Source organism: Camellia sinensis, unplaced genomic scaffold (genome assembly GCF_055761805.1).
Source record: "Camellia sinensis isolate YWXY unplaced genomic scaffold, ASM5576180v1 Unanchor1, whole genome shotgun sequence".
NCBI lineage: Eukaryota > Viridiplantae > Streptophyta > Magnoliopsida > Ericales > Theaceae > Camellia > Camellia sinensis.
The window spans coordinates 4,892,328-4,964,416 of NW_028128987.1; the positions used below are offsets into that span (position 1 = coordinate 4,892,328).

The window sequence follows — 72,089 nt, forward strand, 5'->3', positions numbered from 1 at the left end:
TGTAAGTTGTAAAAATTTATGAAACAAGCACAATAAATTTTGGTTTGAAATTTACTTCGAAATTTTTATTTTTTCTCTTCTAGGTTGCATGTTAACATATTTAGTGAATGATTACCTTAACCTTTTGTTGTTGTTTTTTATTTATTTATTTATTTTTTCTTTCCGTAATGGTAGATTGGAGGTGAACGAATTTGATAACCTGCATAGCAAGAGCTTTTTGTTGATATTATTAGACATGTATTCATCATAGTGTAGTTTTGCTTTTTGTTAATATTACCAAACACGTATTTGGACTATGTTGTCGTGGGTTATGTTTATATTGTGATGGATCTTATCTTTTTGTTGATACTATCAAACATATATTTTGACTATGTTGTTACTTTATGCAAATGAACAGGTTTTTATAATGATTTGTAATAGATATTATATTGAACATGTTATTAAAATACACAACTTATTTTGATTGTGTCGTAATTTTTGATTTTACTAGAATAGATGTTATAGTTTGCATGTTATATATTAATTTCTTAATATTATGAGACATGTATTTTGCTTGTGTTATTTAATGAAAATGAACAGTTTAATTTTATATTGATTTGGATTAGATATTTTATTGAATATATTATTAAAATGTACAGGGATTGTTTATTGAAAAATATATATATAAATTGCAAATATCCCCTCCCCCCCCCCCCCGGGTCACTAAAACTTTTTAATCCCAACAAATAATTTTGTCACACCTATTCAGTATTTTGTCATTAAATTGAAATGGACGTTATAGGTGACAAATATTTAACATTGAGCGACGAAATGTTTCCTCAACAAATAACAATAATAGGCGACAAAATAAAATTTTGTCACTAGGTACTTTTAGCGACAACTAATAAAAGATGAACATGGTGATGAAATTATTCCATTGCAGATCAATTTGGTGATGAAAATTTCACTATTTGAGATGAAGTGATTTTGTCATTAAAGAGCCATTTTGTTGTAATTGCCACAAGGAAGCCATACAGTTACATACTTCAATTGGGTATTTCTGTGTGTCATCTTTGTGGACTTGGTGTGCATTATTTGACTTCTTACTTGGAAGGTGATAAGTTTGCGGCTAGCTTGTTTTACTATTATGTTTATTATATCATTGCAAATCCTACATGGGTTGTGATTCCTTTTCTTATAGTTGTTCGATGATGGAGGAAAATATGTGGAGCTTGCAAGATCCAAAAAAGACCAAAATAAGAGCAAAGCCTAGTGACGTGGGGTTTAAAGTTTAGACTTTTCCACGCAAGTTTTGGAAATTCAGTCTATGTTTGTTTGATGTGGATTAGTTGGTAATTTCAGATTTCTGTAATTTTATATCTTCATAGATTGATGTTGTTTTCACTATGCAAGGTTGCTCAAATTTGTAAAAAATTTATCCCAACAACTTTTTAACTCTAAAAATTTGTAATCTAAGCCCAACATCTTTTAACCTATTCTTAATTTTTTAGAAGTAATCGATAATACAATAAATATATCCTTAGCATCACTTGACGGATAATGTCACACATGAAATATTGAATTATTTTATTATTGCATCATCTTCATTCACGTAATTACTCAATACACTAAATTTTCTTTTTAAATAAATTTTTTTTGGATCATAAGAAAATTTCAAACTATGAAAATCATAAACTAACTAATATATATATATATATATATATTAACCCATCTTAAAGGCAAAACCAAAAATACCTAAGAATGTCAAAAAATAAATGAATGAATGAATAAAAATTAACGAGATTTTAAGCAAATTAAGGCCAAAAAAACTAGCTTAATGGTTTCAAAAGCAAATTTTACTTGCTTTTGGTTCGCAAGGCTAGGGTCTATGAGTGGGATATGCTTTAGATTTTAGAATAGGCCCAACTCGAATTGGTTGTTGATTGGTCAAAGCCAAAAGGCTGGGTCTATGCTAGGCCCTTGGACAACTAGTTTGTGGGTTGGGCAAGCCCGACTGACCTGTTAGTGATCCTTAGTTGTTTGGCTTTTTCAAGGAAAGTCATGAGAATGTGACCTTTGAAAATCGCAATCGTGCACAAATCCTTGAAAAAGTGAACAATGGTTTCTCTTGGTCTATCTAGACAGGAGAATATTCTTTATTTTGAAGGCAAATTTGTTTAGTATTAGCCAAATTTGTGATCGTGATCAATATATGCATTCTAATAATAATAGTTGGTCTATTCTTGATACTTTTGGTTTGTGAAATGTAACAGATTTTTTGATAACTGTTATTGATTTATTTCAGTTACATCTCTTTCTTGCATGACCATTAAATTGTGTTTAAAAGCATAAACAATGTTGCTAGAGATCATTACAAAGTGTAGAGAAGAATCTAACTTATTTTACTATTACATTTGTAGGATGCAAAATTATTGGAGAATTACATTTTCAATCATATGTCTCCATTTTTGAGAAGATTCTTGAACCATTTGGCTGAAAGTTTGGAATATCTTTTCAAACCATTTTTGTAATCTACGTAGTTGATGCCAAAACGAACTGTGTAACCCGAGCTCCATTCAAAATTATCCAAAAGTGACCATGCAAAATATCCTTTCACATTAGCACCATCCCTATATGAAAAACAAAATCAACAACAAACTTCATATGTAATAATTTTTTTTTTTTTAATAATTGCTAGTAGTGTAACCTTCGCACTCATATATTTTGTAAATGCAACATTATTTATTAGTCATCTTCAGAACTTACTTGATTGCTTGTAAAAGGAAAGAAAGATGGTGATAATAGTAATGTATCCTCATGTTGTCGGCAAGGGCTTCTTCAAGTGATAATGTAGCATTATTTGCCTCATCAATCCCTGAAATGAATGGGCTAAGAATGTTTATTGTAAACTTAATTTGTAATTACAAATTTATTAGATTTATATGTTACTAAGTGAAACAATTTTATGTTAATGCAAAATTATTAATGAACTAATTACCATTCTCCGTGATATAAATAAGAGGATTGTTATATTTTTTCTTCACGTAGAGAAGAATATCATAAATGCCTCTTGGATAAACAAAAAGCCAAGTTGAAGCAGCCTGTAAGATCACATAAAGTTAGAGAGTTGATTATGAAAATTTTCTATTCATGTGCAAGTTGGTAAATATATTAAATTTAAACAAGCTCCACAAGAAGAATTGCTTAAATTTCTACTTCTTACCATAGCACCGATAGGAACCCCATTCCGCTTAGCTAGCATTACAAAAGAATCATGTCTAGTTAGCACATATTAAGTTATAATAACGTTTTTAATTAATGGTACAAAACTTTGAACTTACTTGTAAGGTTAACCTGAGAATCTGTTAAAAAACTAACATTTACACTATTGGAGTTTGGTGCATATGCTGCATAATTAGCGGTGTAATAGTTCAGTCCAAGAAAATCAAATGATCCTTTTAACATCTTGGACTGTTCTTTGGAGAACTTAGGAAGTCGTTTTCCCACAAGAGTTCGCATTGTATGTGGATAGTCACCGGTTGTTAGAGGGTCCATAAACCTCCAGTACACAAGGAAAAACATAGTTAGGACATTATAAATTGATGACCCTACTTATGACAATATTGTTCAGTACCATATATGCGTTATCACAAAAAGGAAAATTATAAAACACTCACCATCCTAACATAAAATCAAGGGCCCTTAGTGCAGCAGTACGGTCTTGTCTTTCTTCTGAGAAAGGTACCATCCAATGTGATATGAGTGTAATTCCAATCTTTCCCTTTTGTGATGTCTGTTTACATTTCCATCGTTTGAGTAACTCAAAACCATCTAATATATTTGTATCAAAAATTTCTCATATGTAGCAAATCTATTCTTAAACATAAAATTACTTTAGTTTCCATCGACTATGATTAGGAAGTAGCATTAAAATTAGCATATACTTCAAAACTCTTTGATAATAATGTGAATTATATATGTAGTTTCCTTTGGGTTTTCAAGTGAGACCTGATACTTTCGCTTGTACAAATTTACTGCAGTTGCATGAGCGAGAAGTTCGTGGTGTGATACAATATATGGCTCAGTGCTTGAATCCCCACCAGTACAATTTAATTGTAGCCATGAAGAGCATCGACCTGGTGCAAAGCTACCAACTGCGTACCCACTCATGCTATATGCCCACGGCTCATTCAAGGTGATCCAGTGCTTCACCCTATCACCAAATTCTTTGAAGCAAAGTTCTGCAAAGCCATTGAAATCATCCCTATAAAGTCGATCATCAATGTTGGAATATGACACAGGTACATTACAATGTTTTACATATTAACTTCAGGACTTCATGATTAATAATTCAATTCTATGACTACTTCCATTTCTAGGTTACTATCGAATGCTAAAGTCCGACACGGGGTCCTTACTGTGCACTAGTACAGTACCGTTTTGCTTTCTTTTTTTTTTTTTTTTTAATCCTATTTTTTGTTTAATTAAAATAACTATGCATTGGTTCCATTTCTCATGAAAGGTTCCACATACATAGCCACTTTTCAACTTTTTTACACAACAGTAAAAGTTTAAATTTACACCACGTTTTTTTGGTGCATAATATTATTGTAAAATAAAAAAAAACGTATTTATAATTCAAAATTTATGAACTATATTCATTTTGAATATACCTTACACCACACTATGTTTAAATTTACACCTACTTTTTCTGTGTAACATTACTAGATATGTAAAAAAAATGATATATGTAAAAATTGTATTGAGATTTTAAATTTCTTGAGGCTTTCTTTTCCTTATTAGAATTTCTTAAATTGTCATTAATATGACCCTAATTTTTAATACAGTAAGAAAAATAAATTATAAAGAAAGATTATAAATAGATTAAAAGAAATGTAGTGTACCAAAAGTAATATTTAAAAAAACTATTTGAAATTTATACAAAATTTGAATATGTAGTGTAACTATTTAAAAAAAATAAAATTGTATGGTGTAGATTTAAATTTAGTGTGCGACATTCAAGATAATATGATTTGCACATTTTAATTATGCATATCTTTTAGTGTATTTGTTTTTTTTAAAAAATACTATGAGAAATACTTCCATAATTTAAATTTGTAGTGTACAATTAAGGTAAATACACTTTGTCCCTTTAAGTTTGGTCATTTTTTCACTTTGTTCCTTAAATTTTATCCCCCTCTTTAGCTCTTCATGTTTCAATTTTTTTTTTAATACTTTAAAAGCTAATTTATGTCCAAAATTAGATATAAAAAATATATTAATAGTCACGTGATATAAAAATATTTTATTATATATAACTCACACATTTAACATAAATCCAAACTCAAATATATTAATATATTTTTTATCACGTGTCAATTACCGTAACATTTTTTTGTTTAATTTTGAACAAAACTTAAAGCATGTAGTGTCAAAGTGAAAAAAATAAAAAATAAAAAAATTAAAGGTCAAAAGAGAAAAAATTGCCATACATAGAGTGAGCAAAGAAAACAATTAAACGAAAAAAAGAAATAGAGCAAAAAAAAAACGGTGCCGTTTTTGGAGCACAGCATCCCTGCCGTGTAGCAGGCATTCCATGTCCGTTAAAGTCTAGGTTTCATATGGAAATGTCTTTCAATATTCTATAATATATATATATATATATATTGTCAGAACGTATAGTAATCTAATTTTTTCATCAAATTTTATGATTTTTATTTTTTAATTCTTAAAAAATAAATTGAGCTATCCCACTTGCAAGGCTTTGCGATGAAAATAAAGGATTCAACTGTTCACCCTAGTTTGACTTAAATTTACCATTTGACAACCATCAAAAACAAAGAAGGGGAAAAACAAAAACTCAACAATTCAGAACATATTTTGATTTCAAATGAAGAGATTAACCATCTCAAAACTATAAGAGAAAAAGCAATTTGCTTTATTCCCTTTATATATATATTCAGTATGAACCAACAATTTAATTTAAAAACAAAAATAAGAAATTTTCATATGCTTCTATCTAGTTTAAATATATACAAATCTCACAAATTGACTAGCTAAAAAATTGAATCATTAGATGAATATATTATTACTTACCCAATTTTTGGGCTTAAGAAACCACCATACTCATCTTCCAATGCTTGGGGAAGATCCCAATGGAAAAGGGTCACAAATGGTTTTATACCTAGAAATGTCAGCATAAGAAGATAAGATAATTTTGAGGAGAGAGATGCTATAGAATATATATATATATATATATGAAAAATTTGGGTAATCACTCTAAGAAAAAATATCATCAATGTGTGGGTGAAAATCTGACCACACTGCCAATTTAGTACTCAGCTGGAAAACACTGGCAGAATAGATGGCACCTATAAAACCTGCAACAGAAGGAGAAGACTCCGGCGGTGGTTTTTCCACCCGGGACACTCCGACGATCAAGTCAGTATATCTCTCAAAGATAATCAACAGTATTAAACTCACTGTTTAGAATATAAATTGTGTACCTTAGATTCACGGGGGTGCCTTTCTTTTATAGTTAACTCAATCCTAGTTCCAATAGAAGCCTGACTTCTATGGACTCCTGTTCAGTACTTACTTTGGACTCCTCAAGAGATAAAGATAAACTCCTTAAGAGCTTTATCCTTATCTTGGCTAAGTCTCCTCTTTATTCTAGGACTCTTGTCCCATATCCCTTATTCGCTTATATCGGATTCTGATATCTTCGAAGATAACCTCGGCCTAACCGAGATGATCTCAGCATAACGACCAGGACACGTGGCACCTCGGCTGATACATCGGCGTCACCTTGCCATATGTTGGTACTCAAAAAATATATCCCCACAACTGCCCCCTAGGTTCTATTACCTCGGCATTCTGAGGTGATGGAACCTATATCGGTACTTCCTTCCAGTACGTCGACTTAATATTTCCCAGCCGAGATCATTCACTTCAGGCCGATATGCCTTCATGAAGACTAAGGACTCCCAGAGTTCTTTTTAACATACGAGCTGTCAGACAATACTTATTCAACTATTTCATTCCACGTGTTTCATCCTTACTGGATCGTGCCTGTGACGCGCCTGTAAGCCGTCTTGTGTCTGTGTGCGCCGTCTGACGGTTTCGTCATTCTAGGTTCATTAATGCGATTTCGGCGCCTTTTCAAGTTTTTACAAAACTTTTTCCCTCTTCCTTCCGATTTTTACTTTGCATTATTCGTGCTAAAGCTCTTTCTCTCTCTTTGGCTTTTCTCCCCAAGTCCCCCATTATTCAAGCTTCCTTGTTCTGAAACTCGTTCCGTTCACCCCTTCCGGCGTGTTTTTCACTATTTCGTTGCCTCTACGACTGTCGTCTGACTTCGGCGATCCTTACACCGGCTTCATTTTTTCTGGTAAGCAACTGTTTCTTCTTATTTCAGTTCTTGATTTTTTCTGGAACTTGTTGTCATTACTGCCTTGCTCAAACATTTGATTTTGCGAATCATACACATGAGTGCGTTGATTTTGTTCGTTGCTTATGTCTTGAATACACGTACTGTTCACAATTTTCTTGCACGTTTTGCCACTGTTCTTGGCCCTCAACCCTTTGTATTCTTTATGTTTTTGATAGACCATCTCTGTTCTTGGTTCTGAAACTCGTTCTTGTTTCTGTTTTTTGTGTCTTTTCCAGATCTGTGCCTTCAATCTTCGTTTTCATAGATCTAGGTTTGGGATTTGCTTGTAGAAATTTCCTTAGGAAAAAACTGAAACCAGCATTTACTTAGGTTTTTGCCGAGGTGCAAATAACCCTCTTGAAAACATCTTCTTTCTGAAATCTAGCCCTTCTAATTCAGGCCGATATCATGGGTATGTGGAAACATAGGGTAAATATCCCATCCAAGTTAGAATATTTTAGGCAGGAGTTTGAAATCCCAGCCGATGTCAATCTGAGGTTGGCTGGGGATGATGACTCCATCATGCCTACTGATGACTCCATGCCCCTCCCTGTAGTTGCCTTTATTGAGTGTGGACTTCGGCTCCCACTTAACACCCTTTTCCGTGAAATACTTCATTATTACAAATTGAACCCAATGCAACTTGCCATCAATTCTTATCGAACCATCAATGGTATCATAGCACTAGCCAAACAAGAAAACGCTAGGATCACTCTAGCCGATATCCAATTCTGCTACACTATGTGTGGCCTCAAAAAAGACACCGGCTACGTTTATTACCTTAAGCCGAGGTCAACCGAATACAAAATCGTCGCCGACCTCCCTGACTCCAACAAGGGAGCTGGGGATGACTATTTCATAACTTCGGGGAACTGGGAGTTTGCCCCAGATGAGGATCTCCATCTCTTCCCTCTTCCTCATTCAGTCTTTGTAGAGGGTAATAGTAAGAGCCCTGCATTCACACTTACTTGTTTTCTAAAGTCTTTCATACTTTATCTATTTCTTAATGTCTGTTCCTCCTGTAGCTGTGCCTAAGCCACCAAAAAACTTTCGTCAATCCTTCATTCCCAGTAAGGATTTGAAGAAACTTTTGGACTTGCCAGTCCACAATGGAAGGCGCCTCTGCTTCTCAATTTTATTCCAACATACAAGTCAACTCTGCCTGATGTCCCTAGGAGGTAGAAGAAAAGCCTTTCTCCACCCTCTGCCACAACTCCACAAACTGCGTCCACATCTCGAACAGACCAAGGATTAACCTCTGATCCAGCTGAGTTACCGTCAACCTCGGCTCCATACTTGATTCCAACATCCCGACGCCGCCGTCGACGCCGAACAGTTTCTTCTGCCGAGATGGGTCGCCCAAAACCAGTTGCAAAAAATCTTCTGGCCAGTATTCCGTCATTCGTTGACAATCAACCAGCACAAACCCAACCTCCTCCGAAGCTGAAAAGAATAAAGAAGGCTCAGCCAAAGGCTAAGGTATCTCAGATCGAGTTTGAGGATACGTTGCCGATCTCCAAATTGGCTGAGAGTGACAAATCTCAACCCTCTGCTGGGAAGAGGCGCTCAGAGGCCCAGCCATCCGAATCCCCAAAATCGAAGAAGCCGAGGTCATCCTCAGCAACCACCTCGGGGTCAAAAAAACATGATGTTCCCTAGGCCCCCAAAATCACCCTTGAAGATAAGCCAGTTATGGCTAAAGACAGTGTTGATGACATAAATGTCGACGTTGCTCTCAGTACCACCCTGCTCCTCCCTAGCGATCTTGACCGAAACGCCGAGTTGAGCGAGTATGAGAATTACGCTTTGATGCTTCAACGCTCCGTCCAAGTAAGTGTCTTTTACTTGGTAATTTTCTTCTTTCTTTTTTGTACTTAGAAAATTTTGCAATAACTTTTACCTTGTGTTCTTTCAGGCCATCCAGCATGCCCACTCTTTTTCTGTTCAATCTTTCGAAAATCGGCAGAAGTTGGCCGACATGAAGAGGGAGTTCTCTTTTCTTCAAAAAGCCAACAAAAGTCTTCAATCAAAGATGAAAAAGTTGGAAGATCAGGCTGAGGCTATTATCAAGGCTCAGACCGATGCCGAAGAGAAGGCTGAATCTGCCGACACTATCAGGAAAGTGGCTGAGTCCCAGAAAAGAGAGGCCGAGGAAAAAATGGCCCAGGCCCAAAAGGAGCTTCAGGAGGCCCTGGCCACCAAAGAAGCCGAAATCCAAGATGCCGACGAGAAGGCGTATGCCCAGGGCATGGCCGATGTCATAGAGGCTTACGAACAGCAAGTGAAGCAAGCATGCAACAAGGGTTTCACCCTTAGTTGGATGTCTCTTCTCAAAAAACTTAATGTCCCCGAGGACTCGCCATTTCGTAATGCTGATGCCATTCCTCTTCCATTCCCTCCACTTCCTCCACCAGTTCGATCTGATGATGATTCTGAATCTGAAGAGGAGGTCTTGGTGAGGAAGCCCAAAGATGCTGATGGGGCCAAGTCCCCTCCTCAGAATGAGCAAGTCCTGAACTTGACTCAGGATGAGAAGGGTGATGAGATTCCCAAGGAAGCTGTTCCTAAGAATGCACCAGCCGATGTCACCTTTGCTGACAAGAGTATTGATAAAACTTTGCAAGAAATTGATACTGAGCTTGCGGCGGAGAAGGCGGCCGAGGTGGCTTCTCAACAATCGTCTGAACTTCAAATTCAATCAACTGCTACTGGAGAGGAGCCTTAGCTTTATGTTTTTCTTTTCCTTTCTTGTACTTTGTTTTTTGAAACAATGTATGCTTTCCTCATGGCCGATGTGCCTTCTCTGTAATTCCCAAACAATTACTTTTTGGTAGGCCATAGTGCCCTCTTTTGTGTACAAATGCAATTGCTTTCCCTGAATGCTTGAATCTTTATCTTCCTTTTACTGCTCTTGTATGTCCTCTATACTTGGAATATTTTGCATGCCTTTGATATACTCTTCCTTCTTTGTGCAACCTTCTCAGGGTGACATACCTCGGTTATACAAACTGATGGAACTACCTCGGCAAGTACTTGTCTTGTAAATTTCTCATAAACTTTAACAAGGGGAAAAACATATACGGTTTAATTTCAACTTGTAAGCTTTTCTTAAGTTTCAACAAGTGTTAAACAATTATCTCGGTTTGACTTTGTCTTGTAAATTGTTACAAATTTCAACAAGTGCCAAACAATGATCTCGGTTTAACTTCAACTTGTAAATTGCTACAAATTTCAACAAGTGTTAAACAATGATCTCGGTTTAACTTCAACTTGTAAATTGCTGCAAATTTCAACAAGTGTTAAACAATGATCTCGGTTTAACTTCAACTTGTAAATTGCTACAAATTTCAACAAGTGTCAAACAATGATCTCGGTTTAACTTCAACTTGTAAATTGCTACAAACTTCAACTTGTAAATTGCTACAAATTTCAACAAGTGTTAAGCAATGATCTCAGTTTAACTTCAACTTGTAAATTGCTACAAATTTCAACAAGTGTTAAACAATGATTTCGGTTTAACTTCAACTTGTAAATTGCTACAAATTTCAACAAGTGTTAAACAATGGTCTCGGTTTAACTTCAATTTGTAAATTGCTACAAATTTCAACAAGTTTTAAACAATGATTTCGGTTTAACTTCAACTTGTAAATTGCTACAAATTTCAACAAGCGTTAAACAATGATTTCGGTTTAACTTCAACTTGTAAATTGCTACAAATTTCAACATGTGTTAAACATCTTTGTCTTCTCTCTCTTCAACTTGTAAATTGCTACAAATTTCAACAAGTGTTAAACATCTTTGTCTTCTCTCTGCCCTCTAATGTGAACCTGAGTTCTATCTAGGTTCTCATTATTTATGCATTCTAGAAACAACATTATGTATCTTTATCAGTCACAAGTGTTGAAGAATCTTGCTAAAATTTTATTCATGACGTCGGCAAAAAACAAGTCAAATCTCAATGATAGAAACATTTCAGATTACAAGTGTTCCAGGGTCTTGGCAATGCTTTGCCCTCATTATCTTCAAGCCGATATGCCCCATTGCCTAATACCGAGGTGATTCGGTAGGGTCCTTCCCAGTTTGGGCCAAGTTTTCCCTCTCTAGGATCCTTTTTATTGCGACGACTTTTCTCAATACTAGGTCGCCGACTTGAAACTCTCTTGGATTGACCCTCTTATTATAAGCTTTGGCAAGCTGCTGTTGGTATGCTGTGAGCTGTATGACAGCCTTCTCTCTTCTTTCTTTTAAAAGATCCAAATCTCGGACTAAGAGTATATCATTAGTCCCGTTATCAACTCCCTGGGTTCTGATCCCTGGGATGCCGACCTCCAGTGGAATGACTGCTTCTGTGCCATAAGCCATGGCAAAGGGGGATTTCCCTGTTGACCTTCTTGGCGTAGTCCGATATGCCCAGAGTACATTGGGCAATTCGTCTACCCACTTTCCTTTCGCCGCCTACAGCCTCTTCTTTATCCCATCCAGAATTACTTTGTTGGATGTTTCTGCTTGTCCATTGCTTTGTGGAAAGCTTGGGGTTGAAAAGTAGTTCTTGATCTTGAACTTTGCACAGAAGCTCTTAATTAGCTTGCTGTCAAACTGTGTTCCATTATCGGTAACTAATGCTCTCGGAATCCCAAATCTGGTGATGATATTTCTCCATATGAAGTTCTTGACGTCCACATCTCGGATCTTGGCAAGAGGTTCTGCTTCTATCCACTTTGTGAAGTAATCTGTTGCTACCAGCAAGTACTTCCTTTGCCCAGTTGCTTGGGGCAATTGCCCAACGAGATCCATGCCCCATTGGGCAAACGGCCAAGGACTGGATACAGGGTTCAGGTCAGCAACTGGCTGGTGTATCAAAGGTGCAAACCTTTGGCATTGTTCACACTTCTTCACGTAGGCCTCTGCATTTTTTTGCATGTAGGGCCACCAATACCCCTGGGTAATGGCCCTATGAGCTAGTGATCTGCCCCCAGCGTGGCTTCCACAAATTCCTTCATAAATTTCATATAAAAAAATCTTCAACCTGCAAAGGGTGTACGCACCTTAAAAGGGGTCCAGTGAAGGACCTTTTGTAAAGATGTCCTTCTGCTGTCAAACTGAATCTTGCCGACTTCAATCTGACCTTGTGTGCCTCCTTGTGGTCTTCTGCCAGCTTTCTTTCTTTCAAGAATGCAACAATTGTATCCATCCAGCTTGGTCCCATGTCCACACACATTGCTACATGCTCTGTGGTTCGTGGTTCGATGCTTGGGCCCGACAAGTAGTCGACCATTATTGTCCTTGCTTTTCCACGTTGTATGGCACTGGCTAGGTTGGCTAATGCATCGGCATGACAGTTATCATCTCGGCTGACTTAAAGTAGTCGGCAGTTATGAAACAAGGCTGCTAGCCTGATGACCTCCTTTGTGTATGCCGACATTCTTTCATCTCGAGCTACAAACTCTCATGTTGTCTGATTCACTATAAGTTGTGAGTCACAAAAAACTATTACCTCGTCTGCTTCTACTGCTACTGCCAGCTTCAGTTCTACAATCAGTGCTTCGTATTCTGCCTGTTTGTTTGAGGCCTTGAACCCCAGTCGAATGGACTGTTCCAATATCTCTCAATCTGGAGATATCAATACTACTCCTGCCCCTGCTCCCTGTCAGTTTGAGCTCCCATCAATGAGCAGTCGAAAGGAGTCGCCGATGTAAATGCTGCAGGGTCTGAGTCTTTCTTCTTTCCTTTGTTCTTTTGTATTCGGCTGTATTTCTTTTTCCTTGCTCGGGCATCGCTCATCTCAATTCAACGGAGCCCGGTGTACGATGGATTCTGGCGTGAATTCGGCCACGAAGTCGGCCAAAACTTGGCCTTTGATTGCTGTTCTCGGCCTGAACTCCAGGTCATACTGGCCTAAGGCCACTACCCATCTGGCAATTCTTCCTGTTAAATCTCCTTGTTGCAACAAGGACTTCAGTGGGTGTTCTGTTAGTACCACAATCTTGTAGGCCTGAAAGTAATGGTTCAACTTCTTTGAAGCCATTACTAAGGCCAACATCAATTTTTCTAATGGTAAATACCTTATTTCTACATCGGCCAGGGTTTTGCTTACATAGTTAACAGCCTTTTGTTCCTCTTTTTCTTCTCGGATTAGTACTGCACTGATCGCATGTTCTGAGACCGCCAAGTACAGGAACAGCTCCTCCCCAGGTTTTAGATTCGAAAGAACTGGAGTTGTGGTCAGGTACTTCTTCAGATCAGCTAATCCTTCTTTGCACTCTTCTGTCCAAAGAAAGTCTGTGGCTTTCTTCACCAAGTTGAAGAAAGGTTTGCATTTGTCTAAGCTTCTGCTTATGAACCTGTTCAGGGCTACGGCCCTTCCAGTTAGCATCTGCACCTATTTTGCCGACATCGGGCTCTTTAACTCTAGGATGGCCTTGATCTGATCTGGGCTGGCCTCGATGCCCCTTCTGGTCACTAGGTATCTTAAAAACTTACCAAATCCAACTCCAAATGTACACTTCGATGCATTGAGTCGGAGCCAATATGTTTTAAGGATTTCAAAGACTGCTTTTAGATCGGCGAGATGACCCTCAGGCTCCTTGGTCTTAACGACCATGTCGTCGATGTAGACTTCTACTGTTCGGCCAATCAAGTGTTTGAACATTTTGGTTACCAACCTTTGGTAAGTTGCTCTTGCGTTTTTCAACCCGAAAGGCATTACTCTGTAACAGTACAAGCCTTTTGGGGTGATAAACGCGATCTTCTCTTCGTCTAGAGGGTACATGGCTATCTAGTGGTACCCCCTGTAGGCATCTAGGAAGCTCATTCTTCCATGCCCTGAAGTGGCATCTACTAGTTGGTCAATCTTGGATAGAGGAAAGTTGTCTTTGGGACAGGCTTTGTTGAGACTGGTAAAGTCTACGCAGACCGTCCATTTACCGTTCTTCTTCTTTACCACTACTGTATTGGATAACCATGTCGGGTAGTGAACTTCTTTAATGGCCCTGGCCTCCAGAAGTCTGTCTACTTCTTCTTCTACTGCTTCGACGTGCATCAACGTCGGTCTTTTGGCTCTTTGAATTACAGGTTTGGCTAACCTGTCAACATTCAGTTTGTGGCAAGTGACCTCGGGGTCAATGCCATGCATTTCGTAAAGTGTCCAAGCAAACACTTCAATGTTTGCTCTAAAAAAAGCTTCCAACTCTTTTTCCTCTTCTTCGTCTAAGCCCGAGCCGAGAAGAAAGAAGCGTTTTTCATCCCCATCCTGGACGAGGATTTTCTTCAGTGCCTCTTCACTCTTCTCGGCTGGCTCTTTGCCGACGTCTTCTAGGACTTCTACACCCTCATCTTCAATTTCTGCCTTTTCTGGCTCTCGTATGCTACAAGTAGATTTCACTGCTGCCATGGAGCAATTCTTCGCCTGCAGCTGATCGCCTCTGACTTCCTCTATCCCATGTTCTGTTGGGAATCATAATAGTTGATGTAATGTTGAGGGAACTGCTCCCATCGCATGCAACCATGGCCTTCCCAAGATGATGTTGTAAGGGGAGGGTGTGTTGATGATGGTGAATTCTGTCTTGATCTTCCTGGTGCCAGCCTGCACCTCCAAGCTTACTGCTCCCAGTGGCCATGTCGGCGTTCCATTGAACCCAACCATTGGGCCATTGGATTATTCCATATCATCTGGGTGAAGGCTGAGCTCCTTGTAGCATTAGACGTATATGATGTCATAAGAGCTGCCTTGGTCAATCAGGATGCGTTTCACTTGGCACTCCCCAACCTGGAGGGATACTACCAAGGCATCATTATGCGGATGCTGGACCATCTCTGGGTCGGCTTCAGAAAAGGTTATCATTGGTCCCTAGCACTCTTCTGCCTGATGTCTTTTCCCCCCGACTTGGTAGACATGTTGTAGGTGTTTCACCTTCTAGGTCTCTCCTCGGATTTCGTTTTCGTTGACCTTTGAGTGAATTACATTAATTACCCGAGGTCCTCTTGCCTGAGGTTGCTGTGCTGGGGGAGGCGGTGCTGCGGGTACCTGAGGCAGTCTTGCCTGTTCCTCCCTTGTTCTGGCCTCATCGACAAGGTCCCTCAAGTGGCCTTGCCTCACCAGGTCTTCTAAGTGTGCTTTTAGGGCTCTACAACCTTGAGTTGTATGCCCATCATCATTGTGGTAGGCACAATGCCTGCCAATGTTTCTTCCCATGAACTCTCCTAGAGTCCTCTCTGGTGTTCTGAAATAGGGCTAGTTCCGGATTTGATCCAGGACTTTGTGAATTGGGATTTGGAACACAGTTGTCACTGCCTGGATAGCCCTCAGTTCTGCCTCTTGTTTGAAAGATCTATTGTTACCTCGGCCTCGCTTCGGTGAGCCGTTTCCTTTCTCGTGCTTTGTCTCCTTATTTCCCGACGTATCTTCCTCGGCTCTAGCATACTTCTCGATTCTGGCCATGAGTTTCTCCATACTTTTTGGCAATGTTTTTGCCAATGACTTTCGTAGTGGACAGTCATCCTTCAGGTCGTTCTTGAAGGATACGACCGCCACTTCTTGATTACACTCTGGTATTTGGTTGAATACCTCATAGTATCTCTTTGCATAGGCCCTGAGACCCTCATCCTTACTGATCTTTAGAGACATCAATACGTCCACCCTCAGTGGCTGCAACTTGTTTGTCACGAACTTGGCCACAAACATCTCAGCCAGGCTTTCCCAAGTCTTCACGCTTCCCTTCGGTAGTTTGTGAAACCAATCTGATGCAATCTCCCCGAAGGATGAGGGGAACACTTTGCAGAGTAACGGCTCGTTCCCGCTATATAATGCCATTGAATTCAGGTATAATCCAACATGAAAGTTGGGATCTGACTTACCATCATATATTTAAAACTTTGGCATACTAAATCTCTTCGGTGCCTCAAACTTGTCCAATTCCACCGAGAATGGTGTCCTTGGCTTAATAGGGGAAGTTACCTCGGCTTCGGCATTCTGCTGCTTCCTCTTGTGGTAGTCTCTCAAGTCTTCTTTACTCCTCTCTGGAGCTCGGCTATCTTTTGACTTCAGTCTTTTCGGTATACTGCTCTCGGCCTCGTGGTGGGCCCGTTTTAATCTTTCTCCATGGATTGTGTCAAAACACAGCGCCTGCCCTTGAACATGCCGATATTCTTTGGGGTCTGCGTCCTTTGTGTGATATGTCCTTCGGGACTCTTCTCTTCTCGGCTCCCCTCGCCCGACTTCCCTAGAAGGCCGGTGAGAGTGCCTCTCACTCCTGGTATGCTGGGGGGCTTCTGGGATTGCTTTCTGCCCTTTCTTCTGGGCATTGGCTGCTGGCATCGGCGTGTCCTGCAGTGGGTATGGTGGCTGCATGACGTTATTTTACATCATAAAATTGACGACCGATTGCAGGTCTGCCAATTTGTTTGCCATCTCTTTCACCTCTTCGTCCCTTCGTAGGCACCTGTCCTTCCATACCCAGAGGTCGCCTTCGTTGTAGCACCCGCTTCGATTAGGTTTCTCCGGTACGTCGCCAGTCTGGCCGACGTCTTTTATTCCATGAGCTTGTCTATGAGTTTCTGTGTTGGACTTTTCTCCTTCGATATCAAGGTCAATAGGTCTCCCACTCCCAGCAGGACTATCGTCCCCAATCTTTTCCTTCTGTCCGTTACTGGCCATCTATTCTACTTTCTTTCCCACAGACGGCGCTAAATTGTGTGCGTGAAAATCTGACCACACTGCCAACTTAGTACTCAGCTAGAAAACACTGGCAGGATAGATGTCACCTATAAAACCTGCAACAGAAGGAGAAGACTCCGGCGGTGGTTCTTCCACCCGGGGGCACTCCGATGATTAAGTCAGTATATCTCTCAAAGATAATCAACAGTACTAAACTCACTGTTTAGAATATAAATTGCGTACCTTAGACCCATGGGGGTGCCTCTCTTTTATAGTTAACTCAATCCTAGTCCCAATAGAAGCCTGACTTCTATGGACTCCTGTTCAGTACTTACTTTGGACTTCTCAAGAGATAAAGATAAACTCCCTAAGAGCTTTATCCTTATCTTGGCTAAGTCTCCTCTTTATTCTAGGACTCTTGTCCCATATCCCTTATCTGCTTATCTCGGATTCCAATATCTTCGGAGATAACCTCGGCCTAACCGAAATGACCTCGGCATAACAACCAGGACACGTGGCACCTCGACTGACACGTCGGCGTCACCTTGCCACGTGTTAGTACTCAAAAAATATATCCCCACAATCAATATGAATTATAATTTTAAAATTGCTACTACCATATTAACTTGGTGTGACATCATTAAGTTGAATCATAACCTTTTCCCAAGAGCTCATCTATAAGGTTGTTGTAATATTTGATTCCTTCATTGTTCACTCCACCACTTAGCTTTCCACCTAGAAATATTACAAGTATCATCTAAAAATTATGCAAATATAAGTAAGAAAGATAAAAAAAAAAATAGTATGGTTACCACTGATTGGATCATCCTAGTTCATAACTTCTAACAAAAAATTTTCTCCCTTTTTTGTTAAATGCCTAGGATTACTCAAATCAAATGATTATAATCTCATTTTGGGTCTCACTTTCTTTTTACATTTTCATTTGAGCCCATTTTTCACAATTTCTTTGTTACAATTGTGGTTTCATTTGCCTATGTTCTTTGATAGGACACTTCTTCCATGCATATATAATGCATATTTGATAACATTTAGAGAAACTATATGATTGATCATCTTACGTGGCAATACTCTGGACCATGAGATAGAGAATCTGTAAGCATCTAGACCCATTTCTTTAATGATCTTTACATCTCCCTGTAACATCATTAGAGAAAAAATTAACCAATATATATATATATATATATATATTGCAATAAATCAATTCAATTGTATAACTAAAATTTGATTATGAAAAAATGTTATATTTTTCCAGTTAAATTTACAACATTTCCTAGTATCATAAGCCAGTGAGATTTATGTAAATAGTGTTCATGTAAGTGTATACACTACATTTCAACTCGCTATAATAGTTGAAGTCCGTCATTGGATTTTTGGCCAATGCCAAAAGCTGGAAACGGTCCAGGCTGCGAGAAATTCTTGAAGTGGTTCAAAATACTAAATCTGGATCAAGAGACCCTTCTCAAACCTAAAGCCATGGTAAGTCTCATTATGATTTATTTGAGCCTCATTTGAAACTTGTAAACCCAACGGTGAATTTGGATTTCATAGGCAATTTTACATGGAAATTTCCTAAATTTTTAAATTTACCAAGACCATTTATTCATAATTTTAAAAATATTTCCAATGATATAAAATTCACTTCATTCCAATTTGAAACCAAGACTAGGTAGTAGTGTCCTTCTAGGATTTCTATTAAGTAATTGGTTACTTATTGAGACTCTTGGCTTATTTTTGTTGTATTTATTAAAATTGTAATAATCAAGAGAGGTGATTAGCCTGTTATATGAACTATTTCAGAAAATTATTAAATTATCCAGAAAAATGGATTTTTATAGTTAACATCTTAAAATAGTTTTTTTATTTTTTTTGAAGAGTTATCCAATAATAGATTTTCTCAAACATTATCACTTCAATGGATATTTCCTCGAATTATAACTTCTATTTTTATTTTATTTTTTTGAATTATTTTCAAATTGGACTTTGGATAAAATCAATCAAAATTTGGGTTGATTCCACCCTTGGATGAGTTATTCCAATCAAGGATAAGACCTTATCCTCATTCCAAAATAGTTATCTTGTCCTCATCATAATATTTTTTTGGGAAAAATTTCATACCTGTGTATAACTTAAAAACTGATTACAAATAAGTGGTAAAGTTTATAACTATTAATAATTATTTCAAATTACCATTGATTGGTGTAATTTCCCCACCTTTGTTTTTTGGAAACTTTGATCTCTTAGTACTCTCTATTTTTTTTTTTTTTATCAACAAAAAAAACTTTATTGATGAAAGGATCAAGATACAAAACAGGACAATCATCAACAAAGCAGGGAAGTGTAGAGAGCATCAAAGCTAACCTAAACAATCCCAACTAGGTTGGCACCGCAAAGGAAGCACAATCGTATGCTAGCACTTGACCCAAGATTGGTGAGGAACCAATCAACAAAGAAACGAGGAAATAGAAAAGAACAAATAACACTTAAGAGTAGAAACAACCACACAAACCAGCCAACAACAGCAATACAAAACCAGTGACAGCATAACCACAGACCACTGCAACTGGAGCAAGCTCCCCTATGACATAGCTAAAGACAACAGTTTAGAACAATTACAAGATTACAACCCACTAACCCAATTATCTTCCGAACTGCTACACAATAAACACCAACTCATGCACTGAGTAAAGTAATCTACAAACTCTATTTTACCACAGACTACAACTCTTCACAATATCAATACACTCAACTCTACCAACCTAGAGTACTTTCCATAAAACACACGCATAAACCTGAACCACCATATAGGCCATAAAGTAGCCAATGCATTAACAACCCCAATACAGCTGCTTCAGAACAACACACAGCAGCAAAACACCACTACCTTACAGTTAGACCAGGACAACTACCATGCTAACATTTAAACCAAACCAAAATCAGCAGCAACAACAACACCAATACAGCTGTAATAGGAAAGCACACACCAATAACACACCTTTACTAGAGCACATTTCTCCAAATACATACCACTCAAAAATCAGCACACCACACACTGCTACATATACACTGATAAAAACCAACCAAAACCAATAGTAAAGGGAACCACTGCCAGCAACAGGCCATAGCAACGCAAACCATTAGCTGTAAACAACCCCACAACCTTAGAGGCAACTACGGATCAGACCTATATTGGAGATGAAATCATGAAATAAATACATGCTACCAATATGATGATTCTTAGCCCAATAAGCCACTATGACTTTGATTAATTCTGATATAACCTCCAAATTTGGTTGAGCTCCCCTAAATAAACACTCATTCCTAAGCCTCCATAAAGACCACACCACAGCAATAGGAACGACATTCCAGATCCTAAGTTCCTTCTTTCTGAACTTGAACCCAAACCACCAATAAAGCAACTCAATTACAGAACCAGGGGAAACCCATTGAGTTCCCCACCAAGCAATAACATCAGACCATAACTTCCAAGCAAAAGGGCAGAGTAACAAAATATGATTAATATTTTCAGGGGCAGAAATACAAAACAGACACAAGGAAATAGAATTACCTCTCAGTACACAGAAATACAAAACAGACACAAGGAAATAGAATTACCTCTCAGCACACAGAAATACAAAACAGACACAAGGAAATAGAATTACCTCTCGGCACACCAATTCTATGAAGGAAATCAGCAATCTTAAGTCTACCTCTCCACACCAGCCCAAATAGAAATTTGGCTTTCGGAGGAGCAATATTATTCCAGATAAATTTTGATTACTCCACAACATGACCCTCATCAGCTTGAAGCCACCCATACAGAGATCTGACTTGAAAAATCCCAGAAGGAGAAGCCAACCATCTAATCTGATCCTCACCGTTTGCCCTTAGTTATACATATATTGGGAGAATGGTTGATCGATGGGTCATGGTATGGTACACACATACATATGAATGTTGGAACTTTCCAAATGTACATAACTATTTATAATTATTGATTAATTAATCTATAAATTAATTACAAATAAATGTTTTGTAGTATAGGTTCAATTTTATTTACTTTTATCTTTTATAAAAACTTGTTGGATATTTGCGATGGATTTTCTTCCAGTCACAAATCCCTAATTAATTTTGTATAATAAAATGACTTATTTGTTATGATGACAAAAAGGTGGCCAAAGAAGTTGCTAGGTGATAGTATTTGTGGCTATGGTTCCTAATTTTATTTTATTTTATTTTTTTTGCGTTGGCAACTTGGTGGTCGCAAATAAATATTGGACTTTTTCGTGTCCGGGCACTAGCTAACACTAAGGCATGTTTTTCATTGGCATTTTGGTGGTCGCAAATAAAATTCATATTTTTTAAGAACTTTTTTTGGCTGTAAAGTTAGCGGCATTAACGCCTGTGTTTGGTTAGAGAATTTGAGAACGGATTTGAAAAGAGAAATTGAAAAAGTGTGTAAAATTAAGTGAAATATAGGTATGTTTTATTCATATTTACCTACTTTTCCATTTCTTTTTTTAAATCCTTATTCAAATCTCCCAATCAAATACAATATAAAAGTATATTTTACGGTAACTAAGAATTAGTGACGGCTTAACTCCAGCGGCAAATATTTTTGTTTTTTCACCCCATATTTGTGTTCCTTTTATGTTAACACAAAGCGATCCAAATGTTCAGGACCGACCCTAGCCTAAGGCTTGTGTCTTAGGTATCAAAATTTTGACCAAAAAATAAGGTCTTCAAATTTAGTAAAATGTTATAGGCTCAATTTTTTTTTTTTTTTGAAGGGCCTCAAAATATTTTATTGGGTCCATATATGATTTAGCCCATATTTATTTATATGTGTAGTTTTGTCCATATTTATTAAGATGAAAATATATATTAAAAAAAAAGTGTTTGGGCTCAAGAAGAACAATACATACAATATATGGGCCCTAAATTTTTTTTATAACCTTCTTTATTTATTAGATTTTAGTGGAATAAATAATTTTGCTCCAATTTTTTTACTTAGGTCTTTATTAGTTTTAATTGAATAATTTTTTCCTAATTTTTTTGTCCTAATTTTGTTTTATTAAATTGTTTTGTTTATAATTTTAATAATTATATGTACAAATAAATTTTTTTATAACTACAAATAAATAAAAAAATTATAACTAATCATTTTATTCATAAACCTTTTTTCTTTTTTTAATGTAAGAGGAGCTTTCATTTTTTAAATTCACCTTAGCCCCAAATGTCAGGATCGGCCCTACAAATGTTGCGTTTGCCAAACCCGCCACTAGCCGATGCAAAAAGGCATTTTCTAGTAGTATAATGACTTTGACAAACTGTAGAAATTATCTAGTAGGTTAGGGTGATTACATGTTCATGTGTTTAGCTAATGATATATTATAGTTTGTCTACCTTCTCCTTATTATTTGGGCTATTTATTCAGTTGTCTTCTTACTATTAGTCGGACACAACCAATATAAAATTTCTGAAAAATAGAATAATTATTTGACAAACTAGCCTGTCTCTTGACATGAGCCTTGTGAATAATAATATAAATGAATCCAATGTGAGCCGCGTGATAAACTAGTCTATGGAAAAATTTCAAGTGAGTCCTATTGAATTACATGTCTTACACACCTTTTAAATACACTAAAAAATTATAAAATACTTATTTTATTCTCATTTTTATTTTGTGAAGGCCAAAGGCAGCTCTTTCTCTCTCCACTATCATTTTAATAGCCTCAGATCACCACCCATCACCTCCACCTCTACCTTCATTATCATTGATCTACAATTTTTTGTCGCCGATCTGCACTATCATCTCTTATCTATATTCTATCGTCGTTGATCCACCACTACCGATCACTAACCACCTCCACCATCACCGATCTACATTTCACCATCGCTAATCTTTAGAGCGACCGTTTAAATCTGGCCATTTACAGTATCGATCTACTATTTTAGACATTGATTTGGTACTGTAACTACCTTGGCCGTCAAGATGTAGCCATTACATGGTAATCAAAGCTTTTACTAGTGAGATCTTCTCTCTCTCTCTCTCTGCGCGCTAGTAAAGATCTAGTACCAAATTTGTTGTTTGTAAAATCTAAATAAATATTTTTGGGTGAATAAAATCTAAATAAATTTATCAATGAATAAAATTACAATAATAAATTTTTCAATCTTACTTTATTTTTTATTAGTTACAATGCAATTGTGTGTGTTGGTTTTTTGTGAATGAATAAGTGAGTGTGGATATGAGAGTGACAGAAAGTAATTAATTAGTGTTATCAATGATAAATTTATGGACAAATTATACTAACGGTCATGTAGTTTGGAGCTTGTGTTACTTTAGTCCTTAACTTTTCAATTATGACATATTTGACTCTAAATTTTGAATCTTGTTCTAAATAAGGACAATTAAAAATACAATTACTCAATTTCTAGGGCAAAGTCGTCAATTTGATAAAACATAAACTAATTTGATAAAAATAAATGTCAAAAAAATATTTTTAAATTTTAAAAATTATTTCTACTAACCAAAGATAAAACTATGTAAAATTAATAAATCTTTTACACATTTATTTATTTACCAAATTAATTTTTATTATCTGTTCGGATAATGATCATGTAATGGATGGTTGTTTTTATTTTTATTAAATTAGTTTCTATTTTTCCAAAACTCAAATATATCGACCACTTTGATATCATTATTAAATCAATCCATTAAATCAAAAAATTCAAAACTAAAAATATTTCATATATTAAACATATTGAGTACACATTAAAAGCCTAACAATCACACATTACATGATCATCATCCAAACATATAATAAAAATTAATTTGATAAAATAAATAAATGCGTAAAAGATTTATTAATTTTACATAATTTTATCTTTGGTGGGTAGAAATAATTTTTAAAATTTCAAAAATATTTTTTTGATATTTATTTTTGTTAAATTAGTTTATATTTTATCAAATTGACAACTTGCTTTAAAATTGAGTAATGATATCTTCAATTGTTCTTATTTAGAATAAGATTTAAAATTTAGGGTCAAATGCGTCACAATTAAAAAGTCAGAAACCAAATTGACACGAGTCCCAAACTATAGGAACTATTAGTATAATTTGCCTTAAATTTATCACTACCAAATTTTCATTCTCCCCCTTCCCTTTCTCTCCATCCATTTCTATTGTCACTACCAGATCTAAGGAGATGGTGAGAGTAGTGATGTTGATAGGGGTACAACTCAAACAAGTTCAGTTAGGTTGGAAGGTTGTCTAAGCCTAATCCAAACTATGCTAAGATTTGTCTAGGCTCGCTGTAGACACCCCATTTTTGACCGCCCTTAAGACTTGGGCGCTACTGATGGTTTGCTCGATGATGAAAGGTGTGCAGGGTAAAGGTTCAATTTCTTCGGCAATGAGAGGGCCAAATCCCAACTTCACACCCCATTTTGGACCAAAGCTATTTTGAATGGTTTTTAGACCTTAAAACCCTCTCTTTCAAAACATTTTTGAAATAAAGTTTCTACGATGTTCCAAGGCTCACATTTTGTCAAAAGATGCGCTTTTCGATAAACCGAGCAAGGACAAAGTGGAAATGAATGAAAGAGAGATGAAATCTTTGAAAAATCTTTCAAAACACCTTGATTAGGGGTTTGAAGTTGAAGAAAAGAGGAGAAGAGGGGAGAAGGTCAGTTGGAGAAGAAGATAGGCAAGAATTGCTAAGAGAGGGACGAGCAGTCCTCGCTAAATCAAGCCTATTTGTCTGTACACTTGGATTTTAGTTATGAGGTCCCCACCGTTGGAAAGAAGACTTCCGGGGCTTCATTTTGCACTCAAGAATCTCTTAAATCCGAGACCGGAGGGCGGAGATATGATTGGTTGAAGTTGGGCATCATCCCGGTTGGACTGAAACTGAACAGCCTTCACTAAAACAAGCATAACTTTTTTCATAGTTGGGATTTTGATGCAAGGCTGGTGCCATTAGAAATCTTACTTCCGGGGCTTCAATTTTGATACAATAATGACCTGAAAAGGAGTTCATATGAAGACGTTATGCCCATTTGAAGTTAGACCTGCAGAGCAGATTTTTCCTGCCGACCGGCCAAAACAAATGGCCGACCGACCAAATAGATGGCCAACCGGCCAAATAGATTGCCGACCGGCCAGAAAAGATGGCTGACCGACGAAGTTTGTTAGCCGATGACCTTCCGGAGTATTCTACAGATTGAATGGATGCCAGCTGTACCAGCTGGAATGCACAGACTCTGCTCCTCATGCACGTGTGTGGCTGTTTTGCACCCTTTGCACACCCTTTGACCCCTTTTCTTGCACGCTTTGCTCAAGGCTTCTTGAGGAAGCCTTGACCCCTTGTCTTGGCTTCCCCAAGAAGCTTACCAGCTGTCCTAACTTCTCCAATAAGCCTTGACCTCCCCTTAGACCCCTTTGACCCTTTGTAGCTTGTCTTAGAAGCTTAGTCTTGCCTATATAAGGGGCCTCTCCTCCTCCATTGTTTTGGTTGGATGTTTGGAACAAAAAACCAGAGATATATAGATATATCTGATATATACATACATATATCCCTTCATCTCTCACTATATCTCTCCCATTCAACCATCAAACACCCTTGTTCTTGGCCCATTTCTTCATCAACTCATAGCACAAGGCATCCTTACTCCATTGCAGCAACTTGAGGATGTTCTTCAGAGCTTAGGAGCACCTAAACTTGGTCCAAGAGGTGCTGGTTTGCTGGTCTTCAAGGGTGAGTCTGCCTCTTCCCTTTTCTAGTCTTTTCTTGCTTCATATCTAAGCCATAGTTTCTTGCATTTTTGGGCTCCGACCCAAACTGTAAATCATCATATTTTGCGGTTCTCTTAATGTTTGATTGAGGACCTCTTGCTGGTTGAGGACAGTAGCTAGCACTTCCTTCATTAGCCCTCTTTATGCCATAATTTTGCATAATATTTTTGGCCTACGTGTGATCTGTTTTGGAGCATGATGTAAATTGTAAGTGAGCTTATTTTGAGTCTCTCTTCAACATTGAAGAAGAGCTTATCACTGTTTGGGATCTCTATGTGCCACTTGTCATTATATCCCTCTTTGGTCCCCATTTTTGCATGATTTATTAGCCCATTATGCTTCTATTTTTGGTCATTTTACAGAACTGAAAACAGTCTTATTTTGACCCCATATTCATGTTTCATTAAGGGTCTTTGGCTGTTTGATGAATGTTTTGTATACTTTGTGTTTTGACCTCTTTTGGGCCCTATCTTGCATGGCATTTTGAGCATACTTGTGTACTGATTTAGGCTTGGCCATCAACTGTAAAATATCATATTTTTGGCCCCTCTTCAATATTGTATAAGGCCTCTAATATGTTTGGGGTCGGCAGCTGTGAGTTGCTTCTTTACCTCATGTTTAGGGCCATTTTTGCATGCTATTTTTGCCCTATTTGTGTTTGCTGTTTGGCCATGCTTTGAACTGTAAAAATTCTTATCTAGAGGCTGCCTTGCTTCTGTCTTTTCATCTCATGTTCAAATTATGCATGCATTGCATAGCTATAGGCCATTTCATGCGCCAAAATTCATGTTTCGAGACTCGTTCCACGCATCGGGTATCATTTCGCCTTATTTCGGGGCTGTTTTGCCCCTCGTTTTGCTACTGATTTTTGCATGTTTGCATATCATATTCCGTGTCTTTGCCATGTCTCATTAGAGTGGCATTTCGGTGCCTGAGGGTCGGTCCTCGGTTTGCGTGCACGCGTGCACGCATTCCGAGTTGTCTTGTTTTCATCTGATGGCCACTGATGTGGGTGCGGCTGAGGTCCACTCACATTGGTGTAAGTCCATCTTGCATTGTGTATGCCATGTTTCAATACGTTGTGCATGTTATGTTGTCAGCATTGTGTGTGCCATATAGTTATATTGCATGTTTGTATGTTTGCTTGCATGCTTAGGTCGTATGTGCATTGTTGTGCATTGCCTCGCCTCTTGACCAACCATGATTGAGGTTGGGTCCCTTGTATGTTTTGTGTGCATTGCGTTTGACATTGAAATGCATACTTGACTCTTTGGCCATCATGCATCGAAATGCGTGATTGGTGGCCCGAGAGTCGAGGGCCATGTTCCCTTGAGTCCATTACATGATAGGGAGTGTGTCCATGCATACATGTGACTGAAATCCTATGCCATATGCTGTCTATTCTCTGTTGCTGTCAAAACTGTCTTCTGCAGGGAGCTTCTGCCGACCGGCAGAATTTAGTGCCGACCGGCACTTTTTGAAATGCCGGTGACCCAATAAACAGCCGATGGAAGTTGTGAACTGCCAGTGGGAATTTCCCCTAGCCGGTGGTGCTCTGCAGCATGCAAGGAACCTGTCCTGGAGTTTTGGCAATTTTCAGAGAGACAGGGCAGTATAAACAGAGGTGGCAGTGTTATGGTACGGGCTTTTCCAGGCAAGACGGATCCGAGCATGCATCACTCACGCATCCCAAGGCAGGGCTGCGGCCACCTTCTTGCTGCATTTATTTTGTTAATTAATTAAGGGTTTGTAATAATTAATTAGCTAGGATAGTCGATTTATCATTCGGATTGTATTATTCTTTTGGTCCCTCCGAGCGAGCACAAACTTATAATAAGTGTGGGTGCGTGTGTGCATGTCTTCCAACCCCCACTCCTTTCTCCCTTTTATTTACCTGCTTATGATGGTAGACTAGGGCATATTTAATTTAGCATAACAGTATGATAGCATGCGTGCATCCATACATTTGTCTTACATGCACCGGGCTCGGCACATCATGCTAACTGCACTTGTATTTCAATTTCAAGTTGAGAACTTGTTAGTTGCAGCGTTTCACATGCCATCTTTAGGATAGCCGAGCCTGTTTAGATTGCATCTTTGCATGTGTTGCATTAGCCATTTTTAACATGAACTAGGATCATGCATATGATTACTAACTAGTTTCTGTTTTGACTCGGAGTACTGGGTAAGCTTTTATGCTTTAGCATATCGCATGCGTGTGAATGTTGCCATGATAGCATGATTACCATGAGGCTAGCTGCTTATGTGATATAACTGCTTGAATGCCTGTGGATGGAGGTTGAATTACCTAAATTGGAATAATGCATTAAAACCGTGAGTTTTAAGCCCACTAGATAGTGGCAAAACCATCTTTTCTAAAAGCCCACTTGAGGGTGGCAAAACCTGCATTTTAGCCTACTTGCGAGTAGCAAACCATTTTCAAAACAAACATGCAATGTTTTGTTCCAATTTAGGCGATTTGGTCTATACTTGTTTGATGTGCGCATAACATAGTAATTCTAGACTAATAACCGGATTAAAAACACATAACATTTTCAAAATTGGATATCACGGTTAGTAGAGGCCGGTCTTCAGACCGGGCGAGAGGGGGTGCTCATAGCTGACCTTCCCCGATCGTACCCAAGTTCCCGAGCCGAGGCAACTTTGGTGATGACGGACACGTGGCCTTCAGCACCGAGTCAGGGTTTCCTAAATTTCCCCATTAAAAAATATTTAGGTGGCGACTCTGTATCTGGCAAAGCAGTCCATGTTTGGCACTTCTTTTCAAAAAATCTGTTTCTCAAAACGATTTGCCAGATTTGGACTCTTTGGTTCAGACTTAGAACCGTGACACAAATCGAGTCCGAGCTGTAGCGAGGTCCCCTGCGGACTTGTTACACTCGCCTAGGCTCAAATTATAACCCAAGCTTGTCTTCCCAAGGCCAATCTAAGTTAAACCCGAGTTGTCTGAATTGTACATAAATTTCAGTGGTTTTTTTTTTTTTAACTAAATTAATAATTTATTAAAATTAAATTCTATTTACAATTTTTTTTAAGAAAATCATTAATAATTTCAGAACAAATAATTTTTATAATGTAAGAGAGATGCCACTATAGTAATTTTTATAATTTATGAGTGAAAATACAAAAAAAAAAAAAAAAATTGTGTTGTGTTACTTGTGTATATAATATATATTCAATATAATTTAATGATCTAAATTACTTTAATATCATGTAATGGCTAATAATTTTATATATATTTAATATTTTTATATATCTATATATAATTCGAATTTCGGGTTGCTCGGGTTGTCTTTGTCCAAACCCACCCAAATTTAATTTGAACTTCTAAATTTTTGTTCAAATCCGTATCGAATTCAAAAATATTGTACCTAAGCCCTAAAACAATTAGGGCTAAACTCGGGTTGCTCAAGTTGCACCCTTAGGCATGGTGGAGCTGGACTTTGCTAGAAAAATTGTTAAAGAATTATTAAAAAAATATCTCTAAACACCAAGGTGGTCGTTGGTGGTTGGAGACAGCTATGAAAGATGACGGTTGATGGTCGAAGAAGACGGCCAGAGGTTGTTGGCCGGAGGAGGGAGGGAGTCTTAACATTGTTGATAATGGATATCAAGAAGGTGAGGATGACGCATTTTGAGAATATTAATATATGAGGAAAAAAAAAGTAAAGACTTAGGCCAAGTTTGGCATCCTCCAAAAAATCCAAAAAGTCAAAAAGTCACTATCTTATTTAAGTCACATCATCTTATTTAAGTCACATCACCTTTCTAACACATCACTTCAAACCCAACTCAAATCCAACCCATATTTCATAAAAAGTCAAAAAGTGCACTTATTTAGTCTTCCCAAACTTAGCCTTATAAATAAGTAAGTTTGTTCAATAAAATTGACTTGTAAGCATCCCTAAATACATTGAAGGAGGGTTTTGGAATCGAAAGGCTGTCAGATTCTTTGTAGCCCGTTCACAATAAACCTAAATTTAAATAGCTTATCTAAAAAATATAGCATTGCCTAGGATATAGATTTAAATGGACCAACATGTACTTTAATGCTTTTGTGAAGTTGAAAACAAATTATGGACACAACTTGATAACGCTTAGATTGATGTATACCTTGTAACGATGATAAGAATCAATAGCCCCACATCACATCAAAGGTTTATCATAAATGGTTTCTATCATATTCAACTATTGGGTCGGTGTTTATGTCAAGTCTCGACTTGAATTATAATTTAACTTGGGTTATATTATTCACAAATTTAAGATAAGTTACAATTTTTTTTTTTTTACCAGCTGTGCTGTTTAATTTTTTAATGTTGAGTCCCATTAACATTTTTTTTTGACAAATCATAAGTAGCAACAATAACATAACAACTAAACTCTTTACAAAAATAATTTAATAATGGTCGTGTGTGGAAAGTTGGTTTTTTTTTTTTTTTTTTTTTGGTTTTTGGTAGTTAACTTAATGGTTGTGAAAGAAAAAAATAAAATGATCATGACTTGAATGTGATATTTTTTTTTATTAATTATTTTAATTTATTTTGTCTTTTAGTAGGCTATTTTAGCTCAACATTCTTTTCAAACATCCCTAATAGAACAAAGGGCAAAATAATGTGTACTATAGGTAAGTTATGACATTTGTGGGGTTGATTACTACAAATGTCATAACTCAATCTTATGCGAGTCATAATTTAAAAAAAAAAAAGAAGTTATAATAAAAAATCACATATCTTAGATTATAATTAAAATAATATCATAATTAATATTATAATAAATCATAATTAATACTACAATGTATATAACTAAGTCATAATTAAAATTTATATAACAAATACCACTATTGGAGGCTAAAAATCACAAAAAGACAAAATAGACTAAAATAGCTGATAAGACAAAATATCACATCAAATCCATAATCATTTCACTTTTTCTCTCACAAACATCACATCCAACCACAAAAAAATCCAATCATCTTTCCAAACACAAAGGGTATGTTTGGTTTGAGTTTGGGAGATGAGTTTTAGAGATAAAAAGTACGAAAAGTTGTTTGGTTTGGTTTTTTTCAAAAGATGATTTGGAAAATTATTTTGAGAGAGAGTTTTGGAAAAAGTGATTGATTTGATGTGTATGAGAGAGAGATTTGTTTGGAAAACTTGTAAACCAAATAAGTTTTGGGAAATTTTTTTGGAAAAATTTGTTTGTTTTGATTACTTTTGAAAGCTTATTTGTAGAGAATTTTTCCCAAAATTTTTTGGGAAATCCAAACCAAACAAGGTCAAAAATTTTAGCCTACTAAAATAACCAAAAACTAAAATAACCTACTAAAATAGCCACTTCCTAAACGAGGCTAATATAAACTTAAGCGTAGAGAGCAGAAACAAATAGCCTTATGAATACAGAAATTATCACGAGTTAGGAATCCATTATGTACTCATTCAATAATATCTTGTAATTTTTTAACAAATATATTAATTTCAGGGTTATGTAATTATTTAGGTTTTTATTATTAAGAGAAAATTGGTGACAAGTCAATTCTAAAGTGATACAAAGAATTAGATTTAAGAAAAATCTTACTTGGTAGTAAGGACGCGTCGAAAAAAGTTACCGAAAAATTAATTGGAAAAGCTGTTGGCTGCGGTGATCGGCAGCCAGCGGCAGTAGATAGTGGTGGTGAGTAGAGAAATGTGTAATATTTAATAGATATGGTATTAAATAAGTGACATATGTCACATTTCAACAGATGAGTTGTTGAATGAATGACATGTGTCATATTTTAATAGATAATTAGTTTGGTGAATTTTAATAGATAGAGAGATAGGTTAATTTCAAAAGATAGATAGATGCAGGGCCGGCCCTGAGTTCGTCGAGACCTAAGGCGAATTTCAGAAATAGAGGCCCTTTTATATTGAAAAAAAATTCATGAATAAAACGATAAGTTACAATTTTTTTATTTGTTTGTAACCATAAAAAAATTTACTTACACATATAATCATTAAAATTATAAATAAAACAATTTAATAAAACAAAATTAGAACAAAAAAATTAGGAAAAAATTATTCAATTAAAATTGATAAAGACCTAGGTAAAAAAATTTGAGCAAAATTATTTATTCCACTAAAATCTAATAGATAAAGAAGGTAAAAATAAAAAATAAAAAAAAAAATAGGGCCCATATATTGTATGTATTATTTTTCTTGAGCCCAAACACTTTTTTTTTAATATATATTTTCATTTGAATAAATATGGATCAAACTACACTTATAAATAAATATGGAGTAAATCATACATGGACCCAAAAAAATATTTTGGGGCCTTTTAAATTGATCCTAAAACCAAAAAAAAAAAAAAAAAAACATTGAGCCTATAATATTTTACCAAATTTAGGGGCCCTATTTTTGGCCCAAATTTAGGGGCCCTATGTTAGATATGTTTATATGTTTTACCAAATTTAGGGGCCCTATTGTTTTTAATTTATTTATATATATATTTTTTCATTTTAATAAATATGGGCCAAACACATTTATAAATAAATATGGGCTAAATTATACATGGGCCCAATAAAATATTTGGGGCCCTTTAAATTGATCTTAAAACCAAAAAAAAAAAAAAAAAAAGTTGAACTTATAACAATTTTTTAAATTTGGGGGCCCTATTTTTGGGCCAAAATATGGGGCCTAAGGCACAAGCCTTACCTGCCTTAGGGCAGGGCCGACCCTGGATAGATGTATTGATTTCAACATATATTTATTATTTTAGACAAATTATGTTCCTTTCGAATTTCTGAATTGCCATTCAAACTCCCACTAAATTTAGGCCTCGTTTGAAGTGTCCATTTTAGTCAAAAAGTCAAAAAGTTATTAAAAAATCAAAAAATCAACAACTCATATCAAAAAGTCAAAGATTCTCTTTTCTCTGTACTTTTTACACATCTTTTCATAAAAAGTCAAAAAGTCATCTCAAACATACTAATTTTTTTACATCACATTTTAACCAAAAAATTTAAAAAGTTACTAAAAAAATTTGTTCCCAAACGAGACCTAGTCTTTCGTTAAGTTGCACAAGTTCCTCCGAACAGTTGATTATGTAAAACAAAATAGTTTAATAACATGTTAGTCAAGTCTTAAAAAATTTAGGGTAAATTATCAATAAGTTATAATAGTTGGATTTAATTTTTATCAAATCTTATTAAAAATAAGTTATAATAAAATCATTTCTAAAAATAATTTTTTGTGATGATTTTTTGTATGTCGCTAAAAATTGACAATTAGCAATTTTTTTTGTCATTATTTTTATAAATTATCGTCAAAACTTACAATTAGTGACTTTTTTGTGATGATTTTTTTAAATTGTTACTAAAACCTATAATTAGTGACATTTTTATGACAATTTTTAAACTGTCGCTAAAAATTAACAATTAATAATAATTTTTAATAATATTTAATAAAAAATACTATTAAGTATTATAAAACTTAATAAACAATAAATTCAATCATTAAAATTTAAACTTATCTCTTCAAAAAATTAAGTAATACTAGAGATCTCAGAAATTTTATCAAAAATTTTATTAAATATCTCATATAAATGTGAGACTTACTTAATATGAGTCCCATGTAGATCTCATACCTATATAAAACATTTTGTAAAACTTTTGATCAAATTTTTAAAAACTCTAACATTTTTGCAAAAAATTTAAAATGGGGCTTCGGTTTTTGTGACCCTCCGAATTGGACGTTTGACTGTAGCTAAAGGACATAGTTACCGACACTGACAGGTTTTAGAAATATAATAAATTGTTGATTTATTAATTGCACAATAGGACAAATAATGTTTGTCGAAATTGTTAAAATTTTCCCCATGCTTTGATCTTAAAGTTGACTTCCAAACCTGAGGTTCTAAATAAAAAATTTCACTTATGTTACATTTTGATCATAAATTTAAGTAGAAATCTAAAAAAAAAAATAAAAAAAAATACAAACATAATATATTCATTTACTTTTTTATTTTTCTTTATAAATTCATATCGAAATTTATAATTCAAATGGAATCTTAGGAATTTTAAATCTGATTCAAATCTTAGGAATATTTGGCATGATAAAACTCAAATATTGGGTTTGAATTTTAAATTTGTGGAGAAATTAATGAAAATAAAAACAAAAAACAAAAAACAAAAGAAATAAAAGTAAATACAATTGAAGTTAATTTTTTTTTCTTCATTTTTTTCTCCCTTTTTTATTTTTCTTCTTTTTCCTGTATAATTTTATTTTACAAATTCAAGATCCAAACTCCAAAACAAAAAAAACAAAAACAAACAGACAAACAACAAATGTCAATACTTTGAGCTTATGTCATTATCATTTAATAAAGGGGTTCATGTGAATGCTATTTCCAAACCTGAAAATTTTCATTTTTGACATTCAAAATGAATGGGGCCTATGTTGAACTTATGTAAACAACTACACTTTTGTCTATCAAACGTTATAGTATTCCTTGATTTTCCAACAATAATAATAGTATGATGGGGGCAAAAAGAAAATCACAATAACTAAACCAAAGCTTCAAAATTTGAAACTTGAACTTTACTCAAAATTTTATCTCATTGAGTCAACGAAAACAATCAATTAAATTTTGATTATCAAACTTGATATAATATACAATAAACAAGATTGCCAGAAATTTTCAATATCTTAAAATATTATAGTTTTATTTTTGTTCGTATGAAGTGAAAATATATGAACTAAAAAATTGAATGAGAGAATGCATAATTTATAAATTTTTCATTTGTCGTCTTCACTGTTTAACGAAAGTGAAGTTTACATGGATTGTTTAATCCTATGAATTGCATACACAAACACACACATATATTTTAATGAGCTTGCGATACATATAAAGCTTGATTATTGAGTTTTCTGTCAAGTTAATATTATTTTTCTTAATCAAGCTGAGTTCCTTTATTTTAGTCAAATTGAGTTGTAAACATTTGTTGAATCTAAATATGGCAAACCAAATTCACTAGAGTAATCCTAAACAAGTCATTCTCAATATTTGTCTAACTCCCACCCAAGAGACTGAAAAACAAAAAAAAATAAATAAATGGGAGAAGAGTATGTAATAATCTATAAGTAATAGATAAGAGGGGATATGAAAAGAGAGAGAGAGAGAGAGAGAGAGAGAGAGAGAGAGAGAGAGAGAGAGAGAGAGAGAGAGAGAGAGAGAGAGAGAGAGAGAGAGAGAGAGAGAGAGAGAGAGAGAGGAAATAATTTGACAAGGAGATTAATTAAAGAAGAAAATTTAATGTGAGAAGTGAGACCTGGATATCTATGCGTGAAGGTATCCCATATGCTAGGACCTCTACCACCTTCATTTGCTGCACCTTCGTACTAAGAAAAAGAAAAAAAAAAAGAAAAAAAAAAAGGCATGCATGTGAAAAATATTGTTTGTCACTTCGATTGAATTGCTTCAGACACATCTAAACAGTTGATTTGTGTGAGTCCTATATAAATTCCATAAAAATTAATGACTCATGTCTATTTGAAACAACATGTCATTTGCCTATTGATCTTTTTAATTTTGGTGCAAAAACAGTTTACGAAACTAAAAAAAATAATTTTTTGGTGCTTTGTAAAATATTGTTATTTCAAAACAAAATCGCTCAAAAGTTTTAGGAAACAATTCACCAAACTTTTTTAGTTTTTGTTTTCGTTTTCTAAAAATAAAAACAAAAATCAAAAGCACAAACCAAACAACATAACTTTTTCTTGATGGGCAACCAAACAACATAATTAATAGCACAAATATGAACCACAATATACGGCAGATTGAGGTAGATATATAGGAACCTGATAAGCAGAAGAGGCTGTGCCAAAGGTAAAACCGGGTGGAAAACTGGTGCGATTGAAAGAGTCACTGCCATAACTACTATGTGTTGAAGCTTCTTCATTGCCATGTGTTGTTGTTGTTCTTGATTGATCTATCAGAAGGAGGAGGGACAAGAGTATATAACCCATAATTGATTTTGGTTACCCTCTCAACTCTTGCATGTTTTGGCTTTAAATATATGGTGCCATGAGAATAGTTTAAAAATTTGTTGTCCTTTTAATGAATTTTTTTTTTATGCTAATAAAATAACATGTGATACTATTTTTTTTTTATCAATTATAAATGTATATATTCTTCGTATTATTCTCTAATCACCTAATACAAATGCAGTGGACTTTACTGTAAAAAACAATCACAATAGTAGAAGATATACCACATGATATATACCTTAAACACGAAATACTAACAATATTAAAATCTATTAATTCAAAAAAGAATATCGGAAGTAAAATTCCTTTCTAAACTCTTTTTTTTTTTTATCAGCAAAGAAAATAAACTTTCTTTCTAAACTCATTGATTCATATAGAATACCGAGAATAAAGACTCAATACTAATTGATTACAAAGAATACCCAAAATTAAAACAAAAGCGTATAAAACTCAAAATATGTAACTCTCAAAAGTATCCTCCTTGCCTTAAGGCTTACATCATTATGATGTTTTTTTAAATTCAGTTGCATCATTATGTAAGGCGAATTTTAAAAAATAAATATTTTTATTTTATTATTTTGAAATTAGTAGTTGACTAGGAATTTTCTAATTTAGTATAGAATATTATAGAATTATTTAGTTATTTAATTTCTTAATTTGAGATGATGCAATTTTCTTACTTTATTAGTTTTGATTTTATTTCTTATTTTATTAGTTACTTGTTTTACCAAAATTGGGTTCATTATAAATAAAGATATAAGCCTTATGGTAAGAGAGATAGTTTTTGAGAATTAATATATTTGAGTTTTATACTCTTTTATTCTAATTTTGGGTATTCTTTGTGAATCAACCATTGTTCAGCCTTTATTCTCGGTATTCTTTGTGAATCAATGAGTCTAGACGAGGATCTTACTTCCGGTATTCTTGTTTTAATCAATAGATTTTAAGATTGCTACTATTTGGCATTTTGCGTTGTATCATATATCCTATCTACATATAAAAATCACTCTTAATGAATTGAGAGATTAGTCAATAATTTATGTAAGAATACAGTTTGTTTGATCTTCTTAGTCAAATTCCATCATCTGTCTGTATTTAAAAAAAGGAAAAAAAAAAAAGAAAAAAAGAAACCATTGTTTTATGTCACAAAAATATACATTATATACTGTGATGTCAAGTATCTAGAAAAATTATCTACAAAAATTCTCAAAATTTGAAATATTTGTCTCAATTTGGCTCTGATGTGTTCCACTAAATGTACATTCAAATTTTGGATATTTTTCTTGATACATTTATGCTCTCTCTCTCTCTCTCTAGCTATACATTGAAATCTTGCTTGTGAGCCATTTTATTTTGCCAACTTTACCCCTTTTGTGGCAATCTTACTCACTGTCACATGCTTTTTCGAAATCACGTGGCAATAAGTAGAATTGCTTATTATGATTTAAGTATTATGAATTCAAATATCATAAATAGTTTTTCCATATATTGGGAGATAAAAACGTGAAAATTATACTCTCTTCAGACTCTGTAGTGATAAAAATCTTGTATCACTACCCTCTATCCCGATTGATGTTCATCTTCACATATCAAATTTAAAATTTATGCTTATCATAGAATTCGTTAGAGAATTGAACAATGGCAAGTAGTGAGCATTTTTTGAGAGAAATCTTATCGACAAGTTCACGCTTTGCAATGAGAAAAATGGCTTTTCAGACTTTGCAATCAGAAAAATGGCTGTGGTATCATCTTAAAAGTCATTCATGTTTGTTGATATCCTAATAAACAAACATGCTGATCTTTGTTTTTATTTATTATTTATTTATTTATTTATTTTTTTTTGGGGGGGGGATTATTGTTGACTTTTACTCCCACGTTCAGTATTATATGGTTGTGCAAATTTGTTTGTCTTGAAAAATACACGACATTTGATTGATTCATTTTTGTGTTTTTGGTGGGACCACCTCCATGGTTCAATTAATGATATTTTGTGTATTGTTAATATGTGTGAATAAATTTGTACTCATATTAATTATGATAGTTTTATTTATTTTTTAATCAACAAGTAAAATCTCTATTGATGAAATCAACATTACAATAATGATAGTTCCAATCATCATGTGGTAGGAATTTCTGTTGTACTCTTTCAAATGTATGATAGTGTACAATTATTTTTTGTTTTATGTTTTAGGCAAATTAATTGTGTAGAGGTAGATATGAATACTCTTTCAATCTAAATAAATCCTTGGATAATCTTCTTAGCTGTCACCTGAAATAGAAATAAAATTCTGGAAGATGGTGTCGGAATTAGCACTCTGACAGACAAGTTAGTATCTATAGAAATGTTGGTGTTTTATGGTTTCTTGAGGTTCAAGATTCTTGGCACATGCCTCCTTCTTGGGCTTCCCTCCACCTTATATATATATATATATATATATTCTCTTTGACATTTTCTCTATGTAGCCTAGTCCTTCATCATTACTCTGTCAATACCCATCTCCCTACCACACTTTTATCAAAAGAAAGGATAATCTGGATTCACCTGACCTAGTTAAGCCGACTTCCCCGATACACTTAACCTTATTGCTCAAGTGCCCTTACTCGACATACTCTTCATATTACTGTATATATTCGGCAATGCCTCAATGTCTGAAGGGCTTGGGTTTCATTTAGCCCATCTGAAATAAGTTTGGTTGTACTTTGTTTGTTTTACTTATAAAGATGTATGTTTAATGAAATATATTGGTAATAAGTACTAATTATTATTTTAGAAGATAATTTTTTTTTCCTTTATTTATTTTTGACTAAATTGGTGATAAATCCAATCTAAGGAGAGTATAAGGTATTAGGTCCAGTTGATATTTTTTTATTGGTGAAAGATCCACCATTTGTGAAATAGCTTGATAAGAAGTCATTTTGTTAGTTTTGAAGGCAATTTGTTTCCAATTTTACCCCTTAATATATCTGTTGACTTTTTTTTTTTTACTATCTATTCAAATTTAAATCTATTTAAATTTATATCTATCTATTCAAGTTGCTTTCTATCTATTTAAATTTTTTTTATCTATTCAAATTTATATCTATCTATTGAATTTTTTTCCTATCTAGTCAATTTTCTGTGAGTTTCTCTTTATCTATTTAAAATCTATTAGTTTCTCTATCAATTTAAAAAATACAAAAATTTGTTTTATCTGTTCAAATTTTTTTATATTAATTTTTTAATCTGTTTAAAAAACAAAATTCAAAAAATTTATCTACTCAATTTTTTATCCCAAAATAGTTTATCTATTCAATTGGTCTACTCTACCTTCTACTAGAAACATGTTTTTGAATTGATCTTGGTAAAATCTAATGACTGTAAAAATGTTTGTGAGAGAGAGAATATGTTTCGTATGTTTCATCTGTATAATTTTTAGCTGCAACAACAAACTAGAAACAAAATCACAATCAACTCCTATCTGTTCAAAGCACTACAAAAAATAACTCATCTACATTAACTGTGCAGAGCTCAACTCAACACTAGATCTGAACAGATAACCCCAAAAAAGATATAAAAATAAAAAAATAAAAACTAGATCTGAACAGATTGAAGAAGAAGAAGCCAAATCCAGATCTAGAAACTATCAGCAACTCTGACTATGAAGGCGACTACATTTATCCCCCATCTTCCTTGCAAATGAAATATTTTATGCAGAAAAACAAAAATTGTATAAGAAACCTGGAGACAAACAAATCACCAAAATTACAAAACAACAACTAGAGACAATCAAATCCACAAGATCTACTCAAAGTTGAGCAAGAAACCTCACCTTCAGAGATATTATTATGAATTTCGACACATTTTTGGACGACTTTGTGGTCCTTAAGACCTTCATCGTCCTCAATCAATGACTCGGTGGAGCCTCCGTTCTTGTTGTTCACCGTCGCGGTCGCAAAAGAGGGTTTTTCTAGTGAGAGCTTAACTTTAGAGGCAAGCACCCACTGAAATAAGGAGAACACAATTCCGATGCCGATGCACACTGGGAATACTATCTCTGTGCCGAGATCGGAGGGAATACTATCTCTGTGCCGAGATCGGAGGGAATACTATCTCTGTGCCGAGATCGGAGAGTATCGCCTGCCTTATGATTGAATTATTCGGCTGTAGCGCACGAGGGCGTTTGACTCAGCTACTGCATTCTACTGGCGCTAGTTGTTAATCATAAACTCAAGAGAAAGAGAGAAGAGAGAGAAACACAATGTGGAGAGAGAGAGAGAGAGAGAGAGAGAGCATTTGCATTGTGTTTCACCGTGGATACCATATATCTATAAGGGTAATTTGGTCATTATGCAGAAGTCTATCCTTATGGACCCAATAACTTTGCCGTAGATCTTTGAACAAAAGAAAATCAAATTTGGACTTTTGAACCAAGTGCCCCATTTTTTATATTTTTTTATTTTTACTTTCTCAATCACCGATCCACAAAAGAAAATCAAATTTGGACTTTTGAACCAAGTGCCCCATTTTTTATATTTTTTTATTTTTACTTTCTCAATCACCGATCCACAAAAGAAAATCAAATTTGGACATTTGAACCAAGTGCCCCATTTTTTATATTTTTTTATTTTTACTTTCTCAATCACCGCCCACCGTCGCCTCTCATTGCCATTTGCATTGTCGGTGGCTAGTTGAAAAATTAGCCAACACCAAAAAAATCATCGGCAAACAAATGGACATGTGTTCTAAGTATAATAGGATACAACCCATATAACCTATAACTGATTTTGGTTACACTATCGGCTTTTGTTTCGTTTTTATATGGAGTGTGTGCCATCCAAGAGGCAGAACAGTTAGAATTTTGAGTCAAACATACCATTTAGTAACAAGCTAGTTTCTCAAAGAAACATGGTATGTCCGATTTAGTTTTGAAATTAATTATGAAAAATAATTTTGTGAAAAGAATTTTAGAAATTCAAAATTTATTTGATTATAAATTTTCAAAGTAGTTTTGAGTTATATATTTTAAAATAGCAGACAAGAGAAACTGGAGTCCTAGGCCGTTCAGGTTCTTAAATGCTTGAATCCTGTACCCAAGATTCACGTCTGTTGTGAAAAAATCATGGTTGGATTCACAAGTGCAAGGATGGGCTGGGTATAGAGTAAAGATGAAATTGTGCAGTCTTAAAGCTGAATTGAAAAAGTGAAACATTGAGGTGTTGGGTTGTGTGGAGGATCAACTGAAAAAGGCTGAAGATGAATTGCATAAGTTTGATTTATTAGCAAAATTAAGGCTGTTAGAATCTCAGGAAATTGCAAGAAGAATGGAGGTGAGGAATTTGGTATGGTCATTAAGAAAGAAAAAGGATTGGATTTAGTTCCAAAAGTCTAGATTGAACTGGGCTCAAAATGGGGATAGAAATACTAGGTTCTTTCACATAATTGCTAGCTAAAGGTAAAGAAGGAAATTAGTAGACTTAGTGGTAATTGATGATGTTAGCAATGAAGATCCAGAACTGGTGAAACAGGAAGTGTTAAGGCATTTTCACAGGATTGGCCATCTAGACCAAAACTGTCTGGTAGCTTTGTGAAAGTTAGTAATGCTAAAGTGGTGGAGCTTCTTGAAAAAGGGTTCATAATGGAAGAAGTATGGGATGTAGCAAAAGGTTGTGATGGGAATAAAGTGTCGGGATCAGATGGGTTTAACATGGCATGCATCCAGAAATGTTAGAAGTTCATGAGGAGTGATCTATTCCAATTCATGCAGGAGTTCTACAATAATAGCAAGCTGTCAAAGGGCTCAATAGCTCATTCATTACCCTTATTCTAAAGAAGAGCAGCCCCTCAGGTTTGACAGATTACAGGCCTATAAGTTTGGTGGGTGTAGCGTACAAAGTATTGGCTAAGGTACTTTCAAAAAAATTGAAAAAGGTATTACCAAATGTGATTAGTGAAGTGCAAACTGCCTTTTTGGGAGGTAGGAACATCTTTGATGGAGTAATGATTGTCAATGAGGTGGTGAATTAGTGTAAGAAGTCCAAAATGAAGAAGTGATACTCAAACTTGATTTTGAAAAAGCTTACTTTTTTGTCAATTGGGAGTATTTGTTTTCTAAAATGGCAAATATTAGGCTTGGGGAGAGATGGTTAGGTTGGACACAACCTTGTGTCACTACGCCAAGGATTTTAGTACTTGTTAATTGATAGCCAACATAAGAGTTTTGTCCACAAAAGGGATTAAGGCAAGGTGATCCTTTATCCCCCTTTTTGTTTAATATAGTAGCTGAGGGACTTAACCTATTATTGGAAAGGGAAAAAGCTTTGGGGTTAATAAATGAAGCTACTATTGGGCCAACAAGTTTGAAACTGTCTCATCTCCAATTCGCCGATGATACTATCCTATTTTGCGAAGCAGAGTGGGAGGAGATTGTGACTATCAAAAGGATTCTTAAATGCTTTGAGCTTATGTCAGGACTTAAGATAAATTTCCACAAAAATGTGGTGTGTGGAGTTGGGATTAGTGATGAAATTGCACAAGTCTTTGCCTCAAAACTGCACTGCCTATGCCAAAAGTTACCTCTTAAGTACTTGGGTCTACCATTTGGGGCAAATCCAAGAAGGAAAAAAGAATTGGCAACCTGTGGTGGAGAAAGTAAAGGCCAAGTTAGCTCTATGGAAAAGAAAGATGTTGTCCTTTGCTGGCAGGTTAACATTGATAAAATTTGTCCTAGATAGCCTCCCTGGATTTTACATTTTCATTTTCAAATTACCTAAAGGAGTAGCAAAGGAAATTGATAAGTTGATGGCAACATTTTTGTGAGCGGCTCAGATACAAGAAGAAAAATTCATTTAGTGAATTGGAAAGAAGTAACTCTGAGTAAAGAACAAGGAGGGTTAGACATAAGAAGGGTAAGGGATATAAATGACTTTATGTTAGCTAAGTGGTAGTGGAGTCACATACTAAGTGTGTCAAGGACTAACACTGGACTGTTTGATTTTTTTTTTTTTTTTTTTTTTATCTAACTGTAAGATTATGATTGGCGATGAGTGTAGGATTGATTTTTGGCATGATGGATGGCTTAAGAACATTCAATTAAAAGTGGAATTTCTCAGGTTGTTTATATTATATGTGGAAAGAAAAGGGACATTGAGCTCTTTCATGCAAATGAGGGATAACTCAAAGGTTTGAAAGCTACTGTTTAGAAGACCACTCCTTGCTTGAGAGGAAGAAGAGGTTAGTAGACTGCAAGTGTTGATAAAAGATGCTCTTTGGCTTTAATGTGGGGCTATAGGACTCAGTTAGGTGAGATACATCCCTTGATGGTCAGTCATGTAGCAGCAATTAGAGAATGGCATGAGTTAAGTCAAGGTCCAAGATTGCAGGTCCTTAGGCTGCTATAGAAAGGTGTAGCTCCACCAAAAGCTTAGTTTTTGAGTTGGTTGGCATGGAGAGTGAGTGTGAAAACAACTAGTTTATTACAAAGGTTCGTGGGATTGCGTAACACTGTGGAGGATTTATGCCCATTTTGTAACACATTATGTTGCAGTGCTTTGAGGTTTGGAAGGTTTGGTCATCTCTACTGAAATTGTGGGGCTTATCTCGGGTCACACCTGCTACTGTTGATGGAGTGTTGCTATGGTGGCTGAGAACACAATTTAAGAAGATAATTAGGAAGATTTGGAGGCTTGTACCAGTTGCACTGTTGTGGTCATCATGGAGGTTAAGAAATGAGTGTGTTTTTAATGGGAGTCAGCCAAACATAGAAAAGCTTAGTGAGATTGTAAAGGTAAGGATTGAGTTGTGGATGAAGTCTGGGTTGCCCGTGATCCCTTATTCAATGCATGATATTGTGGAGAATATGAATCAGGTACGGTTATGTATTTGCGTGTGTTTAGTTGTATGGGCAAGTGCTGGTTTTTATGTGGTTGGTTTTTTTTATTGAATTTGTTGTTTGTTCTATGTTGGTTCCTTACCAACTTGGGGTTGGGTGCAGCCATATGATTGTTCTTGTTTTCGGGTGGCAACCTAATTGGGATTTGGATTTTAAGATATGATGACTTTTGCTACTTACCCCTCCCCTCTCACCCCTCCCTTTATTGATGTAATATTTCTCAAATGTTGTATTGTTTTTTACTTATCAATAAAGGTCTCTTTTTGATTGATCCAAAAAAAAAAAAAAAAAATTCAAAATTCAAAATAGTTTATAGAAACTTGAAAATTTGTTTTTTCAAAATAGTTTTTGTTTTTGTTATTGTTATTGTTATAATTAGTTGTCATTTTAATTGGAATTAGTCAATAATAATTTATAGGAAAAACTTCATTTTACCTTTTTGAAGTTTAGGCCATGTGCTATTTACCTCCATAACGTTTGGAAATGGCCACATAACCCCCTCGTAGTTGTGGATTGAAGTGTATCATTAAACCCGTTAACGATTTAATGAAAAAGATTAAAATATCGTTATATTTTCGTCATCTGTTTAGAAAGCAAAGTGCACTTTAACTCCTTATACTTTATTCCATGTACGATTTAACCACTGTACATTCTCAAATTGTGCAATGACGAATGTCTTATTGACGCAATGCACATACACGATGAGAATATGAAGGCCTGACACCATCGTAGGGCCTGATGAACATCAAGACTGTTTGCACTTTGAGCTTAGAAAATTTCCAAAAATCTTATTCCAAAATCGAACGACAAGATCTATAGAATAGATAATTTGTTGGGAATTTTATTGTGAAAGGAAATTAACTCTAAGAGGGTAATTTGCGTGCCAATTCGGCCGAGCTAAGTGGAGTCTCCTTTGGATGCTGGGCCGAGGTAGGAGTTTTGGGTAGCTCGGTCTTGAGCCGTGCAGACATTGCACTAGGGCCTGGACCAGGTTGCCTAGATGTAGTCCAGAGAGCAAACCTGGGTATTACCAGTGCATAGAGCCGAGCTGGAGTTAGCTCGATAGAATGCCATCTTGGTTCTATTCAGTATAGGGTGGAACCAGGTTAGCCCGATTAACTATGCTACCAGCTGAGGTAATAGATCTAAACCATCTCACTTGGTTGGCAGTGAAAAAGGTGTTCTCATGATAGGCTTTATCCTTAAGAATGTGATTTCTATGAGGACTCTACTAAGGAGAGTTAGAGTCATACTAGAATTGTGCCAGGCAGATTCTATAAAAGCTCAAGACAAGACCTATGCACAGGTATCGCAATTCTAACTCTCAATTACATAGAGCTTTTGTGTCTATTGTCTATTCGCTGACTTAGGCATCGGAGAGGTTTCCGGCACACACCCGCCGGCTAACTCATGTTTGTGTTTTCAAGTAGCAAAGCGATGACGTTTGGAGGGGTGCAAACTTGATCAATAAGATTATACGAGAAGATTATTTCGTTCTCGTACAATTGGCACCATCTGTGTGAAGCCTTACAGAGAACAAACCTTTCAATCGAGTTTTTCTTCAATTAATTCCAATGGCGCATAATGAAGACCTGTCGTATTTTGCTATCGATGGGCAAACCCCAAAAGAGAACAGGAGGGACAAAGGTTTTCCTTTTATTCTGCCCATGGCAGAATTGAATCCTCAGTGACGGAACCCATGAAGAGACACACGAGAAAGACGAGGCTTAAGTCCACACCGCTCTTAAAGCCCTAATAGATAGACGCGGATGATGGATCCTCAGGTTCTGGAAGATTATGTAAGGGAGCAAGACGAACTGATAAGGAGAATGGCAGCTGACATGGAGACTATGAAGCGCCAAATAAAAGGCAAATGGGTAATAGAAGAAGAGATGGGCAAAGGCAGAACGCACTCTAGCCACTCAAGAGATCGTGACAGGCAAGCCACACCATCTCAAACTGAAAGCAGAAACCTCTATACAGGTGACACGCAGTCGAGGACCTCTAGAACTCGTTACTCAAGATTTGAGAGAATGAGGACTAAAAGGTCTTGTACGGAGGGAGGCAGTTATCGGCCCTCGCATATGCACCAAACGACATCTAGGCACACAGAGTTGCCTAGGTCAGTAGACCCGCGGACAGTATTAGAAGAAAGGGCTCGAAGAAGAGAAGATCATCAGGCGCGTGACCCCTAAAGGGTCTCTGCTCTACAGCAGTTGGCTCCTAGGACGCATGGAAGTGTCAAGGTTGGAATGCCAGTACCACGTCTTGCCTATGAACCAGTAGACAAAGCGTTAGCAAGGTTGCAGAGTTCGCCGTTCGTTCTGGCGATAGAGAACGCCCTATTACCCTTAGGCTTCCACTAGCCTAAGTTCACAACTTATGAGGGAGAGTCAGACCCCTACATGCACTTGAGCCAGGTCATGGCTGTATATCGACGGAACGAGGCTCTAATGTATATCTTGTTTCCTTCAAGCTTAGGCGATCTGGGCTTAACATGGTTCGAGAGGTTGCCAGAAGGCAGCATAGCTTCATGGGCGTAACTTGTAAAGGCATTTGTTACCAGGTATAAGACAAACACCAAGACGCCAGTGGAGATAGACCAGTTGCTCTCCACCGACATGGATGAGAAAGAAACACTAAAGTCTTACAACAACTGGTATTGAGAGACTTTTAATCAAACTGGAGATTGCCCCACAAATATAGCTATCGCATAGTACAAACGGGGTCTACTAGCAGGCAATAATTTGAGGGATTCAATGATAATGACGCCATTCCTCACAATGGAGGCCTTAATAGAGAGAGTACATCAGCATATCAGGGTAGATGAAGATGGTGCTCGCACCAAGGCAAAGTCTGGCACGACAGCAATGTTGAACAAAAAACCCACGGCTAAAGTTAACACGGTCGGCCGAGAAGAACGACTGAACAAAAATGACCGGGATAGACGACCAAACGATGAGGACTCCCAGGCAAGGAGGTTAAAAGTCCTCACCGCCATCACCACGGTGTTCAATAAGCCTATTTGTTGGATTCTTAGTGAGATATGCGACGAACCCTTCGCTCGGAAGCCAGCCAAGTTGGGAGAAGCGCAGAGGGGCTATGATGATAGATACCGTTGTACCTTCCATGATGAAAAGGGACACCGAACTGAAAACTGTACGCCATTAAGGCAACATCTGGAAGAGTTAGTGGCCACAAGCCACCTGGACCAATATATTGCAGGGGGAGTGCAACCATCTCCTTAAGATCGCAACGGGCCAGATGGGATGCCCACGGACAGACCACCTCAAGGCATAATCAATGTAACGCATGGGATCATCGAGCTTGAATGGGTATGTGAACTCAAAGGGATAATCAAAAAGGCTGAGCACATGAGGAAGGTACTGAGTGCACAACTGGCCATGAAAAAGGAAAGAACAAGGCGAAAAACGTCATCACTTTCTCTGAAAAAGACTTAGCAAGGTTATAAAGCCCTTACAACGACGCACTAGTGGTTACTCTACACGTCAAGAATTTTGACATCAAAGGGATCCTGATAGACCAAGGAAGCTCGTGCGAGATAATGTATTATGAGACCTTTAAGTAACTCAAATTGGAGGACAAGGATTTAGCACCCATGACATCCCCCTTGGTCGGCTTCAACTCGATGTTAGAATGGCCGGTTAGCAAGATAATTTTATCGATCAAAGCTAGAACGATGACAAAACAAGTGGAGTTCTGGGTATTGAAAGCCCCCTCTACTTACAACATAATCTTGGGAAGAGCATGGTTACACACCATATAGGCAGTACATCAACCTACAATCAGGTGATACAGTTTCCTACCGCAGTTGAAATGATTGAAGAGGCGTTAGGAGATCAAATCATGTCCAAGTAGTGCTTTGTAATAGTAAACGACAGCCGAGCTGCAAAAGGTTTTGTACAAATGGTGAAGGAACCAGAAGGCAACGAGTTGTTCGCATACGTCGGCAAGGCAGCCGAACTAAAGGTAGTAGACCTGGTGGAGGTCAAACTCTGTGTAGTCATAGCACGACCCCTGAAGCACACGGTTGGTGCCCACACTAGAGGGGATGGTGGATTGGAAGGGCCAGTGTGGCGGCTACTTTAGAGCTGATTGGCCTCGGATAGCTCGGTCTCTAGCAACTCGATGTCTTTTTCATCCATCGGGCATTGCGGCGCAACAGAACTGGTGTGAAGCCATTTGCTTGGCCTGGAAGCTGTGGCATGGGCAGTTGGAAGGGCCACCACCACGTTGCGAGGTTAGTTGGTTAGTGGTATCTCGGCCTGGACCTCAATGTTTGAAGTTGAGGTATGTTCGGTGATCAGGGCACGCACGGCTCGCTTTTTGGCCATTTATTGCTCTTTCGTAAGTGGAATAAGGTTAATTTAGAGGAGATTTGGATCTGGCTCAGGCGATGACTCAAGGAGGAAGTTTATGACCTTGGTCTTTCTCTTACCGTTATAACGATAGGTCGGCTCAAAATTGAGAAGCTTGGTCCAATCTCGATTACGGTGGTAGAGCGCTGCTTGAAAGGTGTTTTGATCGGCGTAGGCGTAGATTGATTTAAGTCGGTTCAAATCTGTCAAAGAAGGAAAAATAAAAGGGTTAGTGCGGCAGGAGTTGAACTAAGAAAGAAGGGAAAATCAGACTATCCTTACTAGTCATTCTTTTATTCTGGTTAATGTTATAGCTTGGTATCTACGCTTCATGGTCTTCAAAATTTCTAGACACCCAAAGAAATTCGTCATCATTTAGATCTTTGTTTGATGTTTTCTTGACAATTTTCTCTCGGCCTTTTTGGATTCTAAGGTAATAAACCTAGCCATTGTCATTCTGGCTGAGCGAATATTGGTGGAATAGCTAGGCCAGACCGAGGTTGAGGTCAAGGCGACAATTGAGTTTCGCGATGCCGTTTATTATTCAGTACGTATTGGTGGATAATTGGGTAGGGCATAGCCTAGTTTGCCTAAGAAATTTGTAGATAAGGGGCTGGACTGGGAACCGAAGTCCACCTTCTACAATAGATAGCAGTGTAAATAGGATAAAACCTGGTTTGCCCCAGGGCATAGTGTCCAACTCGGCCAGCTCGAATTGTACGTCGTCGGGGATATTGTAGTCCCTTCGAAACTCAGCTATAGCACCGAGCGAGCTCACGAGGAACCGGTATTTGCCCATGGGTGTCACGACCCAAACCCGCCCCATGGGTTAAGGACATAACCGGCCAGTAATCCTGAAATTACCTACGATCTCAAACCAAATCAGACATAACTCATCAGAGTAAAGGGGCCAAACAGAAGCAGAATTTAAAACTTTGTCCATAGAGCTGTGCATACATGGCACATCATAACAAACCATACATAAATATATTAATACCTCACATCAGACAATACAGTAGCATAAAGTTCTGTACAGACATGATCATTCAAGTCTAGGTCAGCTAATCAAAACTATATACAAACGTATCCAAAGTCCTCACCAACATGATAAAATGACACAAGATAGCAAAAGGGCGAAGACGTGTCTCGTGCGTGAGACGCAAGGGCTGACTCTTCAAAACCTTGGTTGTTCAATACAGATTTCACTGAGGCTGGGTTTGGATTTCTCTTGGCTCACCTACAAACACATGAATGAGCGTGAGCAAAAGCCTAGTGAATAATATCGAGTAAAGAAGTTATACAAACGGTGTGTAGAACAACATGCTTCAAACGGCCTCGGCCCCAATTCGTATTTCTATTTAGCATATATACACAATTTAGATCAAGTGACTACAGTTCCAAGCACATCATAGGGCCTCAGGCCCAATTCGTTCGTATCATTCAGGCCAGACTGGCCTTTGGCCCATTCGTACTTTCATTCATGTCAAACTGGCCTTTGGCCCATTCAGACTTTCGCTTACGTCAAACTAGCCTTCGGCCCATTCATACTTTCATTCGTATCAAACTGGCCTTCGATCCATTCTCATTTTCATTCGTATCAAACTGGCCTTCGGTCCATTCACATTTTCATTCTTTTGGCATAACGAATATTTGTCCATAATTCAAATTAACGAACTTATGAAACTTACATAAAAGTAAGCAATTGGACAAACAACATATTTCAGATATCTTTATTGAGATATTACTCACAGTGATCGGTTGATTGATTTGCCCTGGAGCTTGACCCTACACATCACATACCATATGAGTCATAACCAAATCAATCCGTTCCTTAATTCACATATTCCTCATTAGGCTTCTTTCTTACTCTTTTAATTCATTCACAATGTTTAATGCATGCCTAAGAGTACTTAGAAGTGAAAGAGAACAGAAAACGAAACACAGAACATCATTACAAAATTTCAGAAACAAGGGTCCCCACTCGAGCGTGGACTTTCCCGCTCGAGCGTACCCATGAAGTCTGCAAAAGTATTGGATACAACATTTTCACGCTCGAGCGCGAACTCGGACGCTCGAGTTGAAGATTAGTCTACATAGCTCCCCACTCGAGCGTGAACTTCCCCCCTCGAGCGGACGTCATGTCTGCAGAAAATACTAGGAGCTCGTATTTTATGCTCGAGCGACGGATCCACCGCTCGAGTGGACATCAAAATTTTTGGATTTTCCAGAACATGTTCTTGAGCTTCAACTTGACATTCAAAGGCTCTAAACTCATGATTTTGGCTCAAACTTTGCATATACATGTACTAACATGGTACAAACACCAAATTACAACATTATGAAGCTCAATTCCAAGAATTACTTACATGGATGTTCCAAATTGACTGAAACTCATCACCAACACACTAAATTCAAACATTCAAAGCTCACACTTTCATGATTTGCACTTGCATATAGGAGATACTCATTATTCTTAACTTAATTGGTGAAGAGATGATTAAATACATGGACTTCATTCACATTCAACATGGATTACACACTTTATGCTCAAACATGGAAATTTATAGCAATTTCATACATGCATGTGTCTATTGACTTCAAATTCAACAAAACTAACTCAATTCATATTCTTTATCATCATTCAACTTTGGATTCACAAATTACAACATTAAACTCATAACTTCATAATCAATTGCTCACCTAAAAGCTCAATCTCCCCAATTTATGGTCAAATCTTAAGTTAGTCTTCAATTTATTCAAGCTTCTTGAGCAAATCTTCAATTGTTTCCCTCTCTCTCTCTCTCTAGCCAGCCCTCTCTCTTTTCTTGAGTTCAAAATCAGCCAAAATGAAGCTAAAAAGGAGAATTGGGTGTATAGTGCCCCACTTATATAATTTCCCTAAATTATAATTGCCAATATTAAATAATTGGGCACTATAGCCTTAATTTAATCTAATTAATCTGATCCGAATCAATTTTCAATTAAATTTCACCGTAGGCTCTAAAAATTATGCCAATCACAATGGCGCAATCAATTTTGGTTTCCGTGGCCGATAAGGTCTTCAATTTAAATTCCAAAGCAAATAATCAAACAGATATTCCTACGGTGAACAGATAGAAATTCAAAACCACATATTTTCACATAAATGACACATATAAACATATCAAACACATAATCATATTCATAATAAGGACCAATTAGCATAGTATGGAACAGGGTTATCACAATGGGTGTGGCCTTAGTTTGTTTATAAATATATGCTTGGCTCCTTAACTCGGCTTTGTAGTGAATGGTGTGACTGAATAAACCTAGTCAAAGTCTGCACAGTGAAGAACATAGAATGTGTTATGTCCAGCTGGTGACCGGGCTAAGGTATTAGTGTGAATTAGTTTGCTCGGTCTTGGGAGAAAGGACGGCGTATAGCTCAGCTAAAAACTGAAGTGAGGTTTTAGCTTAGTCTTGAGAAAGGGTGAGATGTTTTATCTCAGTCCATGAAAAGGGCCATTTTAGAGCCCGGTCATGGTTGGATGATGTTTTCCTAGTTCGGTGAGACGCATCTAAGTGAGCACAAACAAGTTTATAGCTCAATTTCAGCACGATTTTTGGATCAAAATCAACATTCCTGTTTGATTTAAGTTCCAATTAGGGGGGGAGTTCTTCCTAAGGCATGGAGTTTGGGAAGCTAATTCAGTTCTAGGTTCTTTTTAGCGCATAAACAAAACTAAAAATACTATTGCAGTATCAATATAATATGTTTATAAAACTAAAAACACCAAGAACCTAGAGAGCTTCATATGAAGTGTTTGAAAGAATGTGGAACTTACAAGTTTTGAGTGGATAATGTGACGTTGATCAGCAAATGGTGTTCCGGCAATAGTGTTGAACTCGATTTGATCAACAGTACCAGGGTTTGAGTGCAGGCAAGTGTAGGTTAGTATTTTTGTTTACAGGGGTTTTTTGGGTTAGAAGATGAACAATGAAGGTTGTTGTTTGAAGCTAGGGGGATGACTTTGTAATGGAGGTAAAATGGCAAGACTATTCAAATATCAGAGTAATGATTTACGACTGTCATAGCAATAGAGGCAATCATGAGAGGCCACGTGTCCCAATAAGGACATGGTGTCAGAAACGTAGGAAGACGGGTTGATCGACCTCAACAACGTGGAAATTGAGTAGGTCTTAGCTCGGTTGGCCTAAGCGTTCCGATTCGGGTGGATTGAATATCTTAGCACGGCTTGGGAACAATAATCCCAATCATGCTTCACAGATGGAATTAAGGGGCAATTGAGAGGGTAATTTGTGTGCAAATTAGGTCGAGCTAGGTGGAGCCTTCTTTGCATGCTGAGTCAGTGGCTCGGTCCTGAGCCGTGCAAACATTGCGCCAAGGCCTAGACTAGGCCGCCTAGATGTAGTCTAGAGTGCGAACCGGGGTATTACCAGTGCATAGAGCTAAGCTAGAGTCAACTCGATAGAACGCCATCTTGGTTCTGTTCAGCACAAGGCAGAACCAAGTTAGCCCGGTTAACCGTGCTACCAGCCGAGGTAACAGGTCTGAACCATCTCTCTTGGTTGGCAGTGGGAAGGGTGTTTTCAGGATAGGCTTTATCCTTAGGAATGTGATTCCTAGGAGGACTCTGCTAAGGAGAGTTAGAGTCCTACTAGAATTGTGTTAGGCGAATTCTATAAAAGCTCAAGACAGGACCTATGCACAGATATCGCAATTCTGACTCTCAATTACACATAATTTTTGTATCTATTGTCTATTCGCTGACTTAGGCATCGAAGAGGTTTCCGGCGTACAACCATTGGCTAACTCACGTTTGTGTTTTCAGGTTGCAAAGCGATGACGTTTGGAGGAGTGTAAACTTGATTAACAGGATTATACGAGAAGATTATTTCGTACTCGTACAATCTCCATAGAAATTGAAAATGTATGACCTTTTAAGGTACCTGCTCAAATGAAATAATATAGCCCTTCATAAAACGAGTTATAACTTTTCAAAATAGTCACAATGCTACTAAAACACCATCCCTGTGACATTTATTTGTAATAAGAGTTTTAGCCTTCATATACATTATGTTAAGTCTAGTATAAAAGAGAAAATACATGAACAACGATGTTCATCAAACTCGCAGATTGAAGTGTTGTTGCAAGATTCCTGATCGTTGTATCTTGAGAGATAGTCGTGAGCAGTGAAGTCGTGAGCACCGAAGAGAGAGGCAAAATTTGTTTTAAGGATATTGTTTCTAACACAAGTCTTGATCAAATTATTTTTTATTTCTAAAATTATATATTATATTTGTAAGTTTTTTTCTAAATTATTTTCTAAATTCACCAAATTTATTTTCAGTTTCGATTTATTTTTTAATTTCTAAATGTAGTTCAAAGTTTTATCTGCCACATATGATTTTTTCTAACATGATTTACCCTATTGACCTTGTCAAATTTTAGCCAAAATCAATCTTAATGATGGCTTGTTTTTGTTTTACAATAGAATTTTCTTTTCTTATTATTATTATTTTTTTTGCAATGCTCAATTTCTTTGATTAAGGTATTGTTTGGCACCTTTCCATTTTGTTTAATATTTGATTTTTTTTCTCATTAATACACTTTTAGATTTTTTTTTTGTTTTATTTTTTATTTTTCAAAAAAACTAAACTAGTTTAACAAAAATAAGCACTAAATATTTTTTTCTTCTTTAAACAAAATAAAAGGAAAAGAAAACCATATAAAATCATGAGTCTTTCTTTCTTTCTTTCTTTTTATTTTTTATTTTTTTTACCAATTTTAAATTTTTTGAAAACAAAAGAAATAGAATTTGAAACTTAACCAAACAGAGTAAATAATATTTTGAAACTTTGTATATTCTTTGTCAATCAATCACTACTAAGCCTTTATTCCAACCTTCTTTATGAATCCACGAATTTAGAAAATAATTTTTTTTTCGACATTTGTGCTAAATTTATTTAAGTGAAAATATTTTTTAAAGGAAAATATCTTTTGCAAATTTTTTTTCTAAGAAATAATATTTTTCGATGTTTGGTGTGGTGGCGGTGGCGGTGGCGGCATGATAGTCAGGTGGCCGAGGCAGCCGTGGTGAGGGTGGTGATGGTGGAGGTGTGAGTGATCGTGATAGCATAATGCTATTAGTAAGATTTTAGTTTAAAAATACTTTTCACATTTTCAAAATAAAAAAATATTTTCAACTCATATAAGCTTGTTTTCTGACCTTGGAAATTGTTTTCCATACACCAACAAATACCAAAACATTTTTCAACCCAAACAAATGAATTAGTTTCAAATGAAGGACTAAAAGACGTGTCATCTTTAATTTATCTATTACACATTTCCATAGTGCGTGTGTAAATTGTAATGGAACTGATATATTCATACATCAGTTCTAAAAAAGCATATTTATCACATTATAAACCACAGTTCAAAGGAATCTTATCTATAAGAAGTAAAATAAAAATTAATATTTTCAGGGTCTATTTGGGATCAGAGAGTTTTAATTAAATATATATATATATATATATATGAGCTATATAAAAAGTTAATTTTTTTTTACTATCTCAATTTTTTGTATATTTTTTATAAAAAATTAAAAAATCATTCCCAAACACTTTCATTTCGTTGATCTCATATTTTAACAGAAAAACAACTTAAAAAGTGACTTTTCAAAACTTTACATCGAGAAATTCCTGTGTTACTTTGCTCTTACTAGTCATTGATGTTGATGTCACAAACAACATGCAAAGACCGGCGTTATACTGGCAATTTGTCCTTTCGGTATGTCCAAGGCGCTTTTCTCAAACTAACTTTTGCATTCTATTTTTCAAACTAGGCCTATTTTGAATAGAATTGTGCTATTACAAACTAAACTAAAGTGTTATTACAAATCGCGCTTTCACTGTTTGGAGTCCAAAATTTGATGAATAATGAAAGCGCTATTGTAAAATGCGCTTTTAATTAATAAATCGCTATTTTAAATCGCGCTTTTAACATAAAATTTTTTTTCTAAAAAAAACGCTATTTGAAATAGCGCTTTCACTGTGCATATAATTTTTTTTTTTTTTTTATTTTAGAAAACGTTATTTCAAATAACGTTTCTACTGTTGAAAACCACCCTACCCTCTGACATACGCACACATCCACACACACCCAACCCACACTGTGAAGCATTGAAATAAGATAATTTTTATATATAATAATAATTTATAATAATAAATTATATAAATTTTATAATTTTCATAAATATAAATTATTTTTAGGTTATGGATGGTTTGATTTATAACACGTATGTAAGGTAAAAATTTTTATAATCAAAAATAATTTTTGCAATTTTTATAATCAAAAATAATTTATAAATTACCAAAAATAATTTATAATACGTATGTATTATAAAATTTTTTATAATAATTTATAATATATGTATTTACTTTAAATAAATTATATATAATACGTATGTATTATATATATAATTTTTATATATTTACTTTAAATAAATTATTTTTGATACGTATGTATTATATATATACTTTAAATAAATTATTAATAAATATATAATAATTATTTTATAAAATAAATTATTAATAAAATTTTATAACACGTATGTATTATAAATTTTTTTATAATAATTGATAATACGTATGTATTATTTAAATCTTTACATTTTTTATTTACAATTTTTTACAGTAAACCCATCTTCACATTTTATAATACGTATGTATTATTCAAAAATAATTTATAAAAATTTATAATTAATACGTATGTAAATAATTTAATACGTATCTTCACATTTACATTTACAGTAAATCCATCTTCACATTTACATACGTATGGTTTAAGGGTAAAAATTTTGATAAATGATAAATCAAACCATCCATAACCTAAAATTTTTTACCCTTACATACGTATGGTTTAAATAATTTATACAAATTATTGCCATACGTATGTAAAAATTGATTATAAAAATTGCAAAAATTATTTATAAATTGATTATAATCTTTATAAATTATTTAAAAATATATAATAAATAATTATTAATAAAAATTATAATCAATTTATTTTATAAAGTAATCAATTTATTTTGCAATCAATAATTTTTATTAATAATTTATTTTATAAAATAATTATTATATATTTATTAATAATTTATTTAAAGTAAATATATAAATATATAAAAATTATATATATAATACATACGTATCAAAAATAATTTATTTAAAGTAAATATATAAAAATTATATATATAATACATACGTATTATATATAGTTTATTTAAAGTAAACACATACGTATTATAAATTATTTTTGGTAATTTATAAATTATTTTTGATTATAAAAATTGCAAAAATTATTTTTGATTATAAAATTTTTTACCCTTACATACATGTTATAAATCAAACCATCCATAACCTAAAAATGATTTATATTTATGAAAATTATAAAAATTATATAATTTATTATTATAAATTATTATTATATATATAAATTATCTTATTTCAATGCTTTACAGTGTGGGTTGGGTGTGTGTGGATGTGTGCGTATGTCAGAGGGTAGGGTGGTTTTCAACAGTAGAAACGTTATTTGAAATAACGTTTTCTAAAAAAAAAAAAAAAAATTATATGCACAGTGAAAGCGCTATTTCAAATAGCGTTTTCTTTAGAAAAAAATTTTATGTTAAAAGCGCGATTTAAAATAACGATTTATTAATTAAAAGCGCAATTTACAATAGCACTTTCACTATTCATCAAATTTTGGGCTCCAAACAGTGAAAGCGCGATTTGTAATAGCGCTTTAGCTTAGTTTGGGAATACCGTCCAAACTAGGCCTAGTTTGGAAAATAGAATGCAAAAGAGGCTTAGTTTGGGAAAAGCCCCTATGTCCAAATCACTAGGAATTAAGACTGAGTCTATCCCCAATCGAATGTGTGACTAATGGTTGCCAATAGAACTGCACATTCTTGTTCGTATGGATACAGGAATAGCAACGGGTCGGGTCAGGGCGGAGTTGGGGATTACACTCTCCTTTCCTGATTCTCGAAGGTAAAAAAAAATTTCCTTCCTTGCCCCCGATCCCCGGTGGGGACGCCACCACCCCCCCCACCCCGCCCCCCAATCCCCGACCCCGAAAAAACTCCAACTTTTTTTTTTTTTTTTTTAAATTTTGTTCAACAGAAGAACAAAAATAAAATAAATAAATCTGTTTTCAGTATGTTTCAATTCATCATAAACAATCATCATCAACAACAATCAACAACTTAAAAAAAAAAAAAATTGTGAAAGGAAAAAAGATCTGAAAAAATTATCAACAAAAGTCATTCACAACAGATCTGAAAAAATCATCAACAAACAACAGTCATGGATTCTCTCTCTAAAACTCTATTTTGATTTGGATCTAAATCTCACAATCGGTGGTAGCGGAGATGACAGAGGAGGCCATGGAGCAGAGGATCGGCAACGGAGGAGGTGATTTCTAGCGCTTGGATGACTGCAGAACCATCGAGATCGTGAAAGAGTTGAGACAGTGAGAGAGTTGAGAGAGAGAAGAACGAGAGAGAGAGAGAGAGAGAGAGAGAGAGAGAGAGAGAGAGAGAGTGTCAGAGATATATAATAATAACCTTAAACACACACACACAGATAGATATATATATATATATATATAAAGGCAAGATGTTTTGGGGAAATTTAGGGGCTGGGCCGGGGGAATCTATCACCGTCCCCGACCCAGCCCAAAAATCGTAGGGGATGTATTTTTCAATACCAGCTCCGGCCCTATATGGAATAATTTTTGGGAAAAACCCTATTTATCGGAACGGGCGGTCCGAGTCCCCTTCGGGCCGGGTTCATATTGCCATCCTTAGATGGATATTCAACTCTCTTTATCTGTTTCTATCTTTTCCATTTTTTTTATTGACAATTATGTGTGTAATCGAAATATTTAAAGAAAAAAAAAAATCGAATGTGTTATGTAATGGAATACCTTATGCCGAGTTCATGTCTCTTAGTCGCTAATCTTAGATATCATTTTGCAAAAGTTACATATACATCCCACAAACTTATTTCCACATTATCAAATAGGAGTAGTGCTGCAAACGAATCAAGTCGAGCCAGGCTTTCCTGTGCTTGAGTTCGGCTCATTTACTTATCGAGCTCATTTATTGAGCTTGAGCTTGGCTCGATAATTTTTTTAAATGTTATTTATATATTATTTAATATATAAATAATATATTTATTATATAATTTAAATAAAGATAAACGAGCCGAGTTTATATGAGCTCGACCTCGATTCGTTTACTAAACAAGCTTAATATTCGAGTTCGAACTCGGCTCGTTTACTAAACAAACCAAGCTGAGTTGAGCCGAACTTGTTTATGAACAATTCGGTTCATTTGTAGCCCTAGATATGAGTAGTGGGTGTCTTTACCAACAAATATAAGGATTACTGAGTAATTAGTTGTTGATGAATGTTTTGAAAAACAAATATGCTAGGGACCATATTAATCCATCTAGAAAATTTTGGATAGGTACTTGTGTGGTGGAAATTAATTTGTGTGGTGTGAGATTCATATATAGAATAAATCTAAATCACAAAATGAAATTTTTGAATAATTTCTAGGAATTCGTAATGTTAATCCTTGAAGAATTATTTTTTTATCACTCAACTATCGAATAAGTGTTTAGTAACATTTTTTATTCAGAAAATTTTCTACTTTAGTTTAAAGCAGTACATGGTAATCTTCTATTTTTTATGTTTTAGATTTTAAAATGTATTCCACAGTTTAGTTTCGTTTTTCAAATATATTTATTAAAAAATGTATAAATTAAAATTAAAAGCTAGTTCTGGGGGGTGGGGGGAATGAAATGTAAAATAAAAAGCACTCACTTTCATATAATTTTCTCTTTTTTACGGTAAAGATAGTTTTAATATCTATTTTCATCAAACTGATTTATATTATTAAAAGATTAAAAATAAAATTTTGAAACCAATCTAACCGGACTGAATAATAATTATTTTACACATTTCTAAAATTTATAATTTTAAAACTTATTATCATGATCAATCAAACAAGATTAGTACATTTTTTGTTCTTATTATTTTTTGAAATTTGATAATATCATAACTTTCATTGCACATTTCTTTTTATTTTTATTTTTATTTTTATAAAATTTATATATTTCAAACCTACTTATTGAGATCTTTATTGAATATAAATTATGAAAAAATTAAAAAATATGAATTTTTTATGAAGTAATTGTACACACCTGTTAGTGTGCTTGCTAACATGAAAATTATTCATATGCATTATCGATTTCCAATTTTCCTTGTTAATAGAGAAACTTCTTATTTTATTTTGTTATAATATATGTATTATTTGTTTTATTGAAAGAACTATTTCTTTTATTTTTAATTTCAAAAGTCGCTTAGATGAATTTATTTCATTTTATTTAGTTTTAGGGAAAATTATTTATAAGTTCTATTATGGAAACTTATTTAATGTGAAATCCTATGTAATTTCTTAGAGTTTCAAGTCCTATTTAGATATGAATGTGTTCCATAAGGTCCTATGAGTTGTAAATAAATGGTATTAGTGTACTATTAACCCCTCATTTATTTTCATATTATAGGTTATTATATCATTCAACATATTACGTTTTTGGAGGTTTTTAGGAAAGTGGATTGTGCAGGCCACATCCGTAGACGTGACCTTGATTGCGGATTCCGATGAATTTTGAGAATGTTGCTTGTTTGGATGTGATATGGCCAATACTATCGTCAAGGTTGAAGGTTGTGTTTTGTTTGCTTCTGCTGATTTGGACTCCAAGGGGTTGAGGGAAGGAGGTATGGTTTTTGCTTCTCCAATTGGTGAGATTTTTTGTTGTGTGGTGCTAATTGTTCATGTTTCATTGTCATCTTATATGATAGGGCTTGAAACTTATGAAGTAATTGTTGTATGGTGCTAATTGTTCATGTGGTGCTGATTGTTCATGAATTTTTTATGAACACACCTGTTAGTGTGCTAACATGAAAATTATTCATATGCATTATCGATTTGGAAAAATTATTTATAAGTCCTATTATGGAAACTTATTTAATGTGAAGTCCTATGTAATTTCTTATAGAGTTTCAAGTCCTAAGATAAGAATGTGTTCTATAAGGTCCATGAGTTGTAAATAAATGGTATTATTGTACCATTATACCCCTTATTTATTTTCATATTATAGGTTATTGTATCATTCAGCATATTACGTTTTTGGAGACTTTTAGGAAAATGGATTGTGCAGGCTACATCCGTAGGCGTGAATGTCATCTTGATTGCAGATTCTAATGGATTTTGAAAATGTTGCTTGTTTGGATAAGGATATGGCCAATATTGTCATCAAGATTGGAGGTTGTGTTTTGTTTGCTTCTGCTGATTTGGACTCCAAGTGGTTGAGGGAAAAATGTATGGTTTTTGCTTCTCCAATTGGTGAGATATGTTATTGTGTGGTGCCGATTGTTATGTTTCACTGTCATCTTATCTGATATGGATTTGACAATCTATTACAGCCATCCATTGGCACACTTTCATTAACATCCAATGACGTTACATTTAGGTTGTAATGTTAACCCACATCCACAATGTTTTTATGTTTTTTTTGTGTTACGTTCGGTTGTATTTGTCTTTGAATGTGTGTTGTGTCGTTGTTGCATTTAGTGTTTACATATGTGTCATATTACATTGCGCAAAAGTACTAATTTTTTAATTTTCTAATTGAATGTGGGTTGAACCTCATCATATGATGTCGAAGGATTGGGGGTGATGGTGGTTCAATACATGGGTTGGGTTAGGATATTATATGTTACATTTAGGAGGTTATATTATTCATAATTTAGCGGTGGAGTATTAGAATGTCACATTGCGTTTGGGATGAGAAGCATATAGGAATGTCACAGTGGGTTTTGGATGTTACATGTTACATTCATATTGAGTTTGAGATGAGAAGCATATAAAAATGTCACATTGGGTTTGGGATGTTACATGTTACATTTATGTTTTGAATTTCAAATTTCCAATCATATAGATATGATCACAATCTATGGTAACATTGGATTTCCTATATATGATATTGCTATTAATCAAGTTGTTTTGAATTTCAAAAGCATATGGGAATGTTACATTGGATTTAGGATGTTACATGTTATATTTACGTTTTCAATTTCAAATTTCTAACCATATAGATATGATCATAATCTATGGTAACATGAATTTCACATATATGGTATTGTCATTAATTATGTTATTTTGAATTTCAAATTTCTAACCATATAGATATGATCACAATCTATAGTAACATTGGATTTCCATATATGGTATTATCATTAATTAGGTTATTAATTAATTAAAATTGAGGGTAGATGTGTTCACAAGAAAATCACAGAACCTATTAAGTTATAAGTTTTTTCATAGGATCATGTCTTATATAAGTCTTTCAAATAGGACTTATAAATAATTTACCCTTAGTTTAAAACTAAGGGAGATTGATCAATGAGTCTCATATTTTGGACTTGTAATTCATATAATCTCATATTTTTTCTTGTGATCCATTTAGTCATTTTGGATGTGTAATGATTCATTTGCTCGCCATATTAGAGTGTCACACTTGAAAAAAGTACACTAAAGAATTTTTTAATATCACATCATATCCGTTACGTTAGAGTGTCACATTTGGAAAAAAAAGTACATGAAAGAGTTTTAATTTTTTTAGAGTGTCATATCATAGACATTACGTTGGAGAGTCATATGTCACGTTTGAAAAAAGTACACTAATGTAGACACCCCATTTTTTACTGTCCTCACGACTTGGACGTCACCGTTTGAACACTTGGTGATCATCCATGTTCGTGTTCGTCTTGAGTTCTCGGAGGTCTCGGCCATGCGCCTTGTCTCAAGACCTCTCGACTTGCCTGTTTTGTGTTTGGTTTTGTACCAAATACTTGTGTTTTGCTTTTAAGGGGCAGGGAATGGCTTGTTGGCCATCCCCACACCTCACCGGCCATGGATTGAGGCCACCGGCAATTGTTTTGTTGCCATCGGCCAAATGTTTGGCCGGTCGGCACTATTTCTGGTCGGCTGACCATTGTTTTGGTCAAATTGTCATTTTTGGCTGGCCGACCACTGTGTATTTGCTTTTGGTAGATATTTTGTGCCAGCTGTGATAGCTGGCACCCACTTTGCACTCCCTCCATACACGTGTATGGAGGGATTTCACTCTTGCTTAGCTTGTTTTGTAAGCTTTGCAAGAGTGAATCTCTATAAATGGGGGCCTTCTCCTCCCTCCTCAAGGGTTCCAAGAAGTTCCAGAGAGGGTCTGAGATTAGGGTTTAGGATTTATATCTCTCTCTATTTCACTCTTGTGTGTGTATAAGGGGTATTTGTTCTTAGTTTTGCACTAGGACAACTAGTATCACACCTTACCTTGGTTGCTGAGGTGCCAAAGGGTTGTTCTTGAAGTTTTTGAGTGGATTTAAGCTTGGAAAGGCTGCTGGAGCTCCATTCTTGAAGAGGTCTACAAGGGTAAGAATTTTACCCCTTTATTACCCATTTTTTCATAAGCTTTTAGCCATCCTTGTATCTGTTTTTAAGTTTAGTCTATAACTAATAAAAGTTCTAATTTTGAGTGCTTAAAATAGTTGTTTAAGGTTGTTTTGGTGTTTGGGGTTGTTTGACCCCTCTTAGGCCTTGTTTGGCCTCATTTTTGGTGAGCTCCAGGACCACCTTGTCTTGGCCTCATCACCAGGGATTTTAGTGGTGGAGATGGTGCTTTAAGGTCCTAAGAAGGAGAGGGTCATCCCCTCTCCTTGTTGTCTTCAATACTTGCCATTTTTGCCTCATGTGTGAGCATCATTCTTAAGTTCATGTTGGCCATGTCTTAGGTGGTATTTGTGCTTATTTTGCCATGTTATAGCACTTTTTTAAGTTGGTTTAGACACACCATGCATGCTTGGCATACTTGTCTTGTAATGCCATGAAATTGCCTTAACATGCTTTGTGCTTTGAGCCTTGTTTCTAGCATGATTTTGGCCTAGCTTTGTGAAGCTTTTATGCATGTTTTGGTGTGCTTGAGGTCTGTTTTTGGTTGCTCAGGTCCTCCATGCTTTGCTTTGTATAGCTACCATACAATCTCCCTTGTAGGCCTTGAGTGTTGACCCCTCTAGTATGCTTTACTTGCTTTGTTTCAGTGGTTCGGAACCATTTATCATGTCATTTCAGTCCTTGTGGCATGCTTGTATGTTTGCATTTGATGGTCCTTTAATACCTTAAAAGGTTGATGCCTTATGCCTCATGCTTGGGTCATTTTGGCATGCCTTTAGGTTTAGGCCATTTAGATGCCATTTAGGTGGGTTTTGGGGCTCATTTTAGCATGTCATATCTCTGTCTTGGTCGCTTAATTCATGCCATGTTTGGTTGCATTAAGTGTGGTGTAATGCCTCTCTAGTGGCCTTGCATGCCTCATGCATTTGCCCCTTTTGTTTTTAGCTTGTTGGCTTTGGTCATCGCATGTGTTAAGCTTACTTTGCCATGCTTTAGGACTGTCTTGGGTCACATTTGCCATATGCCCTCAGTTTTGCATGGTTTTGGTTCAAGCCCTCTTGCTATTTTGGGCTTTAAGCTCTATTGCATGCCATGCTTGGTTTGTTTATGTGATTTGGCATCACTCTTAGCACCATTTCAGAGCTTGCAACATTATCACATTTGCATGCTTTTCATCCCCTTTTTAAGTGTGCTTAAAAGTTGTTCTTCGATGCATAAATGTTGGACCTTGCGTGCGTGAATGTTTATGTGTACATTTGCCTTGCATGTTGTCACACACTTGACCCCTTTGTATGTTGTTGCATGCTTAGGTGGTAGCGCATTTGGCATGCATTTCTTTTGCTTTGGTTGCTTAACATGTCACATGTCTTGCATGTTTGTTTGTTGGCATTACATTTTGCATGCTTGATAGCTTGCATACTTGTTACATGTTTGCATACTTGCCTCCATGTTCATGTTGCATACTAGCCTATATGCTTAGGTTGCATTTGGCATGCATGTCTTGCCTCTTGAATTGATTATGATAGAGGTTGGGTCCATTTGTTTGTTTGGTTTGCATTACATTTGACATCAAAATGCATACTTGGCTTCTTGGACCATCACGCATTGAAATGCACGATTGGTGGTCCGAGGGTCAAGGACCATCCTCCTTTGAGTCATGAACATGATAAGGAGGGTGTTGGTGCACACATTTGCTTGAAATGTATTGCCATGCCATGTTTGCCCTCTGCTGCTGTCAAAACAGGATTCTGCAGGCATACATGGTCGGCTGACCATCTCTATTGCCGACCGACCAAACATTTGAGGCCGAGAGCCATATCAATGGTCGATGACCAATTCCCTATAGCCGGTGGTGTTCCCCCTTGGCCGGTGACATCCCACAACCTTCAGGGAGTGATGCTGAAGCATCCCTTGGATTTGTGCAAGTCTCAGAGATGCAGAGCAGTGTGAACAGAGGCAGCTTGTGCATGGCGACGGATTTCCGAGCGAACTCGAGCACGTATGCATTGGACCCTCTTCCCGAGGCTGTTTTATTGCTTTCTTAGCTTAGTTAATTTGCTTAACTAGTTAAGTGGTCTGTAATATTCAATTAGCTAGAATAGTTGATTATTTATTCGAGTTTGAATTATTTATTCGGTCTCTCCGAGAGAGAGTATAATTGTGTAATAAGTGTTCATGTGTGTGATGCATGTCTTCCAACCTCCACTTCTTTCTCCCTTTTACTTAACCGCTTATGATGGTTAGTTCTAGGGCATATTTGATTTAGCATACCTCGTGCTCGCATGTCTGCATCATTCATTCGTATTGCATGCACCGGGCTCGGCGCATCATAGTAATTGCATAGTATTTCAATTCCAACTTGAATACGTGTATCGAGTTGTTGCATCTCATATGCCATCCTTAGATTAGCCGAGCCTATTCTAGTGACATTTTTGTATGCGTTGCATTAGCCATCGATAACATGAACTAGAATCATGCATATTTGTTAACTAGTTTCTTGTTTTGGCTCAGAGTACACTGTAAGTGTTTATGCTTTAGCATCTTGCATGTATGTGAGTGTTAACATGACGGCATGCTTGCCATGAGGCTAATTGCTTATGTGTTATAACTGTCTGAATGCCTGTGGGTGAAGGTTGGATTACCTGAATCGGGACAATTCATCGAAATCCGCATTTTAGCCTACTTGCGAGTAGCAAAAATCAAACCATTGTCCAAACAAACGGATGTGCGATGCTTTGTTCCAAATTAGGCGATCTAGTCTATACTTTTGTGTTGTGTGCATCACATAGTAAGATTAGCTAATTAATCGGAATAAGAATGCGTAATGTTTTCAAAACTAGATATCATGTTTAGTAGAGGCCGATCTTTGATCGGGCGAGCGGGGGTGCTCATAGCTGACCTTCCCCAATCGTACCCAAGTTCCCGAGCCGAGGCAACTTTGGTGATGACGGACACGTGGCCTTAGACAAACGAGTCAGGGTTTCCTAAATCCCCTAGAGTGAAATATTTAGGTGACGACTCTGTATCTGGCAAAGCAGTCCATGTTTGACACTTCTTTACAAAAATCTGTTTTTCAAAACGATTTGTTAGATTTGGACTCTTCGGTGATTTATCAGTCTTACATTGCACTTTGCAAGACTAGATTCAGAACCGTGACAATTTGAGTCCAAACTGTAGTGAACCCAAAATGAACAGAACGGGATTTCCCTCTCGGGACGTTCGGGGATGTCTATAACTAAAGAGTTTTTAATTTTTTTTAGAGTGTTATGTCATACCTGTTACGTTGTCATGTTTGAGAAAAGTACATTAAGAAGTTTTTATTTTTTTTTGAAATGTCACATCATACTCGTCACATTGTCACATTACAGAAAAGTACACTAAAGAGTTTTTATTTTTTTTGGAGTAAACGTTTTGAAGTGTCACGTCATACCTACCACGTTGTTACATTTAGGAAAAGTACATTAAGGAGTTTTTAATTTTTTTAGAGTGTCACATCATAAGAGTTTTTAATTTTTTTTAGAGTGTCGCATCATACCCGCCACGTTGGAGAGTCACATGTCACGTTTGGTAAAAGTACACTAATTTTTTTTTAAATTTTTTTGAGTATCACATCATACTCGTCACATTGTCACGTTTGAGAAAAGTACATTAAGGAATTTTTGTTATTTTTGAAGTGTTACATCATAGGCTCCATGTCGTCATATTAGGAAAAGTATACTAAAGAATTTTGGAGTCACTACAAAAAATTAGGGTATTAGAGATTAAAATTTAGAGACAAAATTATTTTTTAGGGACTAAATATTTTAGTTGTGAAAAGTGTCATTATTATATTTTTAGTAACAAAAATTGGACATTAGTGATAAATTATTATCTTTTTGGGACCAAATTTTTTGTCTAAAAAAATAAACCATTTTGAGACCAAATTATTTTGTCCCTAAAAGTCTATTTATTAGTGATATTTTCAAAATTTTGTCGCTAAAATCCTTGTTTTTGACTTTTCGAGATGACCGTTTAGCAACTATTCTCATGGCAACGGAAATTGGTTCCTAAATTTTTTTTGCAACAAAATTTTCACTTTTAGAGATGAAAACATTTGGTCCCTAAAACTCTTATATGTTGTAGTGACTACGTTGTCACATTTAGAAAAAGTACATTAAGGAGTTTTTAATTTTTCACATTAATACCTGCCACATTGAAGTATCACATCATACCTGTCACATTAATAAAATTGTATAGCTGTCTACCAAAACACTATCAAAATAAAAAATAGAACCACACATAAAGAAACTCTTCACCAATAGGATTTAACAGATCAATAGAAAAAACTTGAGACTAATTGGAGTATTTATTTGTGAAATGAGATTTATTGATAAATATCCCATAAAACATAAATATAAATAACAATAAAAAAAAGAGAATAATATTAGATGCCCCCCTTTTTGTCATATATTATTTGATAAATTGTGCTTTAGTTTTTTGAACTACTTAATATCAATTTATTCTCGTCAAATAAAAATGTGACACTTTGTCACATTAAATTTTTAATTTGTAATAACGTGAAATTTTCTTTGAAAATCCGTTATACAAATAAATGGAAATTGACATGTATTTTGCAAATGACATCAAATATTGTAAAATGTTTGAAATGATATTATTATTTTCTCTCTCATCTTTTCAATTTCTCTATTTCTATAGCCACTACAGGAAAAAAGGGTTTAGGTGGCCTTTTTTTGACGACGCATTTTTAAACGTCACTTTTTTTAATATTTAATGACGTTTTATAAGACGTTGTATATATATTTAACAAAAAACGACACCGCTTTATAATCGGAGGCGTTTGAAAATGCCTCCAAATGCGTTGTGCCTCACATGCTAGCCCACGTCCACAATTGTGGTTACTTATACTACGATTGCAACAGTAGGCAGCCCACGTGCGCAGTTATGGTTACTTATACTACGATTGCAACAATAGTTGTCGTGGATAGAAGAAAATAATGGAGCAATTTGGGAGCTTCGTAAAAAACTAATTTTTTGGCTTTTTATCACTGGCTTTTTACCAAGTTCTTCTAATAAAGCCACAAAAAAGCTATTAAAAAAGTCAATTTTTTTACTAAAAAAGTCACCAAAAAAGTCAAAAAGTTAACTTTTTATCAACTTTCCAAAATTTAAGATATCATGTGCAACTAATTTGTCAAATTTTTTTTTTCTTTTTTACGTAACAAATTCTTAGCAAACAGTTTTTACAAATAAATAATTTGAAGTGACAAAATATAACACTTTTTAAGAAAATAAAATAATACTCAGTAATAATTCTAAAAGGTGAAATATAATTTGTCCTCATTGGACAAAAGAATCTAAAATTTGGAGGTGGTAGAAAATTACAAAAGGAAGTAAATGCGAGGCACCGAAAATTTGTGACTCCCATTTTGTTCACAAACTTTTTGTTTTTTATTTTTTATTTTTAAATGTGTATAATAAACACTTTTTAATTGATGAAAAATAGAGACATCTATACTTTTAGGTGGGTCAATATATATTTTTAAATAGAGTGCTTAGCACTCTCTAAAAAAATATATATAAAGAGAGAGTATTTAGGTTTGTTTTGGAAAGTAGGCAAAAAATTAACTTATTGAATTTTGGTTTTTTTTATTTAATTTTTTTTTGGGTTAAATGTGCAGAAAAAAAAAATAAAAAAAATGATGTGACATAAATAAGTCAATAAATTAATAAGCTGACTTTTTTCTTAGTTTCAAATGACCCTCAATAATTAATGGTGGCAGCTTCAATAATCTTTGACTGGATCATTCTTAAATAGTAATCCATTTATAGTATACACTTCAAGGTTATGTTTGTTTGATGAATTAGGTTGCATGGTATTGTTAGTGAATGGATAGTGAGGTGATTAAATAAAAATGTGTTTGTTTTGATGATAGTATGGGAGATGGTTAGTGATGGAATTGTTAAATTATTTTCATATTAAATAACTAAAAAATATTTCTATATTAAAAAAATTAAAACAAACAGGTGTACTTAGTAAAAAAAATAAAATTTTTATATAAAATAAACTCAATCACCTCACTATTTTCTTAATCTCACCCTCTACCAAGTCAAACTAATTCTCCTATTGAGGGAGATTACTAAGCCCCTTGGACTATCAATCCACCCTTCTATTTCACTACCAAACATACTGTGGGCATTACCTACAGCCATAGAAATCCAATCCGGCTACTCAAATCACCAAACAAACATGACCTAAGTGCCAGGACAGCTACAACTATTAGTTTGGCAAAAAAAATAAAATAATAAAAATATTATCATAATAATGACAATAAATAATAGGGTAAACTAAACTCAAGATTTAAAAAAAAAAAAGGTTTATTACATTTTCTACTTTTAAATTATCATCAAATTATCCACTTAATCCCTAAACTATCAATTAAATTTATTAAGTTCCTAAATTATATAAATCAAAGTGTATTTAGTCCCTAAACTATTGATTAAATCTATTAAGTCTCTAAGATATTTAATTTAAATCTATTTAGTCCCTAAAAAATACAAAAATAAAATATATTCTCATAAGTATTATAAATTAGTAAAGCATTTGCCCAATTAAGATTATATTACAGAAAAATATTAAAATTTTATTTTATCTATAACAAGTGTTTTTATTTCATTCTATGTTAAATTAATATTAGAGTCTGGTTTCCCAATCATATTAATAAATTATATGAATATTAGATATACTGAAAAAGTATAATTAAATAATCTAAATAATAATAGAACATAATAATATGTTAATTAAGTAATAAAAAAAACTTAGTGAAAAACTTAAAAACAATCAATTAGAAATTATAAACGAAATCTAATATATAATCCTAGATAAAGGCAAATACGTAACATTATAGAAGATAAGTAAGAAAATACTATAGATAGTTACTCTTACCTTTATAAAGGAAATTCACCATAAGGATTGAAGCCACTTTCCAAAGACATAATAAAAATTTAATTTTTTTTTGAAATCAAATTTTAACTAGATTCGGTATTTTACTAATTTATAATACTTATGGTCTTATATTTTATTTTTGTAATTATTTTAGGGACTAAATAGATTTGAATTAAATAGTTTAGGGATTTAATCGATTCAATCAATAGTTTAGGGACTAAATAGATTTTGATTTATATACTTTTGGAACCTAGTAGACACAATTAATAGTTTAGGGACTAAATAGATAATTTGACGATAATTTAGGGATATAAAATATAATAAACCCTAAAAAAATACAAATTGTCCCACATTTTTACAAAATTATACTAGTATTCCTTTTAATACGGTTCAAATAGCCGAAACTAATGTTAATGGTGGATAGATATTGAAATAAATAAAGAAAAATAGACATTTTAGTAACAAAGTGATGATAACATCATTTTTTCGTATATACGACTAACGAATTACTAATAAAAAATGATCTAAGGGTTTGTTTGTTTTGGGTTGTAAGGGATGGGATTGGATTAAGATGGATGTGGAATTCACTAATATTCTGTTTGTTTGCAAAATAGGACAGGGGAATCACAATACCTTGGGACTATGATAGGGCTCCATAAATGGGATTAGTAGTCCCTCATGGGAGATGGTATTAGAAAAACAATCCGAAGTGCAATGTGACATTAATATGGCCTTTTCTCTATCATTTTTTTAAAAAAAATTATTCCACCATTTTTTACTCGGATTATTTACCAATAAATCATATCTCACAAACAACTATACCAATCAGTCCCAACTTTAAAATTTTGATCCGATGAGTCCTACTGGTGAGGAGATTTGTTCCTTGGTGATCTTATTTTCCATATTTGGTGTTATTGCGTGGACGATTATGCCCTTCTTTTTTTATTTTTGTTTTGATTGGGACATTTTTTATGGGATCACGTTTTGTTTATGGTTAAGTTGGATATCACATTAGGCAGGTTGAATGTGGATGTCACATACGTTTCAGTCATTGCTAGTTAGGGTTTTGGGTTTTGTGGTAGGTGTGTTTGTGTGACAGCTGTGTGACGGAGTGGTAAAGATAGCATTTCGGACGTCGTGACCACCGTTGTTATGTAGGTATGTCATGTTTTTGTAGCTTCGCTTATTTTTTAGTTTGCTCATATCAATCTGGTGTTCAAATGTAGTTTAGTCGTACATTTATGTCACATTGCACTTCGCCTTCCAATAAGTTATGTTTAACACTGTTGGGGGATGTGTATGTAGGTTGAAGTTGGATCTGTTTAATGGGGAGGGGGTGATATGTGGTGCATTTGTTAGTGTTGTGTTGGATTTGTTATGGGGGTCGTTGTGTGGATGAGTCCTGTGATACGTTATTTTGACGATATGTGGTTAGCACGATGGGTTTCTGGAGGGGGGAGTCGAGGGGCATACAATGAGTGGGCTATATGCATTTTTCTCGTTGTTGGGGGTTGTGTGGGGGTGTGTGTGTTTGTACGTCAATTTTTGTTTGTTTTCTGATGATGACTGTGTTAACCATGTCAAGGGATGGACACGCAAGTTATGTTAATTTGTTGTTACAACAATACAAATGTTGTGGTCAATTTGCAATCTCTGTTTAGGTTTCATGATATGGTGTGTCGTACGTGCGAGACACCCGCTGATGTGCGTTTATTCTTCGAAATGCTAGGTTATAATAACTTCACATTAGAGACTGATGCAGATATGGAAAACATAGTATCTCTCGCACGGTCTTTCAAGTTGCAATGCATTGATGTCATATTCAGTTACGAGATTTCCTTGACGCTGAGAGCGTTGACAGCCCATTTTACAATGCATGGATTGTTCCATGTCACACGGCAGGGATGGTTGACGAGTCAGACATGGATGACAATAAGGCTTTATTGGACAAATTCCGTCCCCACGTTGACTGGGTTTTTTTTTTTTTTTTTGTTTTTTTCTACTCCATGGGTTAATGGAATTCGACATATTGGTCAAAGTTTTAAGGGTGGAGCTGCTAAATTCCAAACAGTTCTTTGCAGGTATGCGGTTGAGTGCAGATTTCAACTTGAATTATAGTGGTATGCATGATGAGGGAATCGAAAGGATGCATGCAGTCTGTACACGCGCGTGTCTTACATGTTGATGGATTTTTCTACTTTCGCAAGTGGACTAGCGAACACACTTGTGGTGTTGCCGTGTGAACACCTAAAAACCCAAGGATTGGTTTTGACCTAGTATCCAATGTTATTTCTAAACGAGTATGTGACAAGTCGCTCACAATGCCAACCGATGTTGTGTATGACCTGAAAAAAGATTGTGGATTGGGGATTAGTTACCGAATTGCATGGTTA

The 72,089-nt window shown here is 35.2% G+C and overlaps 1 protein-coding gene and 2 long non-coding RNA genes across 6 annotated transcripts; all 3 read right to left on the reverse strand.

Moving 5' to 3' along the window:
- Positions 1–2,192: 2,192 nt before the first annotated feature.
- Positions 2,193–21,050, reverse strand: LOC114265224 (beta-glucosidase 12-like). 4 transcript variants are annotated; one of them, XM_082911069.1, is made up of 11 exons: positions 20,744–21,050; positions 18,143–18,218; positions 17,721–17,798; positions 6,076–6,163; positions 3,988–4,243; positions 3,657–3,772; positions 3,321–3,538; positions 3,203–3,234; positions 2,978–3,080; positions 2,746–2,868; positions 2,193–2,609 (listed from the first exon to the last, which is right to left on the reverse strand). In XM_082911069.1, exons 1-10 carry the CDS (start codon positions 20,897–20,899, stop codon positions 2,795–2,797), a joined length of 1,197 nt encoding a protein of 398 aa, XP_082767195.1. In that variant the 5' UTR covers positions 20,900–21,050; the 3' UTR covers positions 2,193–2,609; positions 2,746–2,794. The 4 variants fall into 4 exon arrangements, with proteins under 4 accessions (XP_082767195.1, XP_082767192.1, XP_082767193.1 ...); XM_082911066.1 differs by having other exon boundaries at positions 2,746–2,854; positions 20,744–21,048; XM_082911067.1 differs by lacking the exon at positions 17,721–17,798 and having other exon boundaries at positions 2,746–2,854; positions 20,744–21,047.
- Positions 21,051–35,207: 14,157 nt separating this feature from the next.
- LOC145814355 (uncharacterized) lies at positions 35,208–35,924 on the reverse strand. Its single transcript, XR_014357654.1, has 2 exons — positions 35,739–35,924; positions 35,208–35,279 (listed from the first exon to the last, which is right to left on the reverse strand). It is a non-coding gene; the product is annotated as an uncharacterized LOC145814355 (long non-coding RNA).
- A 3,433-nt stretch (positions 35,925–39,357) lies between these two features.
- Positions 39,358–40,409, reverse strand: LOC145814184 (uncharacterized). The gene is made up of 2 exons (XR_014357520.1): positions 39,737–40,409; positions 39,358–39,645 (listed from the first exon to the last, which is right to left on the reverse strand). It is a non-coding gene; the product is annotated as an uncharacterized LOC145814184 (long non-coding RNA).
- Between the last annotated feature and the right edge of the window lie 31,680 nt (positions 40,410–72,089).

Bases quoted from the DNA above. Each gene is read 5' to 3' on its own strand.
- LOC114265224 (XM_082911066.1), bottom strand. From the start codon at position 20,899: ATGGGTGGCTTCAAGCTGATGAGGGTCATGTTGTGGAGTAATCAAAAT. The intron at 17,799-18,142 runs GTAAGATGATCA...TAATATTTCTAG, and splicing joins ATGGTCCAGAGTATTGCCAC to GTGGAAAGCTAAGTGGTGGA. The intron at 3,235-3,320 runs GTAAGTTCAAAG...TTGTAATGCTAG, and splicing joins TTCTCAGGTTAACCTTACAA to CTAAGCGGAATGGGGTTCCT.